Raw genomic sequence first — 72,089 nt, forward strand, 5'->3', positions numbered from 1 at the left:
CATTTTCTTCCTCATCATTTTCATCCTCATCCTCTGGAGGCTCTATCTCTGCTTTTGTAGAGGCTCTGTAGGAGAAGAACAGATCGTCTGCCTCTGCATCTACTTTTGCTTCTGTCACCAGTTCTGACTCTGCTTTTGCCTCTGGCTCTGGCTCTGTATCTGTTACTGTCTCTGTATCCGCTCTGTCTCTGTTTTGTAGCCGCTTTGTATCTGCTTTGCCTCTGTACTATCTCTACTCTGTAATTGTATTGTCTCTGTACTGACTCCGCTCTGTCTCTGCGACTGTCATGTAACAGGGAGAACAATACATCCATGCTTCTATTTCACTGTCAGAGGTGATTTCAAAGGTTAATTCTAGTTGAGGCAGGAGATATTCACCCATGGATAAGGATTTTACTTCCCTTGGTAGTTGGCTTACAGTGCCCACTGTTAGGGACTGTGCCTCCATTTTCTTAGGAAAGATTTGCTTAACAGCTTCTTCATCTCCTGACGTACCATCTATTGCCTCATTAGAGGAGTCAGTTATTACCTCAATGGATGTGGATCCATTGCCTTTTTGCGATCCATACAGCTTTAACACTGCTTTGTTGGGTCCTCTGCCTAGGGTTAGGGTTCCTTTGAACCAGTCCATCCTGGCTCTTGCTTCAAAAAGCCAAGGTCTTCCCAACAGCAGAGGGTATGAAGTCCCATAAGAATTTGGTTTGACCACCAAATATATCAACCAATAGTCTCTTCCTGCAAGGGTTGTTTTTACATATGGGAGGATGCCCAATGGTTTGACTCTACTTTGCTCTGCCAATTGGATAAGCCATTGTGTAGGTTGAATTCCTTACAACCCTAAGTCCTTCATTGTGACATCCGTCATTATGTTTACTGATGAACCTCCATCAATCAATGCATCTGAAATGAAGCATCCTTCTATCCATACACTAATCTCTGGGGTTCCAGGATCTAGGAAGGCATTAGCCACATCTACTTCCTTTACAGGCTCCGGGGCCTTACTAGTATTGGCTGTTGTTGAAGGAGCGGTCCTTAGTCCACGCCTTTGTGTCAACATGCTTTTGAATCTTTTTCGACAGCTTGGAGACAGCATCAGCAAATGCCGGAATGTTAAGTTTGATTTAAAAGTGTCTAGGTCTTTGACCAAGTCATAATCTTTGATAGGATCCATAGGCTTCTCCAGCCGGCTACTAGGGAATGGGGCTACACCCATTTTCAACTTTTCTTTTTCTTCTAACAATTGTTGCATCGGCACTTCTTCTATTTCTGGAAGTGCTTCTATCTCATCTATCTCCATGGCCTCTGGTCCTGTCTCTGGGACTGTCTTTGTAGCCTTCTGTGGTACTGTAGTGCTCTGTACTGTACTACTCTGTCCCTCTACAGGTAGGTTGAACTTCACAGTCTTGGCAAAAGAGTCATTTCCATTCTGAACCACTGGTTCCTTATTCTTGGTTCCTGTCACAACGACAACTTCCAACTCTACCAAATTGGAAGCAGGCTCTTGTACCTTCTGTTGGCTATCAGTGGCATTGGTCTTTACAGCAGCTGGACTGGGGCAGTCCTTTGCAGTGTGGCCTTCACCTTTACATCGGCTGCATAAGGGCTTGTAATCCACTGATTGTCTAGGGTTTGGACATTTTGGGGAGATATGTCCCTTTTCTCCACACCTATAACATTCCACCTCTGATCTCTGACCACCGCCAGACTATCGTCCTCTATAACTTTGAGAGGGAAACCTCTTTGGACCAAAATTAGGACCAAACTCTCTAGCTTGGGTCCAATATCCTGTGTTGTCATTTTAGATTCCAGCAAGTTGAATCTTGCATTTTCATCCTTCTATCTTCGTTCATGCATCTCTTTCAGAGAGCAAATATCCTCTGTATGGTTCTTCCACAAACAGTAGGAACAAAAGGCTCCAGGAATGGTTGGTTTTCGGATATATTCAGTGGCTAAATGTCCTGCTTGATGACACTTACCACACCATGTATTAGAGCGCATCACATCTTTTCCAACTCCCGCAGGAGTGGATATATTGGCAGTATTCACCTTCAGCGTCTGTAGCTGCTCTGTAATCACATCCAGAAGCTCTTTCTTAATACTTGCAACTGAGTTGGATAAGTAGTTCTTCAGATTTTCACCTCCTGAAGTGCTTGTGGTAGGGCTTTGGGAAGCTTCTATAATTACTGCATAAACTAGTTGGGTAGATCCAGAAGGTCCTTTGTTCTGGCTCTGATTCAGAGCTCCTGTTGAGACTTAGGGTTATTGATTCCAGTTGGTAGGATTCCACTATTGTTGAGTCGCCATTGGAGGAACTGTTTGAGGCCACTGTTGTTGTGGTTGAACCATCATCTGAGGCACTGTCGTATGTGGTGACCACACTAGATTAGGTGCACTATACTGCGACACTGTTTGCATCTAGGGATAAGGATAGGGAACTGTCCCTGGGACTACATTGTTGAGATATCGAGCTCCACGTGATATGCCAGGGTGACCGTTGTGCATTTATATCACCGACTTGTTAGCTGCAGATGCGGTTGGTACACCGCCCATGAATAATAGCTAGATGACAACTATCCTTGTCTACTCTAGTTCGTGGCTCAGTTAGTATGCCACCTTAGTTAGTTGAGTTTGGTTTGAGACCCATATATAGGGTTCTTCTATTTCTTTGTACTAGAGTTCTTTTTGGCTTACACAACTAAGAAGAGGAAAACTGTTTTTTAGCCTCCACCTTTGTGTGTATTCCCCCATTGTGTAAGTGAGAAAGCTACAAGCGAGACTCCTTCCTTCTCTCCCACAAACATGACATGGTATCAGAGCCTGGTTCGTGGTAAGGAGCTCAAGAAAGCAAACCAAGTTCGTGATGTTCTGGTAAGAGGACCAGTGTTGCTTTCATTTTTTACGTTTGAGAGCAAGTCTCTGTAGCACAGCCGGAAAGTGCAAGAGTGCATTGTCTCAGATTGAGAGACCCTTCGTGATGTAGCAAGAGGGCAGTATATGCTGCGGGAGAAGGATTTAGCCATTGGTTGCCCTGTTTTTTTGATTCGAGGACATTTCGGTGCGTGTTTTGGAGGCGGAAGTTTTCCGCACGCACTCAGGAAAAAGCCCTGTTTTTTGTTGTGCGACTACTATTCTATAGGTCGGTGAAAAGTTACTGTAGAAATTGCATCGTATGCCTGTGCGCAGAGACATTGGGAGTTACAGAATCATCCTTGTTGCCTGTTGATGCAAAATCGTCACTAGGAAGTGACTGTGTGGTCAAATACCACTTTCGTCAGTTTTGCAGATTAAGCCTTGTGAGGCTGAAGCTATGTTTTTTGCAGTGACAGAATTTTTGCAGTGTTCTATAATGGCGTCTGATTCTCTTTCACAGATTGTCACTGAAAATCTTGACAAGAACAACTTCCAAGCATGGAAGTTTAGAATGATGAATTTCCTTATGGGAAAAGGATATTGGGAATTCGTTGCATGAAATGAAGAAGAACCAGTTTTTCCTGATGTTCCCAATCAACAGCAAATGCACGCATTTAAAGGATGGCATGAGAGAGCCAGGAAAGTTATATATTGGCTGTCTATCAGCATTTCAGACTCTATGATTGTGCATATTCAGGATGCAAGTATGCCAAAGGAGGCATGGGATACTTTGTCAAATATGTATAGCACAAATACGCAAGCCAGGAAAATGCAGCTCAAGCAAGAGTTGCACAATGTGCAAAGAGAAAGTATGAGCATCAATGACTACCACATGAAGGTGAAGAAGATTGCAGATGCACTTGCTTCCATTGGGTCGCCAATGGAAGATGATGATTTAGTTTCTGTGACCTTGAATGGTCTAGGAAAGGATTATGCACAGTTCCGAACATCTATTTCCATCCGTGAAAGATTTCTTGATTTTGAGGAGTTGATTGCTCTTCTAATTTCTGAGGAGCAGAGAAATGGTGGTGCATCTTCTTCAGGAGAAACTTCAAAAGAAGCTGTATTCTACTCAAATGCTGGAAGATGTAGAAGCAGAGGTAGAGGAGGCCGATCTGGAGGCCGTGGTAGAAATCAGAATATGCAGAAAACTCAAGAAAACCAGTCCTATGGAGGAGGACGTGGTAACTCTAGAGGCAAGGGGAACCAAAGAGGTCGTGGTGGATGGCAAAGAGGCCAAAATGCAAACAGCAATGTTGAATGCTACTACTATGGTAAAATGGGTCATATGGCTAAAGACTGCTATAAAAAGCAGAATGACATCATGAATGAAAAATTGCAACAAGGGAATTATGCATCTTCTAGTAGACAGGGTGATGACAGAAATGAGCATTTGTTTATGGTGCAACACATGACCAATTCTATGACAAGTGCAGAAGAAAGCAACGATGTGTGGTATGTTGACTCAGGTGCATCAAACCACATGACAGGTCATGCAAAATGGATGTAGGATGCAAGGAAAATGGAAAAACCTGAATTTGTGGAGACTGGTGATGATACTGCACATCCTATTGTGCAGATTGGAAAAATTCCTTTATCTATGCAGGATGGGAAAAAGAAATACTTGTCGGATGTATTTCATGTCCCGAATATCACCAAGAACCTAGTTTCTGTTGGTCAAATGGTTGAGCAGGGCTTGCAGGTGAGATCTAATTCTCATGGATGCTCTGTTGAGGATATGAAAAATAAAGGTTGCTTGATAGTAAAAGGAAAGAAGAAGGGCAGAATGTTTACGTTGGATGCAGACATGCCTGAATTGAGTGCAGCAATGTTTGCACATGGGACCAGTGTAGTTGCAGATATTGATATCTGGCATAAACGCATTGGTCATGTTAATGTACATCGACTTAAATCAATGCAAGCCCAAAATATTGTTGCAGGATTGCCTAAATTCAAGGTTGCAGAAATTCATAAGGTATGTGAATGTTCAAGAGAGTAAGAAGCCATTGGAATTAATCCACTCTGATGTGTGGACTACTAAAGCTACATCTCTTGGAGGCTGTCATTATTTTTTCACTTTTATTGATGACTATAGCAGAAAAAATTGGGTGTATTTTATGAAAAAGAAAAGTGAAGTTTTTGGGCATTTCAAAACTCTTAAAGCTATGGTTGAAAAAGAAACAGGCCTGCAAATAAAATGCCTAAGGTTAGATGAAGGGGGAGAGTACCTCTCAAATGAGTTTGCAACTGAGATAGTTGCTACAACAGTCTACATAATGAACAGGACTCCCACTGCAGCAATACATGGCATGACTCCAGAGAAGAGGTATACTGGTAGAAAACCAGATATTTCTCATTTGAAAATTTTTGGTTGCATTGCCTATGTTCATGTGCTAGATGAGTTGAGATCCAAGTTGGATCCAAAAGCTGAGAAGTGCATCTTTATTGGTTACTCTCTGCAGCAAAAAGGGTATAGATGCTATAACCCTTCTACTCGTAAGTTTACAGTGAGCAGATATGTTATTTTTTATGAGATGAGTAGCTAGTATAAACCAGTAAATGTGATTGATAATGTAGATACACAAAATGGTAATGCTGCACAGAATTCACAGCAGCAGTCACAAGATATTAGTGGACCTGGAGCGTCCTTTAGCAGTGGTTTAGATTCTTCGCCATGGACAGGCAAATTGAGATCATGAGAATCTTCTCAAAGCAATGCAGATAGTGGTATGCAGGTATCATGAAAAGGAAAAGAGAAGGTAGATCAGCCCATGTTTGATGTAAATGCAGGTCACTCTTATGTGGATGGTGAATCCAGTGGCTCAGAACAGAGCATTGATGATGAGTTGGGTATTCCTTCTATTGTTACACCTGGAGTAAGGAAGACCAGGGATGTTTTGAGAGCACGTGGGAGTGAACCTACTTTGCGCAGGTCTACCAAAGCTAGGTATCCTGTGGATAGGCCGAAATATGATGGATTTACAGCCATTCACTATGCCTATATGGTTAAAGTAATACAAGAACCAGAGCCCACTTCTTTTGAGCAAGCCTTGGGAATAGAAAAATGGGAGAAAGCCATGGATGAAGAAATGGATGTCTTGGAAGCAAATGCTACATGGGAATCGGTACCTTTGCCTAAACATAAGAATGCAATTGGTTGTAAGTGGGTTTATAAGGTGAAACACAATGCAGATGGTTCTGTGGATAGATACAAGGCAAGATTAGTAGTCAAGGGATATGCACAACATATGGCATTGATTATGAAGAAACATTCAGTCCGGTTGCAAGGATGGAAACCGTAAGAGCAGTCATTGCTATGGCTGCATCAAAGGGATGGTCTTTACATCAGATGGATGTAAAGAATGCCTTCTTGCATGGTGATTTGCAAGAAGAGGTCTATATGGAGCAGCCACCAGGTTATGTGCATGCTGTTCATCTTGAGTTTGTTTGCAAGTTGAAGAAAGTCTTGTATAGCTTGAAGCAAGCACCTAGAGCATGGTCTAACAAGATAGGACAGTATCTTGTCACTATTGGCTTTCAGATTTCCAAGGCAGATTTCTCCCTTATGTGAGAAAAACTGAGAAAGGTATTATGCTACTTGTCATTTATGTTGATGATTTGATTATGACAGGTGACAATGATGAAGATATCCTTCATGTGAAAATGCTATTGAAGCAGAAGTTTGAGATGAAGGATTTGGGAGAGCTGCGTTATTTCTTGGGCATTGAAGTGATTAGATCACCAAGTGGGATACGGCTCTTGCAGAGGCAGTATGGATTGGACATGCTGTCCAAATATGGGATAACAGGCCGTAATCCTATTTCAGTTCCTTTGGAGCAGAATGTGAAGCTGAGCACAAATGCAGGTGAGCTTCTGGAAGACCCTACTATGTACAGACGCATAGTAGGAAGTTTGATTTATATGACTATTACCAGGCCAGATTTGAGCTATGCTGTTGGATTGGTAAGTCAGTTTATGTAGGCTCCAAGGAAACCGCATTTGGATGCGGCTAGATGTATACTCAGGTATGTGAAGTCCACATTGCAGTATGGACTACTTTATGAGACTGGGGTTCAGATACAGTTGCATGGATACACTGATGCTGATTGGGATGGTAGTATTTCTAATAGACAATCTACCAGTGGATATGTGTTCTCTTTTGGGAGTGTTGCAGTCACTTGGAGCAGCAAGAAACAGCCTACAGTTGCCTTGTCGAGCACAGAGACTGAGTACAGGGACACATCAATGGCTGCATGTGAGGTAGCTTGGTTGCATAAGCTACTTTATGATATGCATTAGCCTACAGATGGGCCAATTGTCATTTATTGTGACAATATGAGTAGTATACACTTGGAAAATAACCCAGTCTATCATGCTAGAACAAAGCACATTGAGGTGCATTATCACTATGTGCGGGAGAGGGTTTTACTAGGTCTTATTGATCTAGTTTATGTCAGCACAGAGGATCAGTAGCTAACATATTTATGAAGGCATTGGGCATAGAGAAGCTACGCAAGTTCATAGACCTGCTTAGTGTGCAGGAATTGGGATTGAGCTCGAGGGAGAGTGTTGAGATATCGAGCTCCACTCGTGATATGCCAGGGTGACCGTTGTGCATTTATGTCACCGACTTGTTAGCTGCAGATGCGGTTGGTACACCGCCCATGAATAATAGCTAGATGATAGCTATCCTTATCTACTCTAGTTCATGGCTCAGTTAGTATGCCACCTTAGTTAGTTGAGTTTGGTTTGAGACCCATATATAGGGTTCTTCTATTTCTTTGTACTAGAGTTCTTTTTGGCTTACACAACTAAGAAGAGGAAAACTGTTTTTCAGCCTCCACCTTTGTGTGTATTCCCCCATTGTGTAAGTGAGAAAGCTACAAGTGAGACTCCTTCCTTCTCTCCCACAATCATGACATACATGGGTATACCATTCCAGGCATAGGAGGAGGTAAGACTCCCCTTCCTGGAGTCATTGACAGCCTTGCTTTCACTTCGTCATACAATCTTGCACCTTCCACTGTAGCTTGCAAATTGATTGGTCTTCACAATTCCACGAACTTGCAAACTTCTGGTTGTAGGCCCCTGAGAAATACGCCTTTCTAGATACCTTCGTCTAGATGATGATTAGTCTATCTCTTCAGGATGGATTCCATTCGCGAGACATAAGCTTCTACTCTTTCTCCAGAGGACTGACTTAGATTCATGAACTCCTCTCGCATCCGCTCTTGAAAACCTTCACATCTGAATTTAGTGAGGAAGGCCAACTTTAGGTCATCCCATGTGCCAAAAGTTCCTATTGCTTCTCTCATACCATTGAAATGCCGCACCCTTGAAAGTGGCAGGGAATATTGCTAACTAATGCTCACGGGTTCTGGTATTGTTAGCCACACATGCTACCATGAATTCTTCTACATGAAGATCAGGGTCTTCATTGTATTCTCCCTTAAAAACTGGCAATGGGACTACATTTGCTGGCCTGTCATCAATATTTCCAGGATGAATTTGACTAGGAAGGGGACCTTGAGTTGCCATGGGGACTTCTGTAAAGAGTGCTTTTAGGGCGTCAAAGGAGGCTTCTGTTGTGAGCTCGTTCTCAGCTTTGATTTTTGCATTCTCTCTTCTCACGTACCTCTGGACTTGTTCCAATGCTTGTCTCTTTATTGCGTCATTCATCAGGGGGTTGGCTTCAACCAGTTGGTTTGGACTCAACAGGATAGTATCAGAGAAGGCTTTAGTCTCTGATAGATTCTCTGGCCAACATCTCCTCTACTTCCTTCTTCTCAACATCTTTGAATTCAGCTTTCAAACCACTACAAAGGGGAATATATTCTATTCTGAAAGTATCAAAACTCATTCTTCTTAGGATCATTGTTGCGTCATTATAATAATGCCAGCTTCTAAGGGTTTCAATAGCGTATGTTGTGAAAAACACTCTGTCTACCAACTTCCAGTGGGTTGCTAATTGGACAAACAGAAGATTATCAATGCACCAAGCATCCCATGTATCTTGCTGTTGAGCATCCACGAACAAATTCCAACTTTTTTCCTTCTTGTCTTCGTGAACCTCTACAGACCAAGTCTCCTGAAGCTTCTTCACAATCTCCCACTTGATGATGTCTGAAAACTTTTCAATGAATGCCAAATCTTCCATGGATGGTCATTCTCTTTATTTCTGCTCTTCAGTTTGTTCCCAAACAGTTTGCCACCAAGATGCAAGTTTCTGCTGCTTCAACAGGAAGAGGAAACAGGTCACCACATAGAGCATGCATCATAATGGTGATATGTTTCCACCATTGTGGGATGAAATTCTTGTGGAAAGTGGCTTTGATAATAATAAATTTCAACTCTTCAGTGGAAGAAGGAACTTTACAAACATCCATTGAATTCTTCTCTTCCTGGCAATGCCATTTCCTTCATTTTTAGCCTCTTTTGGTGCTTGTTGATGGCAAGTTTTCCTGGCTGCGCACCAAAAACATGGAGCCCTAAGAGGAACACCAAGGAAAATGGAATTCTCTTGCAAGAAAATCTATCTTGTAACATCAAAAAGATTTTATTTCATTCTTTTGATCATCAAAACAAAGAAAATAGCAATTCTTCATGCAGCATCATAGTAGATTTCTCCCACGGATTTGATAGAATCAACCATAATCTTCAACATCTTCATAAAATTATTCAATAGAACAAAGAACACAAAGGAATACACCATCTTTGAATGGAAATCAATCACATATTATTCATCTTCAATGTCTTCATAAATGTCTTCATAGTTCTCTCTCTCAATCTCTCATATACAGTTACACTGTTTTGATAGAATTGACTATCTCTGACTCTCTCTCTCTCCATCAATAGTACATAATATCCTCACTAAAATTCTCTCATAATAACCCTCAATAATCCTTCTTAGGTCGTGGATGCACCTCCCAAGAGGTATGTCTGATATGAAGAGTCACCAGAGCCACTACAGTGTCTTTTCACAACTCACTACTGTCACTGTCACTTAGTCTTCTCTTCAGTCTTCAACAGCTGTTTCTTCCACTTGTTTTAGCTCTTTTGAACTTAGATTCATCCTTTCCAAAGGTTATAAAACTTTCCCAAAGTCACACATACATTCTACAAAACACCTACAGAAGATCTACAGAACAGTCATAGTACAACACCAGAACAGCTACAGTATAATTACAGTACAGAGACAGAGGCTCTACAGAAGGTCATCAAAACCTCATAACTCATACTCAAACCATTCCAAACTCTCAAAAACTATTCAATAAGCTTTTAAAATATCTCAATCTTCATCAATCATCAATCCATGCTTCATACAGAAGAAAATCAGAACAAAACAGAAGCTATACAGAAGGTATACAGAACCAATCAAAACATATCAGAACATCGCAGAACCTCATATCTCCACTGAGAATCATCATGAACTTATAAACATAATCAATATCATCCAAAACACTCTCAAATACTTCCCTTACAACCATACATCACTCTAAATCCATCAAAAATCAATCATTCAAACCTCAAAAACAACAAAATTCAGTCAAAAATTCAGTCTTTTTCCCCTCTCAACAGTCCTTCTTCATGGATCGTTTTCGAAACCACCAAGCCTTCAAAAGGGATCATCTTCATTGATGCATTTGCAATGTATTTTGGATGATTCTTAATGATATATCTCTCTCTTTTTAGAGGTGTCATTCAGATGGTTGTGTTAGTGTTTTGTGTGTGTGTTGTAATAATTGTATGTGATGAGTTCATGCTCGTTGAATAACTTGTTCGAGAGCTCTTTTCAAACTATTGATGGTGGATGGAAAGCCTATGATGGAAAGCTGAAGGTGAACCTCTTATATCCTTTACAAATTTGTTATGACTTTTTAAATGATTATCAAGTGAGTTAATGAATAATGAAGTTTCCTTTAGTAGTATTTTCTATCAAATACAGGTGATAATTTGGGGTCGTGGTTTGGAGAGATTGTTGAAGATCCTACGGAAGTTAAAATTGAGCTCTTTAGTGAACTTACATTATTCTTTTCCTTAGGTCGTGAGGACGCTTCCTTTCTAAGTGTGGAGATATGTTGAGAGTGGAAAAAGATTGAATTTTTGACTGATTTTTGTTGTTTTTTAGGACTAAATGATTGATTTTTTATGGATTTAGAGTGATGTATGATTGTTAATGGAAGTATTTGAGAGTGTTTTGAATGATATTGATTATTTTTTGGAATTTCATGATGATTTTCAGTATAGATATGAAGCTCTATGATGTTATGATAGGTTCTGTTGAGGTTCTGATTAGTTCTGTATACCTTCTGTATAGCTTCTGTTTTGTTCTGATTTTCTTCTGTATGAAGCATGGATTGATGATTGATGAAGATTGAGATCTTTTGGAAGCTTATTGAATAGTTTTTGATGGTTTGGAATGGTTTGAGTATGAGTTATGAGGTTCTTATGATCTTCTGTAGAGCCTCTGTCTCTGCTCTATAACTGTTCTGTAGCTGCTCTGGTACTGTACTGTACTGTTCTGTAGACCTTCTATAAGTGTTCTGTAGAAAGTATGTGTGACTTTGGGAAAGTTTTCTAACTTTTGAAAAGGATGAATCTAAGTTCAAAAGAGCTAAAACAAATGGAAGAAGCAGTTGCTAAATACTGAAGAGAAGAGTGAAGTGACAGTGACAGTAGTGAGCCGTGAAGGGACACTGTAGTGGCTCTGGTGCCTCTTCATATCAGACATACCTCTTGGGAGGTGCATCCACAACCTAAGAAGGATTATTGAGAATTATTATGAGAGTATTTTAGTGAGGAGATGATGTACTATTGATAGGGAGAGAGAGTCAGATGATGTACTATTGATAGGGAGGGAGAGAGAGTCAGAGATAGCCAATTCTATAAAAACAGTGCAACTGTATATGAGAGATTGAGAGAGAGAACTATGAAGGCATTGAAGATGAATACTATGTGATTGATTTCCATTCAAAAATGGTGTATTCTTCTAGGTTCTTTGTTCTATTGATGGATTCTATGAAGATGTTGAAGATTATGGTTGATTCTATCAAATTCGTGGGAGATATTTTCTATGATGCTACATGAAGATTTGTTGTTTTCTTTGTTTTGGTCATCAAAAGAATGAAATAAAAGCTTGTTGATGTTATAAGATAGATTTTCTTGCAATAGAATCCCCTTTTCCTTGATGTTCGTCTTGGGGCTCCATGGTACAACCTGGATATGAGCTATAGTTGCTGGAGGGTTGGTGGTATTCATGTCTCCGCTTGCATTGGATATGTTCCTAGCTCCATTTGCAACTTCAGCACTTGTGCTCCTTGTAACTCGTCTCTTGGGTACCATCCTTGTGCATTCTTGGTCTTGCAACCCTTGAGGTAAATTGGCTGCTCTTGCCTTGGCAGAAGGAAGTGGTACGAGGATCCACAAGGAATCTAAAGCCAATCAATGTGACTTTAAACATGCATAACTCTTCTCCTTCTCTCTCCCTCTTCTTCTCCTTCTTTCTCCTCTCTCCCCCTCTTCTTCTCCTTTTTTCTCTTCCTTCTTATTCTTATTCTTATTCTTCTCCTTCTCTCTCTCCTTCTTCTTCTTCTTCTTCTTCTTCTTCTTTTCTTCTCCTCTCTCTCCCTCTTCTTCTTCACGGCTAGGGGGCACTGTAATGTACGAGGGGGGGAAAAGCGCTTCTGAAGGCGAGAAAGGGGGGGCTGTATCAGTGATGAAAGGGCCGCTGCCTTCTGTCATGGGGGGGGAGGGGGAGGGGGGTGTTGTTGCTAAAGCGGAGGAGGAGGAGCCACTGTTCGGACCACTGGGGGGGGGGGGGGGGGGGGAAGGGGGTGTTGTTATAAGGTGGGGGGGAAGGTGGCTTATGGGAGGGGAAGACGGTGCCTCCTGCCATCTGGGGGGCTGCATGCCCCCCTTCTCTCAAAAAAATTTAAAAATTTTGGGAGGGGGGTTCTCATGGGGGGGGGGGGGGGGGGGGGGGGGGGGGGGAGGGGGGATATTACATGACCACAGAAATGATCGTGATTGTACACTTAGGTACATTGTTTGAACTTCTTTGCTCAAGGAACTAAATTAAAATCCAAACACTTAATGCTTCAGGTTAATAGCCTGGAGGGAGAGGTAGGTTCACTTACCTCGAACTGCCTGTCTGGCCCTATCCAAGGGGGTTGTTAGCCACGCCGAGAACATGGACCGAACCCACCGCGAGAGGTCTCTCCGTGGGTGTTGCTTGGAGCAGGAGGATGCTTGGGTGCCAAGGGAGGCTCTGGCCATAAATTCCTTGCCTCCGGATCCCGCACGAGAGGCCGACGTGACTCGAGATGGGATCTCGAGGCCCGTGTACTAGTCTACAGGCAAAACTTGGAGCAGCAATCCTATTGATTGCTGGGATAGCCTTCGGGCATGATACTTGATGTATTCCATGACTATGTTAAATAAAGATCAGATATTTGAAAAATGAACTTGCTTGACATTGTTTTTTTGTCAGTGCCTAAGTTGCGTGAAGGAACCTGTGTTTAAATTGATTAATTAAGGAAGTTGCTTTTGCATGTCAAACATAATGTGGTAGGTAATTAGATAACTAAGCAACCCGAGGAAAGTGTGGTGGACATGACTTGGTTCCATCCTATGGAAGGGTGGTCCCGGTTAGCTGGGAAATTTTCTCAAAAGACGTGATATCGATACTGCGAAGACCTAGAGTCAGTAGAGTTAGAATCCAGATTTATGCTGTTTTAGGGGAGCGGAATGGGACTATGCCTTATGGGCAAAAAGGTTGAGCTTTGCATCCCTCTCGTTTCCTATTCTCCATGAACCAAGTGCAGCATAAATCCGCTTCGACTCTGTTGTTCCTACGCAAAGTGGTTCATTTAGAGCTCGACTCTAGCTACTTCCTAGAGACTTGGCTGATAGGAAGGAAACCTTGACTTCAAGTCGGTCCTAAGTGTGAACGGTCGGATACTTCCGCTTCGGGGCAGACTGGAGAAGACCTAGATCGCAAACCTTGTGACATTCCTTGCGAGTGCCAGGTGGCACTTTCTAGACCTCCCTCCCGATGGGCTGCTAAGACGTGTCCCACAAGTGGATAAGCGGACACGTTACAGTTGGTATCAGAGCGAACCAACGAGATCTAAAGATTATAAGGAAACTTAATGGAGGAAAATAAAGGGAATAAGGGGATAAATAGGGGAAGATGAGTAGAATAGAGCAGTGTTTTTTGTTGAAAACATTTCTTTACTCACTTATGGATGCTGGGTTGCAGAGTCACAAAGCATGGAGCAAGTTCTTGGTGTTCCAGGTCATGTTCATGATGGCAATGCATACTTCGAATTATCATCAGAGGCTTGGCATGATGAATATTTTGGAGCACATCTATAATCCTTCGCCTCTGTATACGGAGTGGAGATGGATGGGAGACTTAGGAATATACTACATAGCAGCCCACCGACTTGTGTACCTTCAGACCAACTTGAAGAGAATCAAGTGGATGGAGGATTTAAAGATCATGAAGCTGTTCATCTTTTTCAAAGCTTACGTAAATGTAACTTTGCATGTTGGCAGTCGGCAAGTCAAGTAGAACAAGTATGTCTACGAAGAAGTGACCTAGGTGATCTCTGCTCTGACAGAATCAAAGTGTTAGGGCGCTATGAGAAGAATGGGTATCAAAGGAAGGGATACCCCAAGCTTCCTATTACTTACCATTTCCTGAAAATCCATGACCCCACTCCATATTATTATTATGTCCATGTACCGATTGTAACACAATCCTATTTTCCCCAAAATGATGTATCAATCATCCTATCCTACTTATCCAAAATAAATGTACTCAAAGGGGTATACCCTCATGAATAAATAAGACTTTTTACAATTGTCTATCTTGATCATAAATGTTAGCTAAGGTGTTAAGTGATTAAATCACTTAGCTAAAAAGCTGTGCTAGTCATATTAACGTAATATGAGAATGTATGATAAGATGTTAACGTAAATAATCTTATTGTTCAGACGCAACCCCAAGCGCAAGTTCCAAATCCAACTCCTGCACTAAGTCCAGCTGTGGCTCAAGAGAAGAAATTCCTTCTCAAACAAATTAAGCCACTCGAGTTTGATGCCAAGGGAAGGACTATTCAAGCCGACGCCGAGATCTGGATTGATGAGTACATGGAGGACTATTTTGAGGCAGCAAGAACTGCACCTATTAACCAAGCCATGCTCGTCAAACTTAAGCTTATAGGCGAAGTGAGACTTTGGTGGAAACAGTGGTGCAGAGACCAAGCGATCTCGACAGTCACTTGGGATAAGCTTAAGGAAGCTGTGCGAGGGAGGTATCTGCCACCTGCCTACCGCACACAAAAGATGAATGAATTCTATGACTTGAAGCAGCTAGGATTATCCCTTGAAGCATAGTATTCGAAGTTCGTTTCACTCCTAAAGTATGCACCCCCAATGGATATGACACAATAGGTGTCAAAATTCTGTGTTGGGTTGAATCCACCCATAAACACTCGATTGGAATCAATGCGCCCAACGGACCTACAAGACGCACTCATTTGAGCTACTCCAATAATACAAGAGGTGCAGACCAAACCAAGGAACAACAGGATTTGGCCCTACAAAGATCGGAATAAGGGCATGTCTAAGGCTTAGACTAAGAGAGCACAGGGTCAGTTTAGGGCAGCCGAAGAAAGAAAACTAGAGTCAATGCTGTCAATAACTTTGTTCCAACACAAAGCAATGATCGCAACCCACGTTGCTTCCATTGCAACGAGCCCGGACACTTCTAGAGGGAGTGTCCCAAGCTTGGCAAAGGGTATTGCCAAAGGAAATTCCAAGTTCAAAACAAAGCTGCTCATGGCCAAGGAACCACCATTATGGCCAGAGGGAGAACCTCCAGTGTTTCCAACAAGGAGCTGGACAATGAATAAGATCCATCCATGGATGCTGACATTGTGAGGGGCAATGGTTCACACCACTCTTCACAAGAAGGATCCAAATCGCCAATTCTCAATGATTCAAACTCCATTAGAATATCAAGGTAAAAGCTTCAAAACCTTGATTGACTGTGGCAGTACACATTCCTTCATTCCACCAATTCGTGCAAAAATATTAGGGATAGCCACAATAGATGCACCTACTTTACTTGTGGAATTAGCAAATGGTCGTGAGGTCACTTGTACTAGGCAAGCGGTCCATCATCAATGTCTTCACGTGTTGAGCTTGCCATCTCAACACTGCTAGGATGTGCATTCAAGAAGTAAGCACATTCCAATGTCGACTACAACTAGTAGTGCATTCACCTCACCATTGGCAATGCTCAATTAGTGATGGTTTTCAACAAGGGCAACGTGGATCCATCTAAGATAGCAATGCCATCAATAGAGCAACTTAGGGCCAAGCCTAAGGAGGGGGGTCATGACTTATCTTAACCCATTGCAACCAACCGGCTGCAATCACCGGCAACTCCATCCAAAGCCATTAAGCAATAGCTCAGATGGGTACCCAAATGACTATTGCAATCATCAAGAAGTCAATCTACACAAACTCATAATCCTAAAATCTCATGCCCTTGGTCTAGGAGACATGGCTACATTATAGGAGCTGACGAATGGTCAAGCCATGATGGGTGCCCAAAGCCCTATTGCTCACTTAAAGCTACTACGAAGGCAACACTTGGATTTGGTTGCCCCATACCACGAGTGGCATGCGTGTCCCTCAACCACCTCCTTCAAAGGCATCCCTACAAGACTGTAAACCAACTAGGTATGAGAAATGTACAGACCCATAAGGAACCAAACCCATCAAGCTCCAACAAGTCTATCGACCAAAATTGTGATTAGCTGCTGTAAGTGAACCAGCTCAACCTAATACTTTTGCTATTCCAATTTCTCCACAAGTAGGAAGCAGCACATCAACTGAGCCACAAGACCAATCCATTGCACAAGGGGCCAACAAACACCCCATTGAACAACATAGGAGGCAGGTATCAGTAGTGGAGTTATCCAGCTCAACCAAACCACCCCAACCTCCTCTACAAGCCTTCGACCCTCCTATAAGTGGAAATCCATCCTTACTTTAGCCTCGGACCTAGCCATGAATATGAGGGATGACTCGATCACCTACATCAAATGCTTGGATGCTACCTTCATCACATTTGCTAGAATCTACAAACAATTAGATTTAGGCCTCCTTGATGAACCATTAGCAATGGAAGTGTGCTCCTTGCCATCCACTTGGGAGGAATATGATTTCATGTTTGTCACGTTTCCTGAGGTGGCCACGGCCCTGATTGACAGTGATATTTCTCAAGAGCAAGCTCTCAAACAACAGTTTCTCACCTCCTATAGCAAGAGGAAAGTCTCTGCAACAACCCAAGAACTAGAAGAACTGAAATGGTTATACTAGTCTGACTCTTCCTTTGTGCAAAAATGGTATGCTCTGTGTCTCTAATGGAAACAAGAGGGCTACCAAATTATGACCAATGCCAAGCAGAGACGTGTAATCAAAACCTCTTAGTACGATCCAACCTATGTGGCTCCTACCTCATTCAAAGTATTGGCCATCATGCGTAAATGACCTTTAGAGGAACATGTTATGGCCCATCCCTATTTGGATTGTGAGGAAGAACTACATGTCATCAATAGGATGAACTCTGGAGACTTTCTAATCAACATCCTAACCTACATTACACACATAGACATTAGGCCTCAAAACATGGACCGTCACCCTCACTTAGAGTATAACCCACAATTCTATGCTTGGCTCATTAAGAAATAAAGCACATCAAGCAAGTGTTTCATGTCCTTAACCTTTCATCTTCCAATCCTAGGAAGGATTTTCATCATTCTAGAGGGGGAGGAGGTAAGGTGGAAAAGAAAATATGACTTGAACTTCAAAACTTCAAACTAAACTTCAAATCAAACCTCATAAGCAAAAAAAAAGGTTCACAAGCAGAAAGGGTGAATGAAGGGAACTTGTACTTGGAAAAAATGTTTTATGGAATTCATGTTTCGAATGTGTGGATTGCTCGAAGTATAAAATTTTTCCATTCCTTATTGGGACATCACACCATTCAATAATTTTTTATCTTAAACTTTTTATTTTTTGCAAAAGGTACTCTCAAATGAGCTCATTGTAAGCTATTGTGCCATAATAGGAAATTGAGATGGCACGCCAACTTTCATTCTTAGAGGAAGAGCACAACATGTACCAAGCAGCAACTAAAACACAAGTCTACAACCACCTAAACTACCACAGCATATCAACAAATTGGGAGAGTTGGTGAACAAGGAAGGTACAGTGAGAAAAATAGTTGACTAATCCAATCTCCACAGATATATAGAGAAGGTTGGCTAGAAAATTGACCGCAGCACGTTCACAGAGTTCCTACAAATGCTCGATGCAAGAAAGAACAGTGGCACAGTGACCGTTAGGAAGGAAAGCTCATCGAAATGGATAGAGGTTGTGCTCAGCCCCAAAATAGTAATCTACACACTAATGATGTTATCAGTCTAGTAGACATCCCTGACCCTGCTATCTAGTTGTAGGAAAAGATGGCGCATGCCCTGTTCTGCAATCTCCCCGATACAATACCCTCATTGCTCGGATCCTAGTGCCCATGCTTGAGAGTATCGCAACAAGGGACCTAAACAAAATAAATCTAAATGCCTACTTCCACAAGACGATTGAGTCATCAGTTAAGGCATTGTCATCGAGTCAAAGACCTACATGAGGTGAGTCATCGGCCACCATAGTTGATTCAGACCAGAAGACACATGCATCAAAAGCATCCCTGATAGGGTTTGGAGGGGTGCTGACTGCCATCATCCAAGAAGCCATGGGAGAAATGGAAAGGGAAGAATAAGTAGGGAAGACTCTAGAGAGATCTCCCATCCAAGGGTAGCACCTCTCCCCAGTCCCAAAAGTCCCATCAACGTCTCCAAAGGCAAGAAAGGTGGCAAACAAAGAAGTGAGCAAGCCACAAAAAGAGAAGGCATAGCAAACCTCAAGAAAGAAGGGGGCTCAACTCCAACCTCAGTAGCAATAGGAGGGATCCAATGAAAGGATCATGAGTGAGCAAGGTGGGGAGGGTTTGGTCCCATCAAGCCAAGGGGACCAGAAGAAAATTTTACTAAAAATTCCAAGCAAGAAGAAGAAGCAAGAAGAAGAGAAGGAACACTTGTGAAAGGAAAAATAAGAGTCTTGAAACACAAAGGAAGAATGAAGGAAGAAGCGGCAAGAGGAGGAAAGAATAAGGAGGGAAGAGGATGAGTAGATGCATCTCACCATCAGGCTATTGGGCAAGCAATCCTCCCATGCCAAAGAGATAGCTAAAAGGAGCTTAAATGACATGCCATGGACTAGCTCCACGATAACAAAAGTGGCTAGAGGACTCATGGTGGAAGACAAAGGGAAGGACCCATTGGAACCACCCCCACTTGTCATGGTTGCCACCGCTACTACCACCAAAGAGACCATGGATGCAATAGTGGACCAAAGCAACATGATGGCTTGGGTACAATACCTAGTTAACATGGTGTAGCAGCTTGGACCAGCACCCAGTGGAGGAGCCCTTGAACTAGGAACAAAGAGTCCTGCTGTTGTGGACGTTGAATTCAAAAAACACCCAAAGAAAGCCAAGGTGGAGGCCTCAACTATGTTCATACCCTCGGACATGCTAAGGTCAACACAATATGATGAGTATGTTTGAGAGCTACTAGGCTAGCTGGAAAGAGTAAAAGAGGAGAGGAAGGTAGCACTAGAAAAGTTGGAAATAGAAAAAGAAAATTTATTGTCCCACCAACTCAAAAAAACATGTCCAATAGGCACCTAGAAAAGGTAGAAAAGCGATTTGAGGAAAGAGCTAGAATCCAAAACGGACAATAGAAGGGAAAATGGAGGAGAAGATCGCACGAGAGCCCCACAATGAGGAAAGAGGAGAACCAGTGATGCTAGAGGGGTACTTCTTGGCCCTCTTGTAGCAGAATGAGAAAATGCAAGAGTACCTTGACCAGCTAAAGAAGGTTAGAGATGAGCTCACTGGGTTAGGATACCTAAGTCTATATAGAGTGTAGAAAGGAGAAACAACAAAAGGAAGAGCTGCTCAAGGAACTGCATGAGGCTAAGACACAAAGAGATGAAGTGGCAGCCAAAGAATTGACAGAAATGGAAAACCAACTTCAAGTGTCCCTCTCAGAGCAAAAAGGCTAGAATCAGGGCATAGAGAGGATGAGAAAAAAGGCTAGGGCATGGGAAGAAGAGACCGTTGGAAGACTCAGAGACCTCATCGAACACCTCACCTTGGCATAAAGCGAATGGAATCATGGCACTGGAAAGGGTGAAAGTAGTGGAGGCAGGTCTCAAGGTCCAACAATAAGCCTTTCTGAACACAATCATGCATGTGGTCCAAGTCAAGGGTGAAGATACCATGGAAGGACTACGGAGGAAGCTAGAACTTACAAGATGAGCCTTGAGATATGGCCTCCATGAAAGAGTGCCGAAAGAGAGCACCAGCCTAAGCATGGAGCAACAATGACACTACCTAAGCTAGGTTGGGTTCTCTATTAGGGAGCTAGAAGAATTAGGGTTTGGTGAGCCAAAACAACTAGCTCAACCACCCATTGCAATCCCAATGGAACCATCAAGTGAAGAAGGGCCAAATGGGTAATGCCAAGACAAAGAAGAATAGTTGCAAGTGCCGAGTCCCCCATAGCAGGTGCAAACTCAAGAAGAAGAGCAAGGTGAGGAGGCTGCCCTTGAGAGGGTTGTGGAAAGAAAGCACAGGTGGAGCTAGCACAAAGGAGACTCCAAGCTAAGCCGCAAAAAGTTCTTAAGGTCTAGATTTCACAAAGGGAGGAATGCTACCTTGTAAACTAGGCCTAAGAATTGGTTGTTTGGGAGCAATGGAAAAACCAAAGCCTTCCCTTTGAGTTCTCCTTCCACTACCCTCATTCCTTAGATAGAGCTGTATCTCTAAAGGTGGTGAAGCAAGTGATCATGATCGCACAAAGGCTCATGAACAAGTGGATAGAGGAAAGAAGAAGATACCCCGTAAGGTGGTAGAGATCTTGGGTAAGTTACTCATGAATATATCTGTGCATCACGTGGGTTAAAAATAAGGTATTTTTAAAATACAATTTTTATACATTTTTTACATACAAAAAGGTGTAATATAAAGAGATTATTTATAAATTGAATAGAAAAGGGTTATATTTTATTTTAAAAAATTCACAAATAAAGATATTTATAAATAGGCATTGAACACACATGATGTAGAGGATATACATATAGGAACTTCCCCAAGGCAGAGAGAGCCCGCAAATTATTGGAAAGATAAGGTTTGGGAGATTTCGAACACCATCAATGGGGATGCAAAGCCCAACCACAATGGCACCGATGCGTCTAGGACACCAACCTTGATGCTTGGATGGTTTTTTGTGGCAACATACCAAAATGCCTTATCCATGGAGAATAGGGGTAGATTAAAACTTGGATATGCATAGCAAGTAGTATGAATTTCCAAGAATCTACAATGTGAATGTAGAAAGCCTAGTGGAATGCCTAATCTTCACTAAATGGTACATTCATCCATCCATCACGCACTCCCTCAACCAATTCTCGTCTTGCTTTGACCCCACCTTTATTACCGAATGTAATTATCTTAGGGTACTTAGGATTTTTCTCAAACAAAATCGCACGATAGAAGAAGCCTGACTCTCGCCACTCTTTTTAAATCTAAATCCAAGTATTGATAGTTGTGCAATAGCCTGATGATGAGGGACATGCTCCTGCCTTCTTTTTGCATTGCCTCCCTGGAAGATATGAATGATAGTTGTTTCACTAGTAAAGCCACCCCTTCCTACCAATGACTCCTTTGAACGTATGTGTTAGCATAAAGGGCTACCTACAAAGTAGACCCTTCCTTAACAAGTCCCTTAGGCCTGCTCTAGTATAGCCCTTGAAGAGCATAGGGATGGCATCTAGCGTACTCCCTCCCCATGTATCAAATGTAAAAAAAAGATTTAAAAACAATAAAAAGAAAAAAAAAGACAAAGACAAAGCATAGGAAAAGGATGAAATGAGATTCTCATGTACCATCAGGGTGCCACAAACATTGCACCTAGGGATAATTATATCCCTAGCCCCTTCCCCCACTTTACATACTTAGGGCACATCAAGGGGGCAAGACACACCTAGGGAGCTCCAACTCGCCTATGGTTAGACCTGTCTCCCTAAGTCACACCCACAGCACCTCCCCTTGTACATGAACTGGGTCCTCAAGTATGGGGCAATACCACAGGCTTTCCTAAGGTCCCAACTCCCAGTTTCACTAGCACACACACCATGCATTACACAATGAGGTAGACACATCCCTAGGTAGTGTACTTCCTTTTTCTTTTCAAGTACATTTGGCAACCCATGATAAACCATTGACATCAGAGACCCCCATTATCCACTCAATCTATCCTCGGACTCCACAAAACCTCATCCATTTTTTAATGCTTTTTCTCCATAGCTAATCTCCCCAAAGCCCCATCATCGACCCACATGGCAAACCTTCAACCACTCGAGCCCTTGCCAACAAGTGCCATGGGACGTGCACTTGGAGGGATAATGTTGATGTCGATGAAAAGAAAGTGCAAAGAAAGCAAAGAAATTTAAAAAGACACAAGGATAGAGTGGAAAAAGGCAACCGAATGAAAAAAACAAGAGGAAAAGAGCCAAAAGCACAAGAAGCAAACTTAAAAGTGTAGGGCAAGTGTAAAAGGGAAAAGTCACATTTTAAGTATAAAAGCACACCCTAAGTCCTTGTAAAAGAGCACCAGGCTCCCTCTTGTGTAACTTGTAAATGTAGATGGGCATGGGTAAAGGAACCATGTAAATAGGAAGGGAATAGAGAAAGATGACCTAGGCTAAAATAGCTGATCATGTAAAAAAGGGATAGGTGCCCAAAGAGGAGCAAGGCATGTATAAAAAGGCAAAAGTGAATGAAGAAGCTCATTCTTGTATGTGGCCAAAACTAGCTCTGTTGTTCTTCCTCTTCTTGTTCTTGCTTGTGCTTGTGCTTTGAGAGAGAGTGTGTGAGGGAGTGAGTGTGTGAGGGTGAGGGACCGTGGTGGAGAAGCTCTCCATCTTTTTCTATCTTCTTCTTCTCTTCTTTTCTTTTCTCTTGTCTTGCACGTGGCAACGAAGCTTGAATCTTGAGGATCAAAATTGCTTGAGCTTGCATCGTGGATCGTAGAGTTACTAAAGAGCTTGATGGAGGAGGCAACTCGATCGAGCATGAAGGTGAGCTCACTACACTCATAGGTGTGAGAGGTAGCCATTGCACTTCGCTTGAAACACTTGAAATAATCAGCGGTCAATGGGTCTTGGCAGTCAAGCGAGAAGCTCCCACAGTTGCATCTTCTCATCCTTAGGTTTCTCTTTATTCATTTGCATCACCTTAGCTTGTATCAACTTACTATGCTTCTCTGTTGCTGTAACATGCCTTGGTCGCAACACATTTTAGTAGTCCATTAGGAGTTTGATCTAAAAGACGCTGGCTGGCACTCCCACGGAATGTCACAGGGTGTGTTAGATAACGACTCTCGAGTCTACTCCGCAAGGAAGTGTTTCAACCAACCCTGTTAGGATCAACCTGAATCTTTCTAGGTTTCTAATGGATAAGTCATGCTACAATCTTCTAGCGCTGATCTACTTTGCACAGAGCATCTAAACTGAGATAGACTCATATCGCACTTGGTTCAAAGAGAATGGGAAATGAGAGAGATGCATCACTCGACCTCTCTTCCCATAGGGTAAAGTCCCATTCCAGTCCCCTAAAATGATACGAGCTAGGATTCTACCCTACATTAACTAAGATCAGTACGTCATCACGATTTGAATGTTGAGAAGCCTCCCAGTTCTCTAGGATGACCCTACCATAGGACGAGCCCGAGTCCAATGTTTCACCCATCCGCTTCCCTTGGCAGCATTAGTTTTCTACTTAGCTAAGGGTACATTAGTGGTAACACATACAACCAACTCCCTTAACCCATTAGTCATATGTTCCTTTACGTGGTAACACATACAACCAACTCCCTTAACCCATTAGTCACATGTTCCTTTACGTAATTTTATGCACTGACATGAAAATAGTTCATACAAGTTCCTTGAAAGTAAACTTTATAGTAACATTTTAGCAAATATACAAGTCTCGTCCAAAAGGATGATTCCCGTAATCCGTGAGGATGCATCTTATTTTCCTCCAAGTTTTTGCCCTTGCACTAGTAATAGGGCCTCGAGAATCCATCTCGAGTCACGTAGATCATTTGGGTAGGACCTGAGGTAGGGAATTTATAGCCAGAGTTCCCCCTAGCATCCAAGTGTCCTCCTACGTTCAAACTAATCCATGGAGAGACCTCTCATGGCAGGTTTGGTCCATATTCCCATCATGGTTATTTAGAACCCCCTTTGATAGGGTTGGTGGCCAACTAGGGGTGGTTTGGTGCGCCCCTTCATGAATTTAACATGATTCATTATACTAGTTTCTTATGAAAGCTTGGGTCAAACAATTCTTTCACAGACAATGCTCCTAAATTTACAAGCATAAACAATAATGTGGGCAAGTGTTCAAAACACTTGCTGAGGTGTGGAGTTTCTATTTTGAACACTTAGTCTTCAACCTTTGGATTTTCTCTTGCCTTGGTGTCAATTGCAATGGCCTTGTGAAGGGGAGAAATACCTTGTTCTGTCCCTCATTCTTATGTGACAAGAACGAGCCTTTACGCAATTGAATTTATACCCAATAATTCTTGGATAGTAATTGCCCTAATTTTTCAACCTTTAGATTAGGTTTTCTTGTTTTGAGATCACAAGATCTAGATGATTCAATCTAGGATCCAAATTGATCATTTGGTAACCATTTTACTTCTTAGAACTCTATCAGGGTTTCTAAGTTTACCCTAGGGTTTCATTCCCTCAAGATTTCATGACAGAAATCTTTCATTCATCTCTCCTCCAAGCCAATAGTAACCTAAAATCATTCGCAATCTTTGAGTGATTGCAAGCGTCGAATGACACATTGAGAGTTGTCTTTCTTTTATGTAGATACGTCATTTGAGTTTTCTGCATCAACATTGAGTTATATCATGGTCTAAAATGATGCCTCTAAGATTTTTATTGGACTTATCACGGGCTAGTTGCTAGGGTAGAGATCTGTGACCGTATTGATTTAATTCTATGTCAAAAACTATGATTGTTGCATTAATTGGTTCATTTACAATTAAATCCTAACTTTAATACCATCTAGGGATTCACCTATCGAATTGCTTCTTGCAATTGAGTTTAACAATTTATATGCGCATCTTGAATCTATCTTTTAAGATGATTTTCTATCGTGTAGTGCAACCAAATCTACCTATGATGCCTCGCAAATCAAGATGGAAGGTTTTCTTGATTTCATGATACAATGTGAGACTTTCGTTCTTTGAAAATTCATTTCAATGAATTTATGAAAATTCATAAACTAGACTTATGTTTTTAATTGCCAAGTACATGAATTCGTCATGCTTTATGTAAATCCAAGCTAACTCTCTTTAATGGCTTATGTAATCCTTTGCAAGAGCTTGTATATTTACATATCAGTACTCTAGGATGCATTTGCAAAATTTGTGCTTATTAATGAGCCGAATATTGCATACATCCCATAAATGTTAATCAATTCATAATTATCATGACCATCATGATCTAGATCCAAACCTATGCATCTACCCTTCAAGTTATACAACTATGCAATGCAAAGGTATGATTATTTTCCATGATAACTATGATCTACCGCTCCATTCATAAGACAAGACATTGTAGTTTGGAGTGACGGGTTGGTATTTATACCCAATAGCCCATTTGTGTTAGCGGTGGCATCTTTTCCTGATCCTCCTTCCGTGGTTGTGGCCTTTTCTAGCTACTTGTGAGAATTTCGCTTTAGGGCCATTTAAGAACTTGGAATGTGGGGCTTCTCTTCTCTTGTTGCAATCCTTTTTGCTGGAATTTTCTACACGCCACTTGAATCCAATTGCCTCTTGTGTAAATAGCAATGAAGGGAGGGTATTTGTGACCCCTCTCCAAGAGGAGGAGGAAAGGAAACTTCCAAAGTAGTCTTCTTCTTCTTCTTCTTCTTCTTCTTCTTCTTCTTCTTCTTCTCTCTCTCTCTCTCTCTCTCTCTCTCTCTCTCTCTCTCTCTCTCTCTCTCTCTCTCTCTCTCTCTCTCTCTCTCTCTCTCTCTCTCTCTCTCTCTCTCTCTCTCTCTCTCTCTCTCTCTCTCTCTCTCAACGGAAGCAGGGGGAAGGAGGTGGTATCCCTTTGCTTAAGGGGGGGTTTATAAGGAGAAGGGGTATTATTGGGGGGGGGGGGGGGGGGGGTGTGACACAGGGCCCCTCTTCTTACCTTCTATCTGGGCGGCCAATTTGGCCCAGCACCATGTAGTCGATGTCCCTAGGGGAAAAGAGATAGTTGGGTGGGGGGGGGAGAGAGAGAGAGAGAGAGAGAGAGAGAGAGAGAGAGATGGCAGACGTATGCCCCTCCTCCCCATGGACATCATCATCATCTTCATCGTGATCGTCGTCTTCGGCCATCTGCTTCTTCAACTCCGACTCGATGTCTCCTACTTCCCCTTCCTCCTGCCAACTGGCGCGTTGACAAGGGGGGAAGTAATTTTTTTTGAATAATTTTAATTATTAAAGGGGTGGTTCTATGGAATATGAGGGGGTTATTACAGTTGCCTTCTCCTCATATTTGGATTCTTTGTTCTTCTTAGGGTAATCTTTTGCATATGTCCATCTTGTTTGCACATGTAGTAGTGTGACAAAACATGGAACTTGGACATGGCTATGGAGGCTAAAACTCAAAGAACAAACTCATGGAGACATAGACTAGAACAATGACAATCACACATGTAAATGAGTTTCCAAGATTAAGTGCTTGGAATCATAACCACAAACTTGTGTGTATAGATAATGACACTGACTCTTGACCAAGAACAAAAGTACAATTGTATTTCATTGAAAAGTGAACCAAGTGCATGCCTTTATAGCTTTCTAGCTTCTCCACTCTGCTCACTGTGCTTATGGGATACAAATCTCCTCATCATGCAGTATATATCATTTGACCTATTTTCCAACACCCCCCCTCAAATGATGAATTCTTACACTTGCTAGCTTTTGCCCCCCCCCCCCCCCCCCCCCCTACATGATAACATGGCCTAGGAGACTAGCTCATGGGTAGCCTACTCAAGTCAAGCTTTAAATTTTACATTTTTGGCAATGGTTTTTTCAATAAAAATCCACTAATGGAAAGAAAATATCCACTATGGGAAGATACAAAAAAAATCTTTAGAATAATTTGTCAGAGTTTTTGATGGTGGCAGAAGCATCTTCTTCTTCTTCTTCATGCATAAACTGGCTTTGGTGGTGATCTTCTTACACGTATTGTGCTCTTTTATTGTGGAAACATTCACTAGCTACATGGCCACATGGCTAGTCTTGCCACAATAATGACAATTAATTCAGACCTTGTTGTTGTTGGTGGTGAATCCTCGACCACGTCTTTTTGCTACATAAGTATCCTTGATGTATAAGAGGTTATCCCTTGAGCTGGTTTCTTTTACATCCTTACTTTTAAATTTGCTAGGAACATTACTTCGTGTGGACACAAGATTCTCATATGATTCATGATTAACACTAGCAAGTAGCACTGGTATTGCCTCATCCTCATCAATGTTCTTATTAAGAGTTGCTAGCTGAGTTTTAAGGCTCTTGAACTTATTGATGTGTGCAGTCATAGATGAAATGTCTTTTACATCCAACTTATAAAACTACATGAGTAATTTTACCTTTGAGTTCTTTGCTTCTGTATGAAAGATCATGTCAAGATCTTCCCATGCCTTCTTTGCATCCCTAATGCCATAGATGTGGTGTAATACATTATCTGATAGACCACAAGTAATAATACCTAGAGCTTTGTTGTTCATCTTCTTCCATGCCTTTGTTTTAGGCTAGTCTTTTGCAGCATCTTCCTCTTTAGCATCTTCTTTCTTGTCATCTGCATCATCTTCTTCAAAGAGATCCCAAAGGTCTTTCCTCATGAGATGGTATATGGTTTTCTCCTTCCAGGCATGAAAGCCTTCTCCATTGAACTTGGCTATTTGTTCAAGCTCTACCATGTTGATCAACTTCAGCAAACCAGCAAAAGAGTTGTAGTTCAATGTGTTAAGAGACACAAGAATATCAATGTCAGCTGACACTAGTCGAGTATCAATGGATAATATCCTTGAGTTTAGTGTTGGATATTGGTGGTTGATTTGGTTCTTGCTTGCTAATTTGAAGTGTTGATCTTGCTAGGAATTGGGTTCAAACTCAGATTAGAGTGGCAGTGAGTTCATTGTACTAAGAGGAGTGAGAAAATGAAGTGGGAAAGGAGCTTGATGTTGAAGGCTATGGCTTCTAGCTCTAGGGTTTCTGCAACAGCCTGGTTTTTTGCTTACAGTAGATAGAGGAAGGGATCATTTGGCATGAAACTTCAGTGGTGGAAGGTAGCTTGGTTAGTGACCTTTGAAAGCCCTATGGTGGCTGCCATGATTGGGCTATGTACCATGAGCACAACTGTACGAACAGTCACGCCATTGTAAACTATGCTGTTTTTGGAAATCACACAATGTCGCCTTCTGGGAAGACCAACGTCGAGGTTCAACATGCCAGGGAGAAGCGCCCAGAGTTAAGGAGGCTAGCCACAGAAGAAAGTTTATAAAGATGTGGCTTGTAGTGTGAGATCCAAGAGCTCAAAGATGACAAGGTTTGGTTGGCTATGGTAGATAGAAGTAGAGAGTGTGAAGATGAAGTAGGAGATGAACTCAAATTCTTGAATTGAGTTGACCATAGATTGTGATGGACTGAGAGACCATTGAGCAAAGCTAGACCGTGCCCACCATGGCTCTGATACCATGTGACAAAACATGGAACTTGGACATGGCTATGGAGGCTGAAACTCAAAGAACAAACTCATGGAGACATAGTCTAGAACAATGACAATCACACAGGTGAATGAGGTTCCAAGATTAAGTGCTTGGACTCATGACCACAAACTTGTGTGTATAGATAATGACACTGACTCTTGACCAAGAACAAAAGTACAATTGCATTTCATTGAAAAGTGAACCAAGTACATGCCTTTATAGCTTTGCAGCTTCTCCACGCTCCTCACTATGCTTATGGGATACAAATCTCCTCATCATGCAGTATACATCATTTGACCTATTTTCCAACAAGTAGGAGTTAGGAAAATATTTGAAGCAAACTTGTAACATGACTTTAAATCCACTGGATTCAACCACCTTAAGGTAATTTCGGACTTCCTTTCATTGGTCCCATAGAATGCATACTTCACATTCTAGTTTGAAAGCCCCAGAGGGTGAAGCATTAGTGGCACATACAACCACACTAGTAGGTCTAGCAAGTTGACTAGATTGGACACTCAAGCAATATGGAATAGAGTGAAGGATAGTTACAACTTCTGCCTTCTTGCATTGCTTCCTTGTAATTGTGGTCTATGCCTTTTGTCGATTGTTAGTGAGATGCTACTCCATCCTAGTCGGCTTCTCCATTTAACCTATGTCAGCCTGGATATTATAAGTAGCATTAGCATAGTCATGAAGCACGATCCATGGATGTACCATGTGTCATTTGTTCATTCCCTCCTACTTAGCCGAAGCAGCAAGGGGCTTGCAAGCACACCAAGGTTTGCAGTGTGCACCCACCCATTCAAGGCCCTAGGCCTGCCATGTGTGTAGTCAACTGCAGCGTTATGGCCTTAACTCGTAACTCGGGCTCCACGTGATGCAAGAGAGTTTGTGAAGGACAAGGTCGAAGATACTCTCGGTTGCAAAAGACGAGATATGCTTCCACTGAGAGTTGAACTCAGGACCTCCCGCTTACTAAACGGGTGCTCTAGCCAACTGAGCTACAGAAGCCTTAGTTGTGTCGAAACGGCTTTTTTACAACCTCTATTTTAAAATAAAAGAGTGCGGCCGCATCCACCCTGTGATACCGTCCAACTAGGCTTCAGCTACCCTGCGCGGTCCATAAGCTTTCGCGTGATGTACCGTCCTCTTCAGCTGTTGCTCGATATGTTCCCATGTTTCATCGATCGTATCCAAATTTTCTGATCATCTCTCAATTACGGTCTCCAATAAGTTGTTTTTCCAAACCTCGGAGCCTAACGTTGAAACAACATTCAGGGCACAATCAAACTCTTGAATCGAGTATCCCAGGGCTCCGTCTCAACACGGGTTTCGTGTGAATCAACCCTTATTTCAAAGGTTTCTAACATTAGTCAAGACGTAATTAATGAGACTTCCCATAACATTTTCAAATATCACTAATGAAGATTAAAATATTAATAAGCATCATGAGAGTTCATTATTCTATCCATCTATCCTTTTCATTTGAAATGCAATTGTAAGGAGGCTCCATGCTTTTTGGATGCATGAAACATGCATGTAGTGTCATTGCTTGATCTAGATGAGAAGGTTAAAAGCTTAAGAAATGCAAGGGCCGACACTCTTACGCAAGAGTTGAAGGGTACATCTATATTCACGTCTATTAGCCCATCTAAAAGCACACCGAATCTAGAATTTAGCCGCACTAATAACCACACCTGTTACAATGCTTACAAACATGCTAATAGATGTAATATAGATATGCATTTAGTGAGATAACATTCAGACTTGCAAATAATTCATTTTCATTCTTTAATGTCGTTGTGTTGAAAGAATAGCAAGATGTAGGGTAGAAAACTCGTATACATAAGGAGGACAAGAGAGTAGCCAGTTTTTTCCATCTCCAAGTATAGGTGATTTGCATGCATTGATAAGGAAGATGGAAACCTTCTTCTTTGTGTAAAAAACAAGGTATTCATCCCCTTCTCTTCTTCTCCTTCTTTTTCCTACTTATCTTCTTTTGAACTCTCAAGTCCTTGAAGAATATGGATGTTTGCTTTTCTTTCTCTACTTTCTTTCATAGTTTTGACAGTTTTTTTCTTTGTTCTAGTTTGTTTTATTGCACATCTAAAAGGACTGTTTCTCTTGTTCTTATTTTGTTTCTCAAATAAGATTTAGTTGTGTTGTGATGTATTGTAGAAGTGCATCTACACATGTAGGTAAGAGTATGTCTGATGTTTTGTAGTCTATCGTGCTTATAGTCACATATCCTGGCTTATAACAATGCTTATAATAGTACAAAAGAGTATTAAAAGCCAAATTGTTTTGTGTATGTAGTGTGACATATACTCTTCTTTTAAAGGGTTATTACTTTTTGTACATAGGCTTGAAAATTCCCATGGATTAAATTTTACAAACATAAGAAAGATTGGAGAGGAAACATTTTCTTCTGTCTCCAAGGAAAGAAGGGTTATGTGTGCCAATAAAAAAGAGAGAAATGTCCTTCACATTAAAAGAAATGTGTTTTTTCCCTTGCTTATGGGAGTCAACCCAAATTGAAGCAAATTTTTATCATGTTTGGTTCAAAGAGAGTAAGAAATGAAGGAGAGCTAATGTGGTGACCCCTCTTCCCATAAGGCAAAGTCTTATCTTGTTCAATAAAACAACACAAGGTCAAGAGCTATGATAATTTCCTACAATAGTCAGTATAATATTCAACTCTTTATAAATTCTCATAATCTACCACGTGATGGAAACCCCTCAGTTAACTGAGCCCCTTAAAACAAGGTTTATTTATGTAGCTTAGGTCATGTATACAAAGACAAAGTCCAAGAATCTTTCAGAAAATAGTTGCAAACAATGATTTTTACATGTATATTCTCCAAGGTGCAATGTCATATTGGTATTACACTCTTACTCTCGGACTTGTATCCGAAGCATCTTCATACATGTGCCCAAATACCATGAACACATTCCATATACTCCACCCTTTATCTAGAATAAGATCTTTCAATGTTTGTAGATGTTAGGCCATGAAGATTTCAATCTCCATGACACGGGGTATCTAAAGTGTCCGTAACTCACATAGTCTCATAGGAGTGAACCTTGCCTTATGTGGTAGCCTTCTCACCACTCGATCTTTGACCAATGTATTGAGCATTGCCCTCTTGGTTTCTTGCCTTTACTGGCATCATTTCTATGGCAACCTTCTCACTACTCGATCTTTGACCAGTGTATTGAGAAATGCCCTTTGGGTCTCATACCTTTACTAGCATCATTTCCTTGATGTGATCATGGAGATGGTCCACCCATGCATCAATTCCTTCTGCAACAAGCCCTCAAAACAAGTGTAACTCTCTCTCCTAAGGGATTTTCATGGTTCAACCAAAAACAAGGCAACTAGTCTAACTAACTAGCAAGTTTTTTAATTTAGAAACATTCATTCAAAAAGATAACAGATGTCTTTTTGCATCAAAGTTTAACCAAAGAATTTAATGGAAAATATAGCCAATATAGCAAAATCAAATACTAACTTGGATATTCTTTTTATCTACCTTAAAGGCATAATTACGAGTGATGGTTTTAGGTATCAACTCATACTTTGAGCAAGTTAATCCAACAATGATATAGAAGCAAACCTTAAGTTTATAGGTTTTTATTTCTAGGTACATCTAGACATGGAACCATTTAGTAAGTTTCCATTTTCTTTCTATGTCATCCCATTTTTCCTAAGTTTCTCTTTTCATCTCTAGCATTTTAGATTCACCTCTATGACTCCCTTTTTCTTTCCCTTTGTTGGAAATCCAAGTCTTTTGGGTTTTGCAATCTCCTATTTAAATAACTACTCTTTTGAGTAACTTAGTTAACTATTTGAATTATCATCTAGGTAGCAACTTTGGCTCCTTGTGTAGCCATAATATTTGAAATTCTTGTGTTCCTTGCAACCTTGATTATGTCATTGTCTTTAGTCTAGGGTAACATAATTGGTTAAGAGTTTCTTCATGTGCTAAAGACCATTTAAAATAAGGTAACTTTGTAAGACTATAATCAAAGGCAACTTATGATCTAAAAAGGTTTATATCTTCTTATATATTTTCCATCATGCAAGTGATGATATTTTAACTATAAGGAGGGACCTCTACTTGGTCACACTAGTACCCATCAACAGCTTCATTTGCCCTACTTTAACCCATGCATCTTTATGATAGTTTTAACCTTTGTCTTAGCAACTACTTCTAAATGGATTGCTTTAGTCTATTATACTTGAAACATATCCCATAGTAGCGTAGTCTTCCACAAGGTATACTAACATTTTAGGCCTTTAAATGGATCTAACATTTTTCATAATTTTTATTGAATAATTTCTTAAGATACATTTCAATTCATGAACTTAAGAGGAACCTAGTATGCTAGTGGACTAGGTGGTGTGCTCACCATGATTGGAACCATGCACCCAACCTAGAAGCACTCTTCTTGTATGCCATTATGATATTGGTTCCTTAGGCCTCCCTTTTGTACACTCGTGAGTCTTGACATTCTTTAAAAGGTACCATAGGTATTGTATCTCTAATTTGATTTGAACTAGAGACTCACAAGGACTAGAGGGTATGTAGAGTAGTGTTGGATGATATTGTCTTCGAGCTTGATGATAAACGATGCTAATAGATTGTTATCAACTTGGTGATGATGGCATGAACACTCTCTACCTCTCTTTCATACACACTCTATGTATTATATCTTGCTCTATCTCTCCCTCTATTCTTCTTTTTGTCTCTCCCTCTATGTGTGGATGGTAAGGTGTGATTAAAAAACCAACCGGTAAGGCTTATTGGAGGTTGCTCATATAGCGTTTGAAGGCTATTTTATTTTCTCTTCTCCTCATTATTTTCATTTGATTGGTGTATACATGGGGTATTTGGGTCTAAGAGGACCTCTCAACTTTCATGTCTGCCTGACTCTTGTTGATGTCTATCAATATTAGGGTGACATCAAGTATCACAACGATGATTGGGATGAAGCTTAAAAATACAATTTTTATGGAAAAAATCCTCCTTTTCTCCATGCATAGTGGTGTTTTGTAGTTTTCCATGTCCTCCCTTTTCATGGCTACATTGCAATGTTGATTTGATTGAGGCATAGATATAAGATTTTTAAAATTTATTTTTAGAAAACTACTAAACATTTTAAACATTTGCCCCCTTATCCATAGTTTATGTGGTCTTTGATCTTGGAATCTCAGGACATCAGAAGGATGACCCGCGTGGCTACAATCCATTCTGAGGCAATTTTACCCTCAACCTACTCAAACACCACATGGAGTAGTGAATCATGAACGACCTTTACGTGAAAAATACTTGTACTGTGAAAATTTTTAGCATAATAAGACATATCAATGAAAAAGAAGACATGAAGATAAGTAACCTTCTGGACAATATATACATGTTCATCATTCACATGGACATCATTCATTTGGGCATCACTCTTTTGGTAACATTTCTCATAAGTAACATTTACATGGCCATGTTTTGTAATGGTGGATAGCCACAGTATTTTGCTAAGGAGCATAAGGAAATGATCAATATTACACATTTTCAAGGGAATAATCCTTCACCAACTAAATTAGAAGAATGGATAAGCTAGCTAGAAATCCATGGATGGATGAGGCCAAAATATGCTATGCATCCCTATACCTAGAGGGCTATGAATACATGCGATGGAGATATGGTGGAGATATATGGATAAGATTGTCAAAAAATTCCCCACTTGGGTTACATTTAGGTAAGCAACGATGAAAGTTTTTATGTCACCTTTGAAGAAGAAAAAATTGGAGCGTAAATGGTATGGTCTCGAATAAAGAGGCCTATCCATACAAGATTACCCCGATATATGTTTAAACCTATCCATGTTTATTGAAGGAATATTGAACTCAGTCAAGCTTAATAAATATTTATTCGGTCTTGACCCAACACTTTCATTAGAGGTTGGTGCCATGTAGCCTGCCACTATCCATAAAGCAATCCAGTTCACTGAGTGGTATAGGCAAAATTATAGAAGAGAAATGACTAATTCCTAGCCCAAAACAAGGGATGTCTTCAAAATAAATCAATCCTTTAGAGTAGGGCACTATTTTCACCATCCAAAAGATCGATTTAAGCAAGAGGGAAGAGCTTGAAATACCTACATAAAGGTGCTAAGTTTTCCTATAACATGTACTTCAAAATAGAGTATTATTGTTAGGCCTAATGCTGAAGCAAGAAGTGAGTCTAAGTGCACTGATTTTGTGGCTAAAACCTAATTGAATAATGTCCATAGCAAGCATCTATCTAGTGACAAATTGAGAGACATGCATTCCAAAGTATTATGCTTTAAATGTGGTGAAAAATGCTCTTCTAATCACAAAGATAGTGCAAGGAAAAGAATGAAAAGATTAAGATGATCATCATGGAGATTTGGATTCTCATGAAGGAAATTAACTTCAAGTAGAGGCTACTCCTACTTGTGATGAGTTACATAATTTTGAGGAGGACACTCATAATGAGCTCAATGACCCTATGGATGGGTTTCCCTTTGACCCAAGTGGATTCTCTTTGGATGATTTATTGAAGAAGTTATGCTCGAGTCATGTAGAACACTTGTGTAGGGCCCGGAGGCATTGGGATTTACGGCCAGAGCCCCCACTAGCACCCAAGCATCCTCCTATGCCAAGTAATTTCCACAGAGAGACCTCTCGCGGCGGGTTCGGTCCACATTCTCGGCGCGGATTCACAACGCCCTTGGTTAGGGTTTGACGGTTCGCGGGGGGTAGCTAGTGCCATCCTTCCTTAATTATTTCTTTAGGAAATCAACCACAGCTGAAGAAACCGGCATAGTAATAGTTTCTAGGGAAAACATCCCTTTCATTTCCAATCAAGAAAATATCATTTTCTACATCAAGCAATCACTTTGCTTATAAACCACTTGTCCTTAGTAGGATCTCCTCTTACCAAGGTAACCAGCCCATTCACTTAGAAATATCCTTTTCAAAACAACCACACACAAGCCTTGATCAACATTCCATTTAGAGTCAGCTTACTAGCCTAGCTTAAACTAGGAGGATATCCACTTTCAATAATCTAAGACAAGATCATTAAAAACAACTCACAAGCATGTGTGTTTAATCACTCAACTTCTGTTGAATCTCTCTTTCCCTTGGGTTTTATCATAGGGTTCCAAGTTGTGAATTCTCGATTCCTTGCACATCTTTTAACATACTTGGTAATCTTTAAAACACATTAAATATATTGCAAGACTTGTCATACATTCTTTCCATCCTCTCTTAGTGCGATGCTATGCAGAATTTTGCCATCAAACTCATGTTCCATACACAAGGGTCCTTTGCTAAACTGACACAATCTACGATCCTTAACTCCCTTCATATTTAGTCGATGACTTTTTTAAATCTTTCTATGCACGTATTTGTGTGGCTTAAGTACATGAAAGCTTAAATTTTCCATGCAACTGTGCATTTGCATGCTAAGAACGGGAGTTATCATTTCATGTGTTTATTGAAATCATGGGCGTGATCCATGAATCCTAGATAACTATTCATGAACTAGATTGGGTGGAAGCCTATTATTTTATGTTAAATATTGAAAAAAAACCTATCATTTCATGTATGTAAACCTGGCCTTGATTCGTGTGTGCTACGTTGGTCGTTCCGCTCATCCCTCCAGAATTACCGGTGGCTTGGATGCCTATGTTTCCCGCGACTTTCTTCTTGGGAGCCATTCGCCTTGCGGAGATTGGGTAGTCCGGACCTTGTCAGGTTTTGGGTTAACAGGTTCGGAAGAAGGACCGCTGAATGGGGTTTTTTTTCGAGAGAGGGGTTTAGGCGTGGCTCCTTGAAGTTGCTGACTCTCACTTCTTTCTTTCTCCCTCCCTCTCTTCTTCTTCTTTTCATTTAATCTCCTACTCTCACTCTCTCTCCTTCTCTCCTTTCGCCACTTATTCTCCTACTTTCTCTCTCTCTCTCTCCCTCTCTTCATCTCCTCTTACTAACTCTTCTCCTTCTTCTTCTTCTTCTCCTGCTCCTCTTCTCTCCCTCTTCTCTCTCTTCCCTCTTCTTCTCCTTCTCTTCTCTCCCTCTTCTCTCTTTCCTCCCTCTTGTCTTCCCCTTCTTTTCTTCTCCTTCCCTTCTTTTCTCTCTCTTTCCTCTTCTTTTCTTCTCCTTCCCTTCTTCTCTCCCTCTTCTCTCTCTTTCCTATTCTTTCTCTTCTCTCCCTCTTCTCTCTTTCCTCCCTCTTCTCTTCCCCTTCTTTTCTTCTCATTTCCTTCTTTTCTCTCTCTTCCCTCTTCTTTTCTTCTCCTTCCCTTCTTCTCTCCCTCTTCTCTCTCTTCCCTCTTCTTTCTCTTCTCTCCCTCTTCTCTCTTTCCTCCCTCTTCTCTTCCCCTTCTTTTCTTCTCCTTCCCTTCTTCTCCTTTCCTTCTTCTCTCCCTCTTCTCTCCCTCTTCTCTCTTTCCTCCCTCTTCTCTTCCCCTTCTTTTCTTCTCCTTCCCTTCTTTTCTCTCTCTTCCCTCTTCTTTTCTTTTCCTTCCCTTCTTCTCTCTCTCTTCTCTCTCTTCCCTCTTCTTTCTCTTCTCTCCCTCTTCTCTCTTTCCTCCCTCTTCTCTTCCCCTTCTTTTCTTCTCCTTCCCTTCTTCTCCTTCCCTCTTCTACCTCTTCTCTCCTCCCTCTTCTCTCTCTTCTCTCTCTCCCTTCTTCTATCTCTTCTCTCCCTCTTCCCTCTTTCCTCTCTCTCCCTTCTTCACTTCTTTCTTGCACTCCTTCTCTCCTTCTCTTCTCCCTTCCCTTCTCCTTCTTCTTCTCCTTCTCTTCTCCCTCTTCTTCTCCCTCTTCTCTTCCTCTCTCTTCTTCTCTCTTCCTACCTTCTCTTCTCACGGCCAGTTGCCTAGCGGAATGGGGGGGGTTTAAATGACGGTCTAAGGGGGGGGTTTCCCCGCCCAGGCTTTTGTGTGGACAGTCGTTGCTGCCGCCAGGCGGGGGGGGGGGGGGGGGAGGGGGGGTTCTGCCATAGTGCAGTAGGGGGGAAGAGCTTCGTAGCAACAAGGGGAGGGGGGGGATTCTGCCGAGGGGGAGGAGGGCCATTGCCTGACAGTCCGTGGGGAGGAGGGGGAGCTTTTTCCCCTCTTCAACGAGCTCCCATGGGGCTTTATAGAGGATGTGGTGTGTGTGGGGGGGGGGGGGGGGGGGGAGGCGATGTCCCCCCGCCACACCTGGGGGGTTGCATGCCCCTCTCTCTTTACTTCTTCCACTCTTTCTCTCTCTCCCCGCTATGCAGTCGGCAGGGAGAGAGAGAGGGGATTAAAAATTTTAACTTTTTTTGAAAGTTCTCCTGGGGGGTTCCTATGGGGAGCACGGGGACATTACATCCTCTCCCCCTTAGAGGAATCGAGATGTCCTCATCTCGAAAAGACCTGGGGGAGACAAGCACTACTGGGCCTTAGAGCCTATGGGTTAGGGACCATCACGCTTCCGCTGCGCTACTCTGATTACTCAAATTATTATAATAACAACTTGTCACAACTCATAGGGTTCAATTGGATTTATTCCAAGTACAAGACTTTATTACCTCAAGAGGATCTTCTTAGGATACCTAGTCATCCTCAAAGGTTACAACAGGCTCTAAGTCTTCATCATCACGTGGTTCATAATGTGCACCAAAAATAGAGTTTAGACAGCTTCGTTTGACCATACATTCCTGATTCTCAGGGTTAATCTATTTGGATGTGTCCTAGTTCATTGCAGTGAAAACATCAGCGGTTGGGATATCTCTTACGAATGTGTCTTATCTCACTGCACTTATGGCACCTCTTATCTTGATCCCGTGAGTCATGTACATCATAGTTGCCTGATTTAAGCTCTTGGACGATTGGATTTTCTTGGAGTAATGCATCTTGAAAGTCCATTGGGTGTATTGATTCCAATCGAGTGTTTATGGGTGGATTCAACCACCCAGCACAGAACTTTGACACCTGTTGTGTCATATCCATTGGGGGTGCATATTTTAGGAGTGAAACGAACTTTGAATAATATGCTTCAAGGGATAATCCTAGCTGCTTCAAGTCATAAAATTCATTTCTTCTTTTGTGTGCGGTAGGCAGGTGGCAGATACCTCCCTCGCACAGCTTCCTTAAGCTTATTCCAAGTGACTGTCCCCTCCGGTCTCTGCACCACTATTTCCACCAAAGTCTCGCTTTGCCTGTAAGTTTAAGTTTGGCGAGCAAGGCTTGGTTAGCAGGTGCAGTTCCTGCTCCCTCAAAATTGTCCTCCATGAACTCAATCCAGATCTCGATGTCCGCTTGAACAGTCCTTCCCTTGCCATCAAACTCAGGTGGCTTAATTTGCTTGAGAATGAACTTCTTCTCTTGCATGCCAGCATTCGTGGGTGCAGAAGGTGCCTGAGAATCAAGCCATACCACTTAGGTTATTTAGGTTATGTATATGATCCGATCATTAATCAATCATGCATCATTAAGAAGTTTTGCTTTGATACCAACTGTAACGTGCCCGCCCCTCAAATTGTAGGACAAGTCTTGGGAGCCCATCAAGAGATCAATCTAGAAGATGTCACCCGGCACTCCCAAGGAATGACACAGGGTTTGCCAACTAGGGCCTCTCAAGTCTGCCTTGCAATGGAACTTATCCAACCATTCCCACCAGGATCGACCTGAAGTCCAGGTTCCTAGCAGTCAAGTCTTTCTAACAGCCTTCTAGCGTCGGTCGACAGCCGCTCCACTTTGCGTAGATACAACTGGACCAAAGCAGGCTCATACCGCACTTGGTTCAAAGAGAATGGGAAACGAGAGGGATGCATCACTCGACCTCTCTACCCATAGGGCATAGTCCCATTCCGGTCCCCTAAAATGGTATGAATTGGGGGTTTAACCAACATTGTCTAAGGTCATCGTCGGACCTTCCCTAACATTCCTCGTTAACATTTCCTTTTGAGGAAAGCTCTCGGCTAACCGAGACCACCCTTTTGTAGGATAGACTCATTGGTCACATCCACCACGCTTCCCTCAGGGGTTGTTTTAGCTATCTAATTACCTACCACATTATGTTTGACACATAAAAGTAGCTTCCTTAATTAACCTGTTAGTCACAAGTTCCTTTACGTAATTTAGGGCATTGACACAAAGACAAGACAAAACAAGATCAATACTTCCTTAACTTATCTTAAGATTAATGTTTATCTCCTGCCCATATAGGAGAATTAAGTGTTCCTTTCTACCTCCGTAGAAAAATCCTTCCTTTTTCTAGCAACAAAGGCCGAAGGTTTATCCTCCCAAGATTCCGCCTTGTAACTAGTATCAAGGACTCGAGATCCCATCTTGAGTCACGTAGAACACTTGTGTAGGACCCGGAGGCATTGGGATTTACATCCAGAGCCCCCACTAGCACCCAAGCATCCTCCTACGCCAAGTAATTTCCATGGAGAGACCTCTCGCGGTGGGTTAGGTCCACATTCCCAACGCGGATTCACAAACCCCTTGGTTAGGGTTTGGCGGTTCACGGGGGGGTAGCTAGCACCATCCTTCCTTAATTATTTCTTTAGGAAATTAACCACAGCTAAAGAAACCAGCACAATAACAGTTTCTAGGGAAAACATCCCTTTCATTTCCAATCAAGAAAATATCATTTTCTACATCAAGAAATCACTTTGCTTATAAACCACTTGTCCTTAGTAGGATCTCCTCTTACCAAGGTAACCAGCACATTCACTTAGAAATATCCTTTTCAAAACAACCACGCATAAGCCTTGATCAACATTCCATTTAGAGTCAGCTTACTAGCCTAGCTTAAACTAGGAGGATATCCACTTTCAATAATCTAAGACAAGATCATTAAAAACAACTCACAAGCATGTGTGTTTAATCACTCAACTTCTGTTGAATCTCTCTTTCCCTTGGGTTTTATCATAGGGTTCCAAGTTGTGAATTCTCGATTCCTTGCACGTCTTTTAACATACTTGGTAATCTTCAAAACGCATTAAATATATTGCAAGACTTGTCATACATTCTTTCCATCCTCTCTTAGTGCGATGCTATGCAGAATTTTGCCATCAAACTCATCTTCCATGCACAAGGGTCCTTCAATAAACTGACATGATCTACGATCCTTAACTCCCTTCACATTTAGTCGATGACTTTTTTTAATCTTTCTATGCACGTATTTGTGTGGCTTAAGTACATGAAAGCCTAAATTTTCCATGCAACTGTGCATTTTCATGCTAAGAATGGGAGTTATCATTTCATGTGTTTATTGAAATCATGGGCGCGATCCATGAATCCTAGATAACTGTTCATGAACTAGATTGGGTGGAAGCCTATTATTTTATGTGAAATATTGAAAAAAACCTATCATTTCATGTGTGTAAACCTGGACTTGATTCGTGTGTGCTGCGTTGGTCATTCCGTTCGTCCCTCCAGCATTACCGGTGGCTTGGACGCCTACGTTTCCCGTGACTTTCTTCTTGGGAGCCATTTGCCTTACGGAGATTGGGTAGTCCGGACCTTGTCGGGTTATGGGTTAACAGGTTTGGAAGAAGGACCACTGGATGGGGTCTTCCAGAGGTTTGAGAGACTCTCACTTCTTTCTTTCTCCCTCCCTCTCTTCTTCTTCTTTTCACTTAATCTCCTACTGTCACTCTCTCTCCTTCTCTCCTTTCTCCACTTATTCTCCTACTTTCTCTCTCTCTCTCCCTCTCTTCATCTCCTCTTACTAACTCTTCTCCTTCTTCTTCTTCTTCTTCTCCTACTCCTCTTCTCTCCCTCTTCTCTCTCTTCCCTCTTCTTCCCCTTCCTCTTCTTCTCCTTCTCTTCTCTCCCTCTTCTCTCTTTCCTCCCTCTTCTCTTCCCCTTCTTTTCTTTTCTTTCCCTTCTTTTCTCTCTCTTCCCTCTTCTTTTCTTCTCCTTCCCTTCTTCTCTCCCTCTTCTCTCTCTTCCCTCTTCTTTATCTTCTCTCCCTCTTTTCTCTTTCCTCCCTCTTCTCTTTCCCTTCTTTTCTTCTATTGAGAGTGGAAAAAGACTAAATTTTTTATTGATTTTTGTTGATTTTGAGGATTGAATGATTAATTTTTGATGGATTTAGAGTGATGTATGGTTGTTAATGGAATTATTTGAGAGTGTTTTGGATGATATTGATTATGGTTTGGAAGTTCATGATGATTCTTAGTGGAGATATGAAGCTCTATGATGTTCTATTGAGGTTCTGATTGGTTCTATATTGCTTCTGTATAGCTTCTGTTTTGTTCTGATTGTCTTCTGTATGAAGCATGGATTGATAATTGATGAAGATTGAGATCTTTTGAAAGCTTATTGAATAGTTTTTGATAGTTTGGAATGGTTTAAGTATGAGTTATGAGGTTCTGATGACCCTCTGTAGACCTTCTGTAGAGCTTCTGTCTCTGCTCTGTCTCTGTACTGTAACTGTACTGTAGCTGCTCTGGTACTGTACTGTACTGTTCTGTAGACCTTCTATAAGTGTTCTGTAGAATGTATGTGTGACTTTGGGAAAGTTTTCTAACTTTTGGAAAGGATGAATCTAAGTTCAAAAGAGCTAAAACAAGTGGAAGAAGCAGTTGCAGACGAACGACTGAAGAGAAGACTGAGTGACAGTGATAGTAGTGAGCTATGAAAAGACACTGTAATGGCTCTAGTGACTCTTCATATCAGACATACCTCTTGGGAGGTGCATCCATGACCTACGAAGGATTATTGAGAGTTATTATGAAAGTATTGTAGTGAGGAGATGATGTACTATTTAGAGAGAGAGAGAGAGAGAGTCAGAGATAGTCAATTCTATAAAAACAGTGTAACTGTATATGAGAGATTAAAAGAGAGAACTATGAAGACATTGAAGATGAATACTATGTGATTGATTTCCATTCAAAGATGGTGTATTCTTTTGTGTTCTATGTTATATTGAAGAATTCTATGAAGATGTTGAAGATTATGGTTGATTCTATCAAATCCGTGGGAGATATCTATTATGATACTGCGTGAAGATTTACTGTTTTCTTTGTTTTGATGATCAAAAGAATGAAATAAGATGTTACAAGATAGATTTTCTTGCAAGAGAATCCCCTTTTCCTTGGTGTTCCTCTTGGGGCCCCATGTTTTTGGTGTGCAGCCGGGGAAACTTGCCATCAACAAGCACTAGAAGAGGCTGAAAATGAAGGAAATGGCATTGCCAAGAAGAGGAGAATTCAATGGAAGTTTGCAAAGTTTCTTCTTCCACTGAAGAGTTGGATATTCTCATTATCAAAGCCACTTTCCACAAGAAGTTCATCCCACAATGGTGGAAACATATCACCATCATGATGCATGCTCTATGTGATGGACTATTTCCTCTTCCTATTGAAGCAGCAGAAACTTGCATCTTGGTGGTAAACCGTTTGGGAACAAGCTGAAGAGAAGAAACAGAGAGAATGACCATCCATGGAAGATTTGGCATTCATTGAGAAGTTTCCAGACATCATCAAGTAGGAGATTGTGAAGAAGCTTCAGGAATCTTGGCCTGTGGAGGTTTACGAAGACAAGAAGGAAAAGAGTTGGAATTTGTTCGTGGATGCTCAACAACAAGATATGTGGGATGCTTGGTACACTGATAATCTTCTGTTTGTCCAATTAAACCCATTGGAAGTTGGTAGACAAAGTGTTTTTCACAACATATACTGTTGAAACCCTCAAAAGGTGGCATTATTATAATGATGCAACAACGATCCTAAGAAGAATGAGTTTTGATACTTTCAGAACAGAATATCTTCCCCTCTGTAGTGGTTTGAAAGCTGAATTCAGAGATGTTGAAAAGAAGGAAGTAGAAGAGATGTTGGCCAGAGAATCCCTCAGAGACTGAAGCCCCCTCTGATACTATCCTATTGAGTCCAGACCAACTGGTTAAAGCCAACCCCCTGATGAATGACGCAACAAAGAGGCAAGCGTTAAAACGAGTCCAGAGGTACGTGAGAAGAGAGAAGATAAAAATCAATGCTGAGAATGAGCTCGCAGCAGAAGCCTCCTTTGATGCCCTAAAATCACTCTTTACAGAAGTCCCCATGGCGACTCAAGGTCCCCTTCCTAGTCAGATTCATCCTGGAAATATTGATGGCAGGCTAGCAAATGTAGTCCCATTGCCAGTTTTTAAGGGAGAGTACAATGAAGACCCTGATCTTCATGTAGCAGAGTTCATGGTAGCATGTGTGGCTAACAATGCAAGAACCCCTGAGCATTGGTTAGCAATCTTCCCCGCCACTTTCAAGGGTGCGGCATTTCAGTGGTATGAGAGACAAGTAGTAGGAGCTTTTGGCACTTGGGACGACCTGAAGTTGGCCTTCCTCACTAAATTCAAGTGTGAAGGTTTTGAAGAGTGGATGTGAGAGGAGTTCGTGAACCTAAGTCAGTCCTCTGGAGAAAGAGTAGAAGCTTATGTCTTGCCAATGGAATCCATCCCGAAGAGATGGACTAACCATCATTTGGCCGAAGGAATCCAAAAAGGAGTGTTTCTCAGAGGCCTACAACTAGAAGTTCGCAAGTTCGTAGAATTGAGAAGACCAGTCAATCTGCAAGCTGCAGTGGAAGGTGCAAGATTGTATGACGAAGTTGAAGCAAGGCTGTCAATGACTCCACGAACAGGAGTCTTACCTCCTTCCATGCCATGAATGGTATACCCACCAAATGCAGTTCTAGGGACACGTCCCTACCCCTATTCCTAGATGCAAACAGTGCCACAGTATAATGCACCTAACCCATTGTGGTCGCCGCAGACGACAATGCCTCAAATGATGGTTCAACCACAACAACAGTGGCCTCAAATAGTTTCTCCAATGGCGAATCAACAGTGGAACCCTACCAACTGGAATCAATAACCCCAAGTCTCAACAGGAGCTCTGAATCAGAACCAGAACAGAGGATCTTCTGGGTCAACCCAACTAGTGTATGTAGTAATTACAGAAGCTTCCCAAAACCCTACCACAAGTCAAGAGGTGAAAATCTAAAGGACTACTTATCCAACTCAGTTGTGCAAGTATAAAGAAAGAGCTTCTGGATGTGATTACAGAGTAGCTACAGATGCTGAAGGTGAATACCGCCAATATATCCAGTCTAATACATGGTGCGGAAAGTGTCATCAAGCGGGACATTTAGCCACTGAATACACCCGAAAACGCACCATTCCTGGAGCCTTCTGTTCCTACTGTTTGCGGAATGACCATACAAAGGATATTTGCTCTTTGTAAGAGATGCATGAATGAAGATAGAAGGATGAAAATGCAAGATTCAACTTGCTAGAATCCAAAATGACAACACAGGATATTGGACCAACGCCTAGAGAATTTGGTCCAAGGAGGTTTCCCTCTCAAAGTTACAGAGGCCGACAGTCTGGCGGTGGTCAGAGATCAGAGATGGAATGTTATAGGTGTGGAGCAAAGGGACATATCTCCCCGAATTGTCCAAACCCTAGACAATCTGTGGATTACAAGCCCTTATGCAGTCGATGCAAAGGTGAAGGCCACACTGCAAAGGACTGTCCAAGTCCAGCCCCTATAAAGGCCAGTGGCATTGATAGCCAACAAAAGGTACGAGAGCCTGCCTCAAATTTGGTAGAGTTGGAAGTTGCTGTTGTTACGCGCACCAAGAAGAAGGAACCAGTGGTTCAAAACGAAAATGACTCTCTTGCCAACACTATGAAGTTCAACCTGCCCACAGAGGGACAGAGCAGTACAGGACATAACAGTATAGTACAGAGCACTGTAGTGCTACAAAGAGTTATAGAGACATTCCTAAAGACAAGACCAGAGGCCCAGGAGATAGATGGTACAGAAGCACTTCCAGAAACAGAGGAAGTGCCGATGCTGCAATTGTTAGAAGAGAAAGGAAAGATGAAAATGGGTGTAGCCCCATTCCCCAGTAGGCTAGAGAAGCCTGTGGATCCTATCAAAGATTATGACTTGGTCAAAGACCTAGACACTTTTAAACCAAACTTAACATTCTGGCAGTTGTTGATGCTGTCTCCTAGCTGCCGAAAGAAATTCAAAAGCATCTTGACAAGAAGACGTGGACTAAGGATCGCTCCTTCAACAACGACCAAGACCAATAAGGCCCCGGAGCCTGTAAAGGAAGTCGACATGGCTAATGCCTTCCTAGATCTTGGAACCCCAGAGATTAGTGTATGGATATAAGGTTGCTTTATTTCAGATGCATTGATTGATGGAGGCTCATCAGTAAACATAATGACGGATGTGACAATGAAGGACTTTGGGTTGCAAGGAATTCAACCTACACAGTGGCTTATCAAATTGGCAGACCAAAGTAAAGCCAAACCATTGGGCATCCTCCCATACATAAAAACAACCCTTACAGGAAGAGACTATTGGCTGACATACCTAGTGGTCAAACCAAATTCTTATGGGACCTCATACCCTCTGCTGTTGGGAAGACCTTGGCTTTTTGAAGCAAGAGCCAGGATGGATTGGTTCAAAGGAACCCTAACCCTAGGCAAAGGACCCAACAAAGCGGTGTTGAAGCTGTATGGATCGCAAAAAGGCAATGGATCCACATCCATTGAAGTCATAATTGACTCCTCTAACGAGGTAACAGATGGTACATCAAGAGATGAAGAGGTTGTTAAGAAAATCTTTCCTAAGAAAACAAAGGCACAATCCCTAACAGTGGGCACTATAAGCCAACTGCCAAGGGAAGCAAAATCCTTGTCCATGGGTGAATACCTCCTGCCTCAACTAGAATTAACTTCTGAAATCACCTCTGACAATGAAATAGAAGCATGGATATACTGTTCTTCCTGTTACATGATAGTCGCACAGAGACAGGACAGTTACAGAGCAGAGACAATACAGAGGCAGAGCAGATACAGAGTGGCTCTAAAGAAAAGAGACAGAGCAGATGCAGAGACAGTTACAGAGACAGGAATAGAGCCAGAGCCAGAGCCAGAGTCAAAAGCTGTGACAGAAGCAGAAGCAGATGCAGAGGCAGAAGATCTGTTCTTCTCCTACAGAGCCTCTACAGAAGCAGAGACACAACCTAAAGAGGAAGAGGATGAAAATGATGAGGAAGAAAATGAAGCAGGTTATGAAAGTGCAGATGAAGAATTCCCTCTGATAGAGGATGATCTTGTTGATGTCCCTACAGAGACCTCAGAGGTTGAAGATCTCAGGGTGTGGATGGAATGACCATGGTTCCATTTGGGTTGATCAATGGACCACAAAGTATGCAGAATCTGTATAAGCAATGGATTAGAAGCATAAAAATTAAGTTCATCAGTGGCTCTTGTCACCCTGACTCTTCAGTCCAGAGAAAAGATGATGATGATGCTCCTTGTCAACAGAAGTCAAAGCCCTCAGAGCCACGGCCCCTAGAAGGTCCGTGCTATGTGACATTCCTGGACGCATCCCCTGAAGATGAATTCCTAAGTCCAGAAGAAATAACCACTCACATAGAAGTAAATAAAGCTATGATACCCTTCCCGCAACCTCAACAGACAAACGAGTCATCTATTCAGAAGGAGGACACTGGTTCTAGTGGAACATTAGATGAGGATACTACTCTCTTGAAAGAGTCACAGACCTCTATCTAAAAGCAATTTATGGGACATTTATCCTCGAAGTGGAAGGTGAAAGACAAGTAACATTCTTGGACACTGACGGTATCAAACGTCATCTGAAAGTGGATCTCAATCTTCCAGAAGAGCAACTAGTGGTCCTGCGAGAACTACTCAAAGAGAACCTAGACATGTTTGCTTGGTATAAATATCTAAAAGGGATTGATCCCACAGTATGCTAACATCACATTGACCTAGAGCCCGATGCCAAACATGTAAGGCAAAGACAAAGGTTTATGAATCCTAATTACTCTGCTCTAGTGAAGGCCGAATTATTGAAACTTCTTGAAGCATAGTTTATTTATCTCGTGGCTAACAGTGAATGGGTTTCACCCATTGTGGTAGTACCTAAGAAGAACGGGAAACTTCGAACATGTGTCAACTCTCAAAAGCTCAATTCGAAGACAAAGAAGGATCATTTCCCTATCCCTTTTACAGACCAACTATTGGAGACAGTGGCAGGCCATGAGCTTTATTCCCTCTTGGATGGATTCTGCGGATATAACCAAGTCCAAATTGCAGAAGAGGACCAATCTAAAATAACCTTCACCACAGAATGGGGGACCTATGACTATAGAGTGATGCCATTTGGGCTCTGTAAGGCTCCTGCCACCTTCCAACGAGTAATGATGGTTGCCTTCCAGAATCATCTGCATGATTTCATTGAGGTGTATCTTGATGATTTCCATGTCTACAGTTTGATCCGTGAGCACTGGGACGCCTAGAGCAATGTTTTGACGGATGCTGAGAGTATGGGATTTCTCTCAACCCCAAGGCGTCTCCTCAGGAGTTATTTTGGGCCATATTGTCTCTGCACAAGGGATTGCAGCAGACCCGGCAAAGATTGAAAAGATTGCCGCCTTAACAGCACCGACAAACCTCAAGCAATTGAGAGGATTTCTTGGCCATGTGGGCTACTACATAAGATTTATTGCACATTTTGCAACCAAGGCAGCTCCTCTGCACAAGCTCCTAAGGAAAGAAGTTGATTTCCTTTGGATGGATGACTGTGAAGAAGCCTTTAATACCCTTAAACAGTGCCTGATCCAAGCACCTATTTTACAACCTCCTGGATCCCATGTCCTAGCCGATCATCTATCATGGATCCCTCAAACAGAAGAAGAGAAACAGGATGATCCAGACCTTCCTGATGCTTCCTTATTTCTAGTTGAAACAGTTACTCCTTGGTATGCAGACATAGCCAATCTCCTAGCAACTCAACAGTATCCTCCTGGCATCTCAAGCCGTGAGAAGAAGAAGCTTCTGTTAGAATCAACCCCTATACCTTGCTAGGCAGTGCATTGTACAAGAAAGGCAAAGATGAAGTGCTACGAAGATGTGTTGTAGGGGATGAAATTGGCATAGTATTGAAAGTATACCATGATGAACCATGTGGTGGACACCTCACAGGAGAAGCAACAGCCAAGAAGGATCTGTTAGCAGGATACCGGTGGCCGACCCTCCGCAAGGATGCATATGATTACTGTAAGAGATGTAATGCCTGTCAACAAATGGGGAAACCCACCAAAATAAGTGCGATGCCATTGCAACCCATTCTTTCCCTAAAGCCATTCGAGAAGTGGGGATTGATTTTGTGGGTCCCATTGATCCACCTACTAGACTGAAGTAGAACAGATACATCCTAGTATGTACGGATTATGTCACAAAGTGGTGTGAAGTTAAAGCTCTGAAGCGGGATGATGGTAACAGCGTAGCCCTGTTCATGTACGAGAATATCATCACCTGTTTTGGCAATCCCCTTGAGCTGGTAAGTGACAGAGGTACTCATTTCCTTAATAAAATCATGGAGGAGCTGACGAAACTGTATAAGATCCGCCATCGCAAGTCCACTCCCTATTATCCCAGAGCCAACGGCCAAGTTGAAGTCACCAATCGCATCCTCTGCTCAATTCTGACAAGAACGATTGCCGCACTGATGTTGAGATGACAAGCTCAACACATGCGGACATTGATGATGGACCGCGTGGTTAGATGGGTCCACACGTCTACACCTAGCACGTCGGTGGTCATTATGCATCTCACATGGCCACTGACTCATTACTTATTATATTCAGGTCGTTACACCTATTTACAGCTGGCATAGTTATAGCGCCAGTCGACTAGTGTAGTCGGTTATGCATTGTTTGACTTAGTAGGCCACTTTCTTTTTATCTTGTATCTTATCTATACTTTGTGTACATTGTGAAGTGTGTGGAAGAAGAAGAAGAAATCAGCAAGAAAACGTTTTGGCCTCCATCTCTCTTCTTGTCTCTTGAGTGAGCTTCTCCTTGTGCATTCTGTGTGTGTTCGGCGCAGCATCTTGAGCAATCCCCTCCACCACGCGATTCTTGACATGGTATCAGAGCCGCACCACTAAGAGAGGCTGATTTCGAAGGTTGAAGCAAAGGGGAAGAAGCAAGGTTCGAGCAAGCAAGCCACAGGTAAGAAGCTCTCCCATCCTTCCACTCTTTCTCTTGAACTGTGCCTGTGGAGGCACCGGAAGCAGGGCAGAGCAAAAATCTCAGATTGCAGTGAGATTTGGTGTGCGCGAAGAGCACTGTATATTTTGCAGATAAGCCCTTTAGGGCTTGCCTGCAGTTATTTTGGGCATTTGAGGCCGTTTCAGGGCCCGTTTTAGAGCCGCAAGTTGCGGACAGCAGTTTCAGGGTACGTTGTGACTTCAGCTGTATCGATCGACAGTGGGTGTGCAGGTTACAGATTTCAGATCTGTAAGATTAAAGGTGTTTACCAGTGAGTAAACACGAGGTTTATCTACAAACAGGTTGCAGATTGCATGTATTGTTGAGCAGACAGTGAAAAAGACTGTCTAGTGTATTGCTGTGCACTATAGGTCGAGGATTGCAGAAGATTTGCTTGCTGTTTGGTATTATTCTTGTGATAATGGCAGAGAACAGTGGAAGCCCCATCATTGAGAAGCTTGACAAGAACAACTACCCTTCATGGAAGTTCCGTGTCACGAACTTTCTTATTGGAAAAGGCCTCTACGAGTTCGTTTCAGGTGAAGAAAAGGAGCCGGAGGTGAGTGATCCTCCAACTACAGAAGAGATAAAGGCACGAAAGGAATGGAATGCAAAAGACAAGAAGGTCATGTATTGGTTGTCTGCAGTAATTGACAATAATATGTTGGGACACATTAGAAATGCAGAGAATGCATATGCAGCTTGGACCATACTTGAAAGTATGTTTTCTGTAAATACAAAGGCACGAAAGATTCAACTCAAGCAAGAGTTGAATACATTGAAGAAAGGGAAGATGTCTATCAATGAGTATGCATTGAAGGTAAGGAGCATTGCAGATGAATTGGCAGCGATTGATGCAATGCCCGATGATAATGATTTGGTGTCGTCTACCTTGGGTGGACTTAACAATGAAAAGGCTTGGAAGTCTTTTGTAACTTCCGTATATGTCAGAAAGCCATTTCCAGATTTTGATGAGTTGGTCTCTCTAATGATCACTGAAGAAATCAACATGCAGAGTGAGACATCTGAAAGAAGTGGTGAACAGGTCCAAGCTTTCTACTCCAATTCAGGAAGGGGACGTGGCAGGTTCTCTTCAAGAGGCCGTGGTACAGGACGTGGTAGTGACAACCAGCAAAACAGATTGAATCAGCAATTTGGCGATATGCAGGTTTCAGGAGGTCGTGGTAACTTTAGAGGCAGGGGGAGCTTTAGAGGAAGAGGTGGATGGCAAAACAGAGGTTCTAACAACTCTGGTATTGTGTGCCACTACTGTGGCAAAACAGGTCATATTGCAGCCCAATGTTATGCCAAGAAAGATGATATTCGGAGTGGTAAGCTGCAGCAAGGAAACTATGCATCGTCTCACGACAGAATGAAGACAAAAATGAACGTTTGTTTGTTATGCAGCATATGCTGAATGCTGTTACAGGAAAGGGAACACATGAAGATGTTTGGTAAGTCGATTCAGGTGCATCCAATCATATGACCAGCCATGCAGAATGGTTTGGAGAGATGCAGGATTTGCAGAATGCAGGTTATGTGCAGACGGATGATGAGTCATGCCACCCAATTTCACACATTGGAAAAGTTCCCTTGTCCTTGCATGATGGTAAGACAAAGAATCTTTTAGATGTATTACATGTGCCATCTATTACAAAGAACTTGGTGTCAGTCGGTCAAATGGTAGAGCAAGGGCTGCAAGTCAGATTTAATGCAAAGGGCTGCTTTGTAGAAGACTTCAATGACAAGTGCAGGTTGGTAGCAAAGGGAAGTAGAGTTGGACGTATGTTCACTCTAGATGCCGGAATTCCTACTATGAATGCTGCTATGTATGCCAAAGGAAAAGGTGTTGTTGCAGACATTGAAATTTGGCACAAACGCATTGGACATGCAAATGTACAAAGGCTGAAACTAATGCAGTCCAAAGGGTTGGTTACAGGTTTGCCTACATTTAGAGTTGCAGAATTTCAGAAGGTATGTGAAGCATGTCAGTTTGGTAAGCAGGCAAGGCAACCTTTTTCACATGATAGAGATGTAAGCAGAAATATTCTTGATGTTGTACATACAGACATTTGGGGGCCTACACAAAATGTATCTCTTGGAGGCAGTTCATACTTTGTCACATTCATTGATGATTGTTCTAGAAAGCTGTGGGTATATTTTATGAAGGAAAAGAGTGAAGCGTTTGAGCACTTTAGAACTTTCAAGGCTGCAGTTGAAAGAGAAACAGGCTTGAAAGTAAAGTGCCTGAGGTTAGATGGAGGGGGAGAGTACCTCTCAAATGAGTTCAGTGATTTTCTGAAGTCTCATGGGATAAAGAGACAGTTCACATGCAGGTATACCCCACAGCAAAATGGGGTTGCAGAAAGGAAAAACAGGCATATTGCAGAAGTTGCACGCGCCTTGATGGCTGAAAAGAATATGCCTAAGCATTTTTGGTCTGAGGCTGTTCATACTGCTGTTTATATTATGAACAGAACTCCCACAGCTGCAGTTCATGGTATGACCCCCGAAGAATGTTTTACAGGTAAGAAGCCTGATGTTTCACACTTGAAAGTATTTGGCTGCATTGCGTATGTTCATGTGCCAGATGAGTTGCGGAAGAAATTGGATCCTAAGGCTGAAAAGTGTGTCTTTATTGGATACTCTTTAGAGCAGAAAGGGTATCGTTGTTACAACCCTGTCACATGTAAGTTCAGAGTGAGCAGGGATGTCATCTTTGATGAAATGAGCAATTGGTATGCATCTAGTGGTGATGCATTGGATGTTGATGATGATCATGACACTCATGTGCAGGCTGAAAGGCAAGAATCACGGACTCTTAGTGGACCAGAGACATCATCTGGTAGTCCTTGGTCTGGGAGACTAAGGAGTATCTCTACATCTTCGAGTGCATCTAGTAGCACTACAGGTAAAGACAAAGGAAAGAATATAGTGTCAGAAGGCATTGATGCAGTTATTGATGGAGACTCCAGTGGCTCAGAGAGCTTGGATGATGAGCTTGGCATTCCTTTAGTGAGGACTTCAGGTGTGCAGAGAGCACGTGTTAATGCAAAGACTCCATTGAGTGATCTAGTGGTACGCAGGTCTAGCAGGGTGAAATACCCTGTTAAAAGATTTGGTTTTGAGGGTTATGCAGCTCACCATTATGCTTATATGGTGAAACTAGTTGAGGATGTTGAGCCCACATGTTTTGAGGAGGCTATTGGTCATGCTCATTGGGATGCAGTAATGGATGAGGAGATGGCTGCATTAGAGGCCAATAAGACTTGGGATCTAGTATCATTGCCAAAGGGAAAGAAAGCTATTGGATGTAAGTGGGTTTATAAGATTAAGCACAATGCAGATGGTTCTATTAGCAGGTACAAAGCTAGGCTGGTTGCAAAAGGCTATGCCCAGACATATGGCTTAGATTATGATGAAACCTTCAGTCCAGTTGCTAGGATGGCAACTGTCAGATGTGTGATTGCTTTGGCAGTAGCCAAAGGTTGGAGGTTGCAGCAAATGGATGTAAAGAATGCCTTCTTGCATGGTGATTTGCAGGAAGAAGTGTATATGGATCAGCCAGTAGGTTATGAAGATTTAGAGCATCCCACGTATGTGTGCAGGTTGAAGAAGGCACTCTATGGGCTCAAGCAAGCACCTAGAGCATGGTCTGACAAGATCAGAGAGTATCTTGTCAATATTGGTTTTTATGTTTCTGATGCTGATCACTCACTTTATGTGAGAAAAGGAGATGCAGGTTTGGTCATCATAGTCATCTATGTGGATGACTTGATTATTACAGGTGATAGTGATAGTGGGATTGCTGAAGTCAAGGGTTGTTTGAAGATGAAGTTTGAGATGAAGGATCTAGGTGAGCTAAGGTACTTCCTTGGCATTGAGGTGATCAGATGTGATGATGGTATATGGCTGTCCCAAAGACAGTATGGCTTGGATATGTTGTCCAAGTATGGTATGACAGCATGACAGCATGCAAACCACTTTCAGTCCCGTTGGAGCAGAATGTAAAGTTGAGTGCTGATGTTGGGGATGAGATAGAAAACCCTACTATGTTCAGGAGGATAGTGGGGAGTTTGATTTACATGACTATTACAAGGCCAGACTTGAGCTACGCTGTTGGTCTTGTGAGTCAATTTATGCAAGTACCTAGAAAACCACACTTGGATGCAGTGAGACGCATATTGAGATATGTCAAGTCCACATTACATTATGGACTTTTCTATGAGGTAGGTACAGACGTACATGTGTTTGGATACACAGATGAAGATTGGGCTGGTAGTATGTCGGATAGAAGATCTACCAGCGGATACATGTTCTCTCTTGGTAGTGCAGCAGTTGCTTGGAGCAGCAAAAAGCAATCTACAGTTGCTTTGTTGAGTACAGAGGCTGAGTATAGAGGTGCTGCTATTGCAGCATGTGAGGTAGTATGGCTGCAAAAGTTATTGGCTGATTTGGATGTGCAGGTGGAAGGTCCAGTTGTCATTTATTGTGACAACATGAGCAGTATACAGTTGGCTAGGAACCCTGTGTTCCATGCCAGGACAAAACATATTGAGGTACACTACCACTTTGTGAGAGAGAAGGTACTAGCAAGTGAGATTGACTTGGTGTATGTCAGCACACAGGATCAGATAGCTGACATCTTCATGAAGGCATTGGGTACAGAGAAGCTTCAAAAGTTTCGAAGCTTACTTGGAGTTGCAGAGATGCAGTTGAGCTTGAGGGGGAGTATTGAGATGACAAGCTCAACACATGCGGACATTGATGATGGACCGCCTGGTTAGATGGGTCCACACGTCTACACCTAGCACGTCGGTGGTCATTATGCATCTCACATGGCCACTGACTCATTACTTATTATATTCAGGTCGTTACACCTATTTACAACTGGCATAGTTATAGCGCCAGTCGACTAGTGTAGTCGGTTATGCATTGTTTTACTTAGTAGGCCACTTTCTTTTTATCTTGTATCTTATCTATACTTTGTGTACATTGTGAAGTATGTGGAAGAAGAAGAAGAAATCAGCAAGAAAACGTTTTGGCCTCCATCTCTCTTCTTGTCTCTTGAGTGAGCTTCTCCTTATGCATTCTGTGTGTGTTCGGCGCAGCATCTTGAGCAATCCCCTCCACCACGCAATTCTTGACAACTGAGAGCGGAATTTAGGTGCCGGGAAGTGCTTAAAAATAGCTAAAAATTATGAATATCAAGGGAAAAATATTCACCATCAAAGGCGGCGGCTCGATCTAGGACAATTTTAAGCGACAAGCAGTCGACGAGCGCGCCCAAGTGACACGTCCAGATTTTTAGTAAATTTTCTGTCAGTTGGGATGGGATAGGGGAGCTGCAGGCCTGTTTGGGATGCTGAGACGGATGCCCAGAAATTTACAGCACGTCAATCGGAGCTCGTATGAGGAAGTTGACCCGAAACCGGCCGAGGCGCCCAAAAAGGGGCCAAATTTGAAATTTCAAAGGGTGTGACTAGTGGGGGGGTGCCTTTTGGCTCCTCACCCCACCTATTTTTTTTCATCGTGCCCAAGGTAGTGCCGTGCAGGGATCCGCGCGAAAAAAACGGCGCCCCCCCCTCCCCCCCCCCCACCCTCCCCCTCAAATCGAGATGCAGGCTGAAGAATAAGCCATGGATTCAATTATATCAGGCTTTCACATTCGATCTTCGCTCTGCATAGCTTCAGTTCACGCAAGGAATGGCAGCCTTTAGAGGGAGAGAGAAAATCAGTCTTTCTCTCTCCTCCTTCTCTCTCCTCTAAGAGGGAGTTCATGTGGGAAGAAGAAGGAAGAAGAAAGAATGATGGAGGCTTGTCCGGCATGGATCGGATTGCTCCACAGGCTGGAAATGGTGATTTGTGATCGTGCTGAGCATGAAGTGCTGCTGATTTTCAAATTTGCAGCCATGGACATGAAACCCGAAACACGCAAATAAGCAGTATTTCAATTTTTTCAAAGGAAATTTGAGATTTTATGGCTTTTGATTGATAAAATGTTGTTCATGTGGGCTAAAAATTGTTTATGTTGTTGTTTTCCATGAGTACTTGCTGATCATAATCAGAAAATCAGAAAAATATGCATCTTGTGGTTCAAAATAATACACTAAAATACGTAAAATATGGAAAATCAAGAAAAAATGATGTTTTTGGGCGTAAAAATAGAAAAATGAATAGGAACACCAACTAAATTTTTATTTTTGCTGCAAGAAGGAACTAAGGGCCACAGCCCATAACCTGTTTTGAATTTTTAGTAATTAAATAATGTAAAAAATAAGGGAAAATACAAGGAAAATAGAGGAAAATCACTAAAAATAGGGGGAAAATTAAGAACAATGTTTGTGAATGTTTGTGGGGACTGAAGTATGAGGATTTGCCTCAGTTCAACCCCAACTTCTTGTTCTAGTGTGTTTTTCCCGTTTTTTACACATAAAATGATGGTAAAATGCCTCGTAAATCTATGCAACGATGCAATATTTAAACGGGGAAGGGTAGAGAAGTTGAAATATGTCTAAATGCCGTGTGAGATGATGGAAAAGTTGCTTATTTCCATGCATAGCATTTAGGATGGATGATAATTAAAATTAAGAGCTTAGTAGCACGAGGATCACCTCGGTGCTAGGCCCAGGCAACGAAGCATGAACGGTAGTTGGAAATCATTAAAAGAATGGTTTTGCACTTGTGCACAATACTGTTTTGCTAAATGTTTGAGCACTAGGCATCCACCAAATGCATAGAGCATGAAAAGAATTTAAAAAGTATCAGTGACCAGCTCCTGGACATGCATTGCAATTGTTTTATTAAAACATGACCTACGTTGAGAGGTAGTGAGGTACCCATGCTGTAGGTAGACGCGGGTCCCAAAGGGGAAAGCAAGTGAGGAGAAAATGGTACACTCCTGGACACGCTTATTTGGTACCTTGAGCGACTTTTGTGCGAAATGTTTAGATGTTGAGCGACGGATCGAGGGGCCAATCCCCAAGGTGTAGGAGAGTCGCAGAGGGTTGACGGCATTCAGTCGTAGGAGGAACCCCATGTGTATGTGATTCGAGCCTTTTGGCTATGTGAAAGGGATTCCCTCTGAGGAGTAATATTGGGTTAGGATCAGTTGGACTACAACGTATTACAAACGCAATGTTTAGGAAGGCAGAGATTTTGATAGACGCTCCTGGCCGCGAGGCCGAGGGGTTGTCTTGTGCGTAGTGATGAGGCCCAGCTAGTGCATGAGCCAATGCCGGCCCATTTTTAGGTCCATCAGTGGTGCGTTTGTCGGGAGCCGCTTAAAAGTGGCGGTCCTCGAATCCTGGTTGTCTAGGGACCAACTAGCAGTTTATGCCAAAGGATACTGAGATTGATCCGTTATTTATTGATAAGCATCATCTAGCAGAAATCCAGAAGCAAGAAAGAGACGAAAGAGCTAGGCGACGTGCTGAAATTTTTAGGAGATATTCCCCTAAGCGTAGCAGTGCTGAACCCTTACGAGGGAGTGGATCTAGTGGTCTTGGGGCCACAAGCAGCAAGTTAGGAGAAGGTGGAAGCTCTAGTGCTCCCCTTTCTGCCATAAGCCAGTCTACATCAAGTACGGGAGGTGTAACCCCACCGTCCCCTATTCCTAGTGCAAATCCAATCCTTGTCATGGCGCAGCCTATTGCAATTCCAGCAGGAATGATGGATTTGCCGGCTCTAGGCTACCCGCTACCCATTTTTAATGGGCTAGTTGAGGAAGATGCGGAATTCCACATTAGGGAGTTTCAAAAGCTGATGTTTAACTGTCGCATTCAAGAAGAAGGACATTTAATGATGTTCTTCAATATGACTCTCAAAGGAAGAGCCGCTATATGGTATCATGGTTTAGAAGCCGGAACCATATTGAATATTGATGCATTTTATGGAGCTTTTCGAAGGGAGTTTGCCCCTGAAAGGGGTGGGCAATATTGGTTGCGTGTACTCAACGTGACCCGCCAAGAACCACACGAGGATATTCGTGCTTATGCGAAGAAAATAAAAGAGGTTTTCCGTAAGTTGGACACCTCTATTCCTATCCCCGCAGCTGCCCAATTGCAATATTTCCTACATGGTTTGGACTTTAATATCCAATTGCAGTTGAGTAGTGTCCCCTTGGGGGATATAGATACTACCATTACACGAGCACAAGAGGTGGAATCTCGACTACAAGCAGCCTATGCCTCTCGAGGCAATTCGAATATGGGTTTAGTATTGGGAAATAATGTGGCAATGGCCAATGGCAGTAGTGGCCAAGGGATAGCGATGGCTAACCCTAATGGGAGAGGGAACATGATGCAGAATGTCCCTTTATTACCAGCTCCCCCTAGCATGTCGATGCCTACGGGCAGTCAAATGGCTCCAAATGGTGGAGGCCAAGCGGTCAATTCTAACACCATGCTTGTGGCTCAACAAACAGTGCCTAATCGAATTGTTAGGCCGATAGAACAACATGGTAATGGCCAAGGCTATGAGTCGAGCGCTTCCAATGTTCTTGGCGAGGTTAAGGACATGATGAAGCATTATACCGACATGATTACGGAGCAGTATCGGCAAATAGCCGTTGATGTCAACTTCCTTAAAAAACAACAAAATTTGATAGGAAGTAGATACCCAGAGGAGGGTGCACCTTCGAGGTTTAGCTGCAAATGGTGTGGTGGGCAACACTATCCAAGAAATTTCCCAAATGTTAAGTGCGACATCTGTGGAAAATCCGGCCATTTAGCAACTACTTGCTGTTCCCTCCAGCGAGGTAGTCGACAACCAGGGCTTGTTAATCATCGTGGCCAAGGAAATGATTCCTAGCGAGAGGACGGGCCTAAACAAATACTTCAACGACCAAAGACTACAGTGGAGGAGCTACCAAGTGGTAGTGGGGTTAGTTTAATTGAGGCTGTACGCGTTAACAATACTGAAACCTCTAATCTGCGAGATGTTCTTACAAGAGGTCAAAAGGGTAGAGAAGCCGACAAGGATAAGCCTGTCGACGGAAACCCTAAACAAGGTGACAAAGGAACGCAAGTTTTGGATCCTACCCTGGAAGGGGGACCTTTGAAGCCCGTAGAAAGTAAAGCTGATAAGGAACCACCAAAGAAGAAGGTGAAAGTTAAAAAAGAGGCAATAAAGCCGGTTCAACGACCTAAAGAGCGGATGGTTTGGCGTGAAAAGCGAGCTCTATCAAACTATCATGAATTCGATTTGGCGAGCTCTCTTTGCGGAGTCAAGCCGGATGTGAATCTTTTACAGCTTATTAAGCTTTCCCCAGGAGTACGCAAGGAATTTAGAAAGATCCTACGTACCGGGTATATCGTAGAACCTTTGGGTATTGCGCGAGTTGGTGATGACTGGTTCGAGCATGCTGAGAAGCATTGTCCAAGGGTTGCAGCCTATGTCGATGGGATATTAGTAGATTATGCCATTGTCGACACGGGATCATCTGTTAACATTATGAGTTCTGAACTAATGGAAAGGTTGGGTCTTGCGATCCAGAAAGATACCTCCACAATTCTCACAATGGCAGATGATAGTTTGAGACAGCCGGAAGGCTGCATTACTAAGGTCCATGTCACTGTTGCAAATGTAGAATGCCTGTTGGACTTTAGGGTGATTCGTTTTGCAGGCCGTCCAAGTTACCAAGTATTACTCGGACGACCTTGGATCTTGCAAGCGGACTGCCAAGTGGATATACCCACCGGTCGGCTAATATTCGGCAGAGGTGCCCAGCGTGTGGTGGTTGATGCTTATCCTGAGTCCCCGCAGAGTGAGAGAGCTCCTCTATCTTCTACAGAGTTGGAGACATTAGAAGATTTATCTGCCAGTGAGATATCATCGAGTGATGAGTCCAAAGAGGGATCCACCACAGAAGACATCTATCAGATCACTTTGAACGAGCCAATAGAGGGCCAAGATCGTATAAGAGATGCAGATGTTATCGAGCTAGACCTTGGCATGCCTAATGATTCACGGCCAATCAAATTAGGTTCTATGCTCAGCACAGCAGAACGGGAGGACTATGTGGCCTTGATTCAGGAATTCCGTGATATCTTTGCCTGGAGTTATGATGAGTTGAGGGGCATTCCTCCTAGTCTTGCTGTCCATACAATTCCGTTGAAAGAGGGCAGTTGTCCTGTACGACAGAAAGTAAGGCGTATATACGCCTTTCAAATTGAGGGACGGGCTGTTTGAAGAGTTACAGAAGCTTCGAAAAGCGGGTTTGATTCTTCCTGTGCAACACACGGAATGGTGTTCGCCAGTTGTGATTAGAAAGAAGAATAATAATCAAATCCGTTTATGTGTAGACTTTAGGGAGCTGAATAAGCAGACAGTTAAGGACTACTACCCGTTGCCATTTATTGACCAGATTTTGGATCAATTAGCGGGTAGGGAGGTATATTCGTTCATGGATTGCTTTGCAGGATACAACCAAATGGCAATTGCAGAAAAGGACAAGTTGAAAACAACTTTCATTACTGTATTTGGTACTTTTGCGTGCCATGTGATGGCCTTTGGTTTATGCAATGCGCCTGGTTCGTGGCAACGAACAGTAGATAATACATTCGGTGACATATCTCCTGAAGAGTTGAAGGTGTTTATTGATGACTTAGGGGCCGCCACCATGAGAGAAAGGCAGTTGATCATTTTAAGAAAATGCTTTGAGCATTGTAGACAATTTTTTATCACACTAAACCCATGGAAGTGTGTTTTTGGAGTACCTTATGGGCTATTTCTGGGTCATGTAGTCAGTTCGGTAGGAATTGCGACAGACCCCGAGAAAATCAAAGTTATAGTTGCCATGGGTCCACCACGCACTCCGAAGGAAGTTCATAGCTTTCTGTCTTCGGTTGGTTATTACTGTAGATTCATAAACGCGTTGGCAGAAAGAACGTTGCCACTTACAAATTTATTGTCCTTTAGCTGTTCGTTTGTATGGGGCGACCCTTGTAAGATAGCATTCGAGGATGTGAAACAGGAGCTAGCAAGAGCGCCCATTTTAAAAGCACCTAAAAGAGGTGAGGTGTTCTATATATTCTCAGCAGCCACCACGTATAGTATCAGCCCAAATTTGGGAAGAGAAGTGGCACCACCCGATTGCTTTTGCTAGTCGGAAGCTGGGGGTATCCGAAATCAATTATACCTACATGGAGAAATTGTGTCTAGCGATGGTCTTTGGGACCAAGAAATTGAGGCATTATATTCTCTATGAGAAAGTCGTGCTTTATACGAAGGCGGAGGGACTTCGATTATTGATGAATAAGCTACAGCCGCCTGATCGTCTAGCAAAGTGGTTGATCACTTTGCAGGAGTTTGATTATGAAATCAGGAGTAAGCCACCAAGGTTGCAAGGTATCGTAGAATGTCTCTGGACTTTGGGGAGCCGAAAGAATTTGTGGCTGAAGGTAGTGACATGGAGGCATTATTTAAAATAGATACGACATCTATCCCCTCCTGGTATGCTGCAATAACGCATTATTTATCAACAGGAGAGGTGGGATCCGAATTATCTAGAGCTGAGAGAAGGAAAATTAAGTAGCAAGCGTTAAAGTTTGCCTTGATCGTAGGTGCATTATATCGGCAAGGGGTTGATGACATCTATCGCCGGTGTGTGATGCCTGACGAGGTGCCATTCATTTTGGAAGAGTGCCATGATTCTGCTTGCGACAGCCATTTTGCTGGACGGCTTACAGCACAAAAGGCTTTAAGAGCAGGTTATTGGTGGCCTGCTATCTTCCAGGATGCGTTTGCGTATGTTAAGAGATGCGATATTTGTCAACGACATGATAGTCGAGAGAATAGGAAATGACCACTCACCCCTATTATGGCGATACTTCCATTTGAGAAGTGGGGAATAGACTTTGTGGGTCCTATTACTCCGTCATCGACTGCGCAAAAGAGGTACATCATTGTAGCAACTGACTACTTCACGAAGTGGTCAGAAGCACGTGCAACAAGGAAAGATGATGCTAAAGAAACTGCTAGTTTCCTTTTAGAGCAGATAATATGCCGTTTTGGTCCACCGAAAGAATTAGTGTTGGACTACAGAACCCATTTCCTGAATAAGGTGATCAAAGGTTTGACAGAAATGTGGCAAATCAAGCATAACAAGACAACCCCATATAATCCTCAAGCCAATGGGCAATTTGAAAGCACCAACAAGCAGCTTGTGGGCATCCTGTCCAAAATTGTATCGGAAAAGAAACGGGATTGGGATAAAAAGTTATATGTGGCAGTGTGGGCCTACAATACGACTCTCAAACGAGCCACTGGCCATACCCCGTTCAAGTTAGTATATGGGGAGGAGTGTGTCTTGCCTTTAGAGATTGAGCTGCCGACTATTCGGTTTGCCATCAATCATTCTTTGAGCGATGAAGATGCACTTTTTGAGTGCTTGACGACATTGGCACATTTAGATGAGCTTAAACTACAGAGCTTATTGCACCAAGAAGTGGCGAAGCGCCGAATGAAGCAGCTACACGACCTCAAAGCCAAGAAATACACCTTCAAGAAAGGACAGCTTGTTCTGTATTATGACGCACGACGTGAATTATTTCTAGGCAAGCTAGAGCCCAAATGGGACGGGCCTTATAGGATCGTTAGAATAGGAAAGAATAAATCCACAGTTTTGTTAGCTGACCTTGAGGGGGTAGAATTTAAAAATAAGGTTAATCTTAATAAGATTAAACCTTATTATTTCTGATTGTACTAATACTATGACTGCCTTGCAGGTCTAGGCGAGATTGATCAAATATTTGCAAGGAAATCGTGATAGAGGTTGATGGGTCATCTGATCCCTTATTTAGAACACCCATATTTAGAACAGAGGTATCATCAGGGAAAGCTCATTTGGTGGAGCAAAGGATACAAGGTGATTGAGCAAGAAGGCGGGACATTTATTTGGGAGATCAAGGTCTTTTGCCATCACTGCCTACAAATTTTGACGAGCATCCCTGTTGAATTCGTTGATGATGGAGGGATGGAGCCTACAGTCCACCCGTTGAATATGCTGAATTTCGATTACCATAATTACGAGTAGAGTTCTGGATGGCGGGATATATAAACCCTTTATGGACGTACACTTTGTACTTTGATGGGGCGTCCAGGGGTGCATGCAAAAAAGGAAGTGTAGGAGTTGTCATCCGAGACCCCCGCCGACGCATTGTCATGAAGTTAGCTGCTTATCTCGGGGTGAATTTCACCAATAATATGGCAGAATACAAAGCCCTAATTATGGGTTTGAACATTGCAAAGAAGGGTGGTATCCGCCAGTTGTTGGTGAAAGGGGACTCTCAGTTGGTTTTACATCAATTCAATGGGACATACATGGTATGAAACCCCATCCTTTGCATGTACCATCATACTGCCATAGCCCTGCTAGACGAATTCGATAGAGTGTCTTTTCAGCTGATTCCATGGAATTGGAATCAGTTTGCCGATTCATTGGCTAATTTCGCGTATGAAGAAGACCTCTTCTTTAATTGTGGCCCTTGTCCCGATATATCTATTGATGGTGAGACAGGACCTGGCCGTTTGTGGGGTATGCTTTCTAAACATGCCCTCTTTGGCAGACGATGGTTGATCTAGGTAATGCAGAGGGTAAGCGAGACTCATCTACCTTTATTATCTTGGACCCATAGATTGATTAGACGACATGTGATGCGAACACCTCTTGCGATATACGCAGGAGGGATGGGTCATAATCTAATGCACCTAGTTTAGGGCTTCGAGCCTCTGTTTCCCTGGGAATGGTATGCTTTGCTGTCTATCATGGTTGTTTCCAGGTGGATGTTATGCGTAGTATTGTTGACTTCATTAGGCCAAGAGGGCCGATTCAGTTTTGTAGCAAAGTCAAGTTTCATTTCATTAGGCCAAGAGGGCCATTTCCCTGTCTAGTGCGGGTGCGTTTAATTGGGTTTTTGTTTTAAGTGTTGTGCTGGACAGGTTTCGTGGTTAGTGGAATTTGGTGGAGCCTGGAGGAGCCTTTGCTGCGATGGAAGCTTCTTGTGGCCAATCTAGGTGATATTTCTCCTTTACGAGTACTTTTCTTTCCTGTTATATGTGTCTTTGTACTTGTCGAGGGGATATATTTTTGTTGGGGACCGGCAACCAAGGCATGAAGTCCCAGGTTTAGGCTATGTATGTTTGAGGGAGGTCGGAGTAGTCATGGCCTCCTGTAAAGACATTGTCAGGCATCGAAAGACCTGTTTTAGAAGGAAGTCCTAGTGGCCCTGTTCTGCTAGCCTGCTAGGAAGCCGTTCTAGGAGTTCTTGTTAGTAGTGAGGCAGTTAGAGAAGCCTGCTAGAAGATAATAATGATGCCAAGAAATCCTGAATATCCTACAAGATGACTATAAATACGAAGGTGTGTAAAAAGAGGTTCTAACCCCTATCCCAAGAAAAGAAAAGGGATGAAAATGTGTAAGCAGTTGATCATTGCCTTGCGAAGGCCTGGTAGGTTCCTGGGGACGAATCAGACCCGGGGCCGATACCTTGTCTTCCTAGGGGTGGCTTCTTGCTGGAAAAAAAAAGGCAAAACAAGGAAGGTTGGAGCGAAAATAAAAGTAAGCGTTAGAAAAGGATTAAGTGTCGCCTTGAGAGGGCTTGGTAGGTTCTTGGGTGCCGAGACATGTCCTGAGACCGATGCCCTGTTCTCCTTGGGTCACTACGCTCAGCTCCCTCCTTTTTACATGACCAAGTATGTTCATCCAATACAAACCCTAAAAGAAGACATGTACTGAAAGAAAATACTCTTTGATCAGGCTATAGGAGTCGTCGCCTTGTAGGAGCTCCTAGTTGTGTTGTCTTTAGTTGGTAAGTAGTGCAGACTACCACTTAAGGCAACCTCTTTGGCAGGTTTTTTAGTTTGGATGTGTGGGAGCAGTTGGTTAGCGACTCACTTCGGATCTTCTATTAGATGATGCTAGGCCTACTCCTTGTGGATGTCATGCCTTGGTTCTGTCCAGGGGTAGGGGAAGCATTGTGCTGAGTTTTATTATACATTTGTTTTGTATCAGTTTGATGCTTCTTTGGTTGTTTATGTGCAGATATGTTCGTGGATTCGACGGGCTGAGTCGCCCTATCCCGTGGTTGCCAATGAGAGCGGAATTTAGGTGCCGGGAAGTGCTTAAAAATAGCTAAAAATTATGAATATCAAGGGAAAAATATTCACAGTCAAAGGCGGCGGCTCGATCTAGGACGATTTTAAGCGACAAGCAGTCGATGGGTGCCCAAGTGACACGTCCGGATTTTTAGTAAATTTTCTGTCAATTGGGACGGGATACGGGAGTTGCAGGCCTGTCCGGGTTGCTGAGACAGACGCCCAGAAATTTACAGCACGTCAATCGGAGCTCGTATGAGGAAGTTGGCCCAAAACCGGCCGGGGTGCCCAAAAAGGGGCCAAATTTGAAATTTCAAAGGGTGTGATTAGTGGGGGGTGCCATTTGGCTCCTCACCCCCCCTATTTTTTTTCATCGTGCCCAAGGTAGTGCTGTGCAGGGATCCGCTCGAAAAAAACGGCGCCCCCCTCTCAAATCGAGATGCAGGCTGAAGAATAAGCCATGGATTCAATTATATCAGGCTTCCACATTCAATCTTCACTCCGCATCGCTTCAGTTCACGCGGGGAATGGCAGCCTGTAGAGGGAGAGAGAAAATCAATATTTCTCTCTCCTCCCTCTCTCTCCTCTAAGAGGGAGTTCATGTGGGAAGAAGAAGGAAGAAGAAAGAATGATGGAGGCTTTGTCCGGCATGGATCGGATTGCTCCACGGACTGGAAATGGTGATTTGTGATCGTGCTGAGCATGAAGTGCTGTTGATTTTCAAATTTGCAGCCATGGACATGAAACCCGAAACACGCAAATAAGCGGTAATTCAATTTTTTCAAAGGAAATTTGAGATTTTATGGCTTTTAATTGATAAAATGTTGTTCATGTGGGCTAAAAATTGTTTATGTTGCTGTTTTCCATGAGTACTTACTGATCATAATCAGAAAATCAGAAAAATATGCATCTTGTGGTTCAAAATAATACACTAAAACACGTAAAATATGGAAAATCAAGGGAAAATGATGTTTTTGGGCATAAAAATGGAAAAATGAATAGGAACACCAACTAAATTTTCATTTTTGCTGCAAGAAGGAACTAAGGGCCATAGCCCATAACTTGTTTTGAATTTTTGGTAATTAAATAATGCAAAAAATAAGGAAAAATACAAGGAAAATAGAGGAAAATCACTAAAAATAGGGGAAAAATGTATTTTGGGTGCGAGAAATTAATGAAAATTAAGAACAATGTTTGTGAATGTTTGTGGGGACTGAAGCATGAGGATTTGCCTCAGTTCAACCCCAACTTCTTTTTCTAGTGTGTTTTTTCCGTTTTTTACACATAAAATGATGGTAAAATGCCTCGTAAATCTATGCAACGATGCAATATTTAAACGGGGAAGGGTAGAGAAGTTGAAATATGTCTAAATGCCGTGTGAGATGATGGAAAAGTTGCTTATTTCCATGCATAGCATTTAGGACGGATGATAATTAAAATTAAGAGCTTAGTAGCACGAGGATCACCTCGGTGCTAGGCCCAGGCAACGAAGCACGAACGGTAGTTGGAAATCATTAAAAGAATGGTTTTGCACTTGTGCACGATACTGTTTTGCTAAATGTTTGAGCACTAGGCATCCACCAAATGCATAGAGCATGAAAAGAATTTAAAAAGTATCAGTGACCAGCTCCTGGACATGCATTGCAATTGTTTTATTAAAACATGACCTACGTTGAGAGGTAGTGAGGTACCCATGCTGTAGGTAGACACGGGTCCCAAAGGGGAAAGCAAGTGACGAGAAAATGGTACACTCCTGGACACACTTATTTGGTACCTTGAGCGACTTTTGTGCGAAATGTTTAGATGTTGAGCGACGCATCGAGGGGCTAATCCCCAAGGTGTAGGAGAGTCGCAGAGGGTTGACGCCATTCAGCCGTAGGAGGAACCCCATGTATATGTGATTCGAGCCTTTTGGCTATGTGAAAGGGACTCCCTCTGAGGAGTAATATTGGGTTAGGATCAGTTGGACTACAACGTATTACAAACGCAATGTTTAGGAAGGCAGAGATTTTGATAGACGCTCCTGGCCGCGAGGCCGAGGGGTTGTCTTGTGCATAGTGACGAGGCCCGGCTAGTGCATGAGCCAGTGCCGGCCCGTTTTTAGGTCCATCACGCACATCGTCGAGATTGGGACGATCGACTTACAGAGGCCCTTTGGGCGTAGAGAACCTCCCATAAGGCAGCTACAACATAGACCCCTTTCCAGCTAGTGTATGGTACAGAAGCCATCTTCCCTGTTGAGCTCGAATTGCCCTCTTTGCAAGTGGTAATTAAAGAACGCTTGGGAGATGATAAGTCATTGCAACGCCGTCTCTTGCACTTGGAATGCTTGGATGAGATACGGTGGATAGCCCTACAGTGCATGGAAACCACTCAAGCGCGACGTAAAGCCTATCATGACAATTTCATCAAGCACAAGGAGTTTAAAGAAGGTGATCTTGTTTTAGCCTATGATTTGAGATTTGGCAAGCTTCAACAACGGTGGATGGGCCCGTACAAGGTACTTGATGTCAATCCTAATGGCTCTGTTCAAGTACAGACCATTGATGCCTTTGATGATCCTTTCCTGATCAATGGCTATCGCCTGAAGAAGTACTTTCCTCCCTGGGGATCTTGACAATCACAATCGACCTACCCTTTCCCTTTTGGGCGACGCACTGTCCTTCATGTTGTGCTTCTGATAGCCCTTATGATTCTCCTCATAAGGCGGTCTTGTTCTGCTACCCCCTCGCAGAAACATCTCAACCCGACATTATTCTCTTCTCGTCTGATCCAACAACGGTGGCAAGGTTGGTCCTGACTTATGGTATTTCTACCATTCTCTTTCTTACGAAAAATAAAAAAGATGAAAAGAAAAAAAGAAAAAAAGAAAAAAGAAAGGAAAGAAAAAGAAAAGAAAAACAAAAACAAAAACATAAACAATCTGTTATGGGAGAAAAGGAAGAAATTCCTTGTCATAACAGTCCTTGTTCCAAGAAAAGGTGGAAACACCCTTGGGCGGGAAGCTAACTGTGGAAAATGTGGTAACACCCCGCAGTTTAGGATAGCCGACTCACCAACCAAACCTCGTCAGCAAGTAATTCGAAGCCACCTCCCTTGGTGTAGTGTCTATGCAATATCAGTCCCTCTGCTCTTCTTAACAAACGACTCTTATTACAAATCATTGAAGTATGAGACTTGTAGGCTGCCTCCCTGGGTATGCTCCTCCTCAAGATCCTGATGACAACAACAATTGACATGATCTTCATCACCAACCCCTTGAGTGATGTGAGCTTTCATCCTAACAGGATGGGGATATGAGTATGGGCTGCCCTCTATATCTATCAGAGAGTGAGACAGAGGGTGGCATGAGTGAGCAGTTTTTCCCTTCCAATCAAATGCGAGGTGCAGATGTGTAAATGAAGTGTTGCACACACGGGATGGGCCTCTCAATGCACAAAGCACGATCTGTTTATGTGCACTGCACCATAAGGCTCCCTGGTCTTCCTTCTTGCACTGCATGCCGGCACAGGGTGGGATGCAGAGTTGCACCATCAATTGCGCACAAGGCATACAACCTCTGCACAAGTAAACGTGAGGATTACATCAATGGGCTTCAGGAATGGGTTGCCCTCTATATCTTTCAACAGAGTGTGAGACAGAGGGTGGACTAAATGCGATTGGTGTTTCTTCAATCAATTATCAAGAGGCGAGGATTGAGGGACATTACGACCTTTGGAGTCAGGTACGTTTCCGTTTCCCTATGCACCCATGGATTGGGTTTCTGCCATCAGCACATGACACATCACTCTGTTCTATACACTGCACTACAAGGCTCCCTGGCCTTCCTACTTGCACCTATGCTAGATGAGGTTGGACGCACTAATACACCATTAATTGTGCACCCTGGCATACTCCCTCTGCATCATTCCCTTGTTGATTTCTACATCGGGTGTGAGCTCTGGGTTTTCATCACTATTTTCTTCAAGTGACGTTAGTAGTGGGGCGAGTGACTGCTCTTTCAATCCATTTGAGTGATCGTGAGTTGAGCGCAATATCCCTTGTCATCGACGAATTTTCCCGTGATTCCTTCAACTAGCCACCTCCCCAGGTGTTGCTGCATGGTCCCTGCCACAAAGAACGTTGGCCGAGTGCTATAAAGATACCTTGTTACCTCCTATAGCCGATGACGACGACAGACACAACCTCGATAGTCGACATTTTTCCTCGGCAATATGGGCCAAGCTTTTCTAACCCTACACCTTCTGCTTCTTAGTGATGGCTATGTCTTAAGTGTGGGGACGTCATGGTTGGTCTGATGTGAGGTACCATGTCCTTGATGTTTGTGTTACCCTTCCTGTTAAGGTTTTAAGTGTGAGGACACGTCCCTGCGTGTCCATGTTGCATACCCCTATGCATATACCTTGTTCTGATCATGAATCTATGCCATGATTTTATTTTACCCTGATGGGGTCCTTTCCCCACCCTTTTGTTCTATTTCACCCTGTCCTCGGGGTTGTTCTTTGACTGTTTGCCATTATTCTTTGTTTTGTGATTTTTCCATGTGAATGTACCCTACGTTCATCGGAATCCCAATCCAACCTTACAACCCTATTTGTCCCTTTGAACTGCCTATTTTTCCTTTTTACAAACCCCTGTTTCGACATACGGTTCTTCAGTTATTAATTTTTGAAATAATTCCCGTAAATGGGACAGTTTTCAATGTGAATGCATCGTTATTATTTCGGAACCGAAATCAAATGTGTCATGCCTATCTTACCCCTTCTCCCTAACATTTTTTCTTTTTACTCTATGTCCTTTCGATGCACGGTTCATCTGTTATTAAATTTTACGGGTTTTGAGACCTTTTTCGTGCCTATTTTTCACATTTTTCCATGTGAACCTGCCCTATTTTCACCAGAATTCCATTATAATTTGACAATCATGTCTTGCCAGCCTTTCCCCCACTTTTTCCTTTTTTCTCCCCCCTCTTCCGACTGCCGGATTTTAATATATTCATTTTTTCGAGTGTTTTCGGATACTTTTTTTGTGTTTTTTCCATGTGAACCCCTCCTAAATTCTCCTAAACAAAGTTTTGATACACCAGCCCTGCGAATCCCTTTCTTTTGGATATTTTTCCTTTTTACCACCTGCTATTCCGACACACGGTTCTTCCCGTATAAATTTTCGAGTCCATTTTTGGGCCCATTTTTGGGATTTTTCCCATGTGAACGCGTCTTATCTCAATCAAAACTGTGTTTTATCATGATAGGTTGTTGGTGACCTTATTTTGCACACTTTTCCTTCTTTTTGCACTTAATTTCGATGCATGAATTTTCCAATATTAATACTCGTATGTGTTTTTGGGTTGGTTTTTTGTGTTTTTCCTATGTGAACACCCTGATTTTGCCCCGGAACCTATGTTGCATGTTTCCATCATTTTCCCCTCGTCTCCCGACATATTTTTCCTTTTCACGAATTTTTGATCCGACGAACGGTTTGGATTTTATTAATCTTTCTTTCTTCTTTCCGTGTGACCTTGTTTCTCGCCTTGCGCGTGAACGCGCCTGTTTTTGGTTTTACGCGCCTCAGGATGCCCCGTGGCGTCCGTGGCTTGTGCGTCACCGTTCGTGCCCTTTTGACCACGTCACTGCAAATTTTTTTACCCCTGCCCGCGCATGAGCACGAGCCGGGGGTGTGTTTTTTGCCCCTCCATTTTCTATTTTTTATTTTATTTTATTTTATTATTTTTCCTTAAAAAAACAAAAACAAAAAACCAAAACACCCACAGCCAATCCCAAAAACTATATATATATATATATATATATATATATATATATATATATATATATATACATATATATATGTATATAACAAACAGCAAGAAAAAAAAGAGAGAGAATGAGAAGAGGAAAAAACGAAAAAAGAACAAAAACCCAAGAAAACCACAAAAAGGGGAAAAAAAAAGAGAAGGAAAAAAAAAACCCATACCTACCTGTTACCGTTCATGGCGCCTCCTCATCCTCCTTCCTTCCTCTCTCCTCCTTCGTCCCTGCTTCTTCCCCTTCCTCTTCTCTTCTCTCCTCTTCTCCATCTCCTCGTGCTCCTTCTTCTCTAAAACCCCCCTTGGCCCTGTGAGCCCCGTCGGCTACCCTCCCCTGCCATTGTGCTGAAGGTTGCCGCCACTTGCTGGAGGTCGTGCCCGCTGGAGGTCGACGCCGGCCCCCGCAGTTGTCCACGCTCGCCTCACCTCCCCCCTGCCGTCATCCACGCTCGCCCGCCTGTGCCTCTCCCTCGCCCGCCTGCATGGAAGCTGCCGCCCGCAGCACCTCCGTCGCCCGCCACGCCGCCGTCTCCTTCCTCTCCCTCTTCCTCCTCTTCCTCCTCCTCCTCCTCCTCCACTACCACCTCTTGGTTAGTAATTAACTCTAGTTAGCTAGCACTAATTAACTATAGTTAGTGAACCCACTAACTTCACCCTAGTCAGTTAACCCCCCACCCATTGACCCTAGTTAGTTAACCCCCCACCAATTAACTCTAGTAAGTTACTAATTAACTATAGTTAGTTCACCTACTAATTAACTATGGTTAATTGACCCCCCTAACTTAACCATGGTTAATTGACCTCCCCCTAATCTAACCATGGTTAATTGACCCCCCCAACCTAACTATGGTTAATTGACCCCCCCTACTCACCTAACTACAGTTTGTTCACCCACTAACCTAACTCCAGTTAGTTAACCTACTAACCTAACTATAGTTAGTTAACCCTACTAACTTAACCCCTGGTTAGTTGACTACCCCCTACCTTAACCCTAGTTAAGTTGACCCACCACTAACTAACCCTGGTTAGTTAGTCTAACCACACATGGTTAGACTTGACTGACTACCCTGATTAGACTAACTCAGACTAACCTAATCAGCCCCGACTAACCTAACCATGCCTAACCTAACTAACCAGACTTGACTAAACTGACCTACCTTTACTAACCAGACTTACTTGACCTCA

General features: G+C 42.5%; 1 non-coding gene across 1 annotated transcript; it reads right to left on the reverse strand.

The window, feature by feature from the left end:
* Positions 1-29,831: 29,831 nt before the first annotated feature.
* TRNAT-AGU (transfer RNA threonine (anticodon AGU)) lies at positions 29,832-29,905 on the reverse strand. Its single transcript has one exon. It is a non-coding gene; the product is annotated as a tRNA-Thr (tRNA).
* Between the last annotated feature and the right edge of the window lie 42,184 nt (positions 29,906-72,089).

The sequence above is a fragment of the Lygodium microphyllum genome, chromosome 22 (assembly GCF_053477565.2).
Source record: "Lygodium microphyllum isolate KBCC chromosome 22, Lygodium_microphyllum_v1.1.10, whole genome shotgun sequence".
NCBI classification, from domain to species: domain Eukaryota; kingdom Viridiplantae; phylum Streptophyta; class Polypodiopsida; order Schizaeales; family Lygodiaceae; genus Lygodium; species Lygodium microphyllum.